We start from the raw sequence: 72089 nt of genomic DNA, 5'->3' as shown, positions 1-72089 counted from the left end.
TTATGTTATTTCTTTCCCCGATTCCTTCTTTCTTCTTATTGTATTTTCCCTCTTCTCTTTAACTATATCTTTCTGAGTGATGGGCGAAATCACTATGCCTTAACCTGTTAACACGCTATCAAAGGCTGACCTGCTAAAGACATCAACATGAAAGCATCAAAATCTTTCTGCTATGCCTTCATTTATCTCTTTCCTCCATCTTGGCACTAGCTGTCCGTCTTGACTCAGTTTACCACACGGTGCTTTATTATCGTGCGGTAAATGCAAGGATTCCCCTTACATGCACGTATAATGCACATCCCCTTGTGTGCATATTGCTCTGTCGATCTCTCCCCCGCTTTCCGCTCTTTCATTTTCCCGCTTTTTCCCCTTCGATAGATACCGCTCATATCGTTTGCGCTCAAACACATGTGGAATGCACAACGCAGATGGACTTTGGCGAACGCAGCACCAGCCCCGTTCCGTCCATTAATGGAGAATACTTGCTGCTTTTAACGTGGCTCGCTATTGGGATATATGGGCCATTACTTCGTCATTTCTTGCAGTGAAAATCCGGGTTTTTACTTAATTTATGCCGTGGTATACTGCCTAATGTCCCCGGTAAGTATACGTACGTGCTACCGTGTGTACTAAGGAATAAACACACATGATACGATAAGATGTCTAGTTATCACTTAAGTGCATGGTGCTATCACATAGTATAATACCTGGCTACCCTTTTCATTTCAGAAAGGATAATTGTGCTTTTACCGTCAACAATAGAAGGAAGATGCAGATTTTCCCTTCTACCCTCCCTCTCTCTGTATTCATCCTATCCTTAAATGTCTTCCTTTATTCCGCAGAATTATTTTCTTATTTCAATTTTTATGTGTCATATATATATATATATATATATATATGTGTGTGTGTGTGTGTGCACTTACAAGTAGATTTGTATTTTTTGTTGATATAACTATTTTCATCTTATTTTTGAAAATTTTCATACATATTCAGTAACTCTATGTGTACGATTTTATTTTCTTTTAAGAGATCCTGCATGTTTTATTGGCAGGAGCTTAAACGGAATTATACAAATTAATGTTAAGCTGTGTTTGTTTACAAACCATTCTCCTGACGATGATCCGAAATCAGAGATCGTAAATCGAAAGAGATCTTAACATGGCTCTACTCGGAGATTAAGTTCCCCTCACGATCCATGTACTGTAGATGTTGATGCACTTTTGTAATAACAAACGAAGATGCTTATTTAACCAGCCTAATGCAAGACATAATTTATTGCCTGTGACGTACGAATCGATCTCTCCACAGTCATTATCCTTCATTTGAATGCCTTATAAGCCCTTATAAAATAATTTACTTAAATCATTTAAGTTCAGAAAATAAAATAATGAAATTACTTCTAACCAGGAAGTATCAAGTCTCCTTATACCCATAGTACTTTTTTCTAAGAATCTTTTGATATTCCTTTATGATTATCTCAGAGAAGTGTGTAGTACTCACTTTTGAAGTTTGTCTTTATTCTTAGTGCAGACAATAACGTATGCGCTGTGATACAACAAAAGGGAATTATGTCCTGGAAACGTTGATACACTGCCTAGGGGTGTGGTATTATACACAGTAACAACGCTGTTGAAAAAAAAATATGCAACGCTCTTTACTATATAAACCTTACAATAATTGTTTAACATTTAAAACAACCATTCTTAATTCATTAAGAATTAAAAATATAGTAATTTAAACTTTGTTGTCTAAGTTTTAAAACACCTAACGCTGTAAGTTTCATGTAGTAAACACCGTTGTACAAAAATGTAAACAGCGTTTTTTTCCTGAATAAAGCAGTTTTACTTAAACAAATGAAGAGAAAATGGTAGGCGTAGCTTAGATCAAGGTTCCCCAGAGCTATCTGCCCTTAAGCTATAGTTCTGACACACACTAAATCGGTAACACGATGAAAACAATACAAGCTCTAAGAAAAACCAAAAAATTAGGAGCAAAAACTAATTTATCCTCATGCTATTTATAAAAAAAAAAAAAAACACGGATAATAGTTTGATATCTACTTTAGATAGAAGAAACGTGTTACGAATGATATTGCCGATTTAAAGAAGCTAAACACATTTCATCTTGGCAAAGCTTTGTTTTAAAGAACGTAAATACTTGTTTGATATTTACTGTAGATAGAAGAAACACAGTACGAATTGTATTGCCGATTTGAGGAGCAAACGCATCTTAGGAATGGTATTCATTGAATTATCTAAATACCGGTTTAATATGTGAATACTCATTAAATATACACTGGAGATTGAGGATGTACAGAGTACAATTGTTGCTATCAATTTCAGGAGCAAAATCAGATTTATTTCTATCTTAGGAAAGCTGTGCATTAAAATTATGTAAATACTCGTTTGATATCTACTTTAGATACGTTTGATATATGAAATGTATAAATTGTCAACCATCTTTTCTGTAAAAAATCCAACCTTATAAAATGTGCAATGTGGTTGCAATAAAGATTGAATTGAATTGAATTAAAGATACACGTTTCAAATGATGTTGCAAACTTGCAGAGAAAATCATATAGATATTAATAAAGCTGCTTTCTTTTATACAAGAGCAGCGGTGAAATATTTTGTTTGGAAGCGAAGCAAGACGAACTAAAGATTAAGATTTTTTCTAATTCATTTGTATGGGGTATATTTTCTTTTTATAGCTAATGCTCTTTCTTTTTATCCTATTTATTTCTTCTATTTATTTTTTACTTAAAATAAAAAGATAGTGGGGGAGCAAAGCCCCAGCCTTTGAGAATGTGAATACTCCTTTCATAATTATCTACTCGGAAGATAGAGGAATCTTGGCACGACCGTTATTGCCAATTTGAATAGCAAGACCAGATTCATAATGATCATACAGGAAAGCGATTTATTAAATGCTGTTAATACTCGTTTGATATCTACTTTAGATAATAGAAACAAGGAGCGATTGCTGCTGAAAATTTGAAGAGCGTAATCAGATTTATCTCCATTATTAATGCTATTCATTAAATCGTCTGAATATTATTTTGTTTGCTATATGAGAATACCGGTTAAATATCTACTTTTAAGTAGAAAAAAGACAGTACGAATAATTTTGCCAATTTAAGGAGCAAAATCTGATCCATATTCATCTTAGGAAAGCTATTTTTTTAGATAATTACCAATACTTGTTTTATATCTACTGAATAATGTTGCCAATTTGCAGGGGAAATGAGATTTTTCTTGATATTAGCAAAGCTACGTCTTAATATGGAAGTGCAGTGGTGGGACATTTTGATGGGAAGGGGAAGAAGACGATCTAAAGGTTAAACCATTTACAAATTCATATTACTTAGTGTGGTCCATACGGTAAAGTCCAAACTTCTCTTTTTTTTAAGCACGCCCTTTTTTCTTTTCATCCTCTTTATTTCTATATGCATATGTCTAAGAAATACTGGGAGAGTACTGCCCAAGCCTTTGCGATTGCGACTTATCTTTTTGCATTTACTTAAGATAGAGGAAACACAGGACGACTTACGATTGCTCTGCGACCCGATTTTAGAATGAATAGCATATAATTTGATTCTAAAATTAAAACATGGAATATCTTACTGTGTAATGTACTAGATCCTTGTACGAATACCTTTGTTCAATCTCTGACTACGGTATCATCCTTTAATTTAACATCTAGTCGTAATGAAGTCATAGCAATCGTACGATTGGCTACGATTTGAATCTACTTGGGCCTTTACTCCAAAATAGAGGCTTGCAGTCATCAAAAAGTGTTATATTGGTATTCTTTCATTATACTTTTCATTTACATTTTCAGAAAGTGAGCAAAATGTGATTTGCTCCACAATCGGTCGTGGTCCAGTAGTAAGGTGTGCGGTGGAATTTATTATTATTATTTATTGGTATATATGCACATAAAAATTGACCGGCAGCACATGCTGAAAGCGTCAATTTAAGAAATGCTTTTCATTTAGTTATATGAATACTCGTTTGATATCTACTGTAGATAGACTAAACACAGTACAAACGTTGTCAGTTTGAAGATCAAAATAGATTTATCCTGATTATAGAAAAACTAGCTGTGTACCGTATAAGCGTTGAGAGCATGAGTTATTTTTTTAGTATCTAACACAATTCTTGCTCCTTTTCTTGCAAATAATTTTATACACACGAATCGTCACCATTAGTTTCCCTGGACAGCTAAAGATGTAGCCTCTTGGTGCAAGAAATTCAAGATTCAAGAAACAAAGAACGCATTTTTTAAAAAGCAAATTCAGTTTATCTTGGTTGTACGAAAGATATATTATGCTAAAAAGTTTGAATACTCATACTCTATCTGTTAGTAGTGGCTAAGGAAACACAGCTATCTAAATTTAGGCTCATTAGTTTAGCAGTATGTAGCGGCACCAGAATTTAAAAAGTGGCGAACCGAAGGAAAATTCCGTACAAAATATTTTTGTGTGGAACTGCATACACTTGCCGCTTCCCATCTATATACAACCGAATGAACCCATTCGCCATGTTTACTGGGATAGGTCTATATTTGGCTTATATAAAAAAAGAAATATGTCGCCCACGTATCCGGACCATACGGTATGTATGTTTCCCTTCATCATTTTCATTTTATTCCATCATTAGCAAACAGAGATCGGATTCCACCTTGTCGTTCTTAGTCTGCGGATGAATCTATATTTGTCTCATTAATAGTGGATATAGAAATAGATGTTCATATTTTTTTACGAAGGTCCATTAGCATTGTTGATGACTTTTATTCATTATAAATATTTACAGATACGTTCCAGTTGTGGTAACTATAATATGTTCGTACAGAATCCAACAAAATAAGCACCAAAGTGTTTGTATGTATTAATAACATTTCTGTGCCAAAGGAATGTGGAATATATTGTGTAATTGCTGAGAAATGAGCAAAATGACATGGAAGTCCGTCAAATTGTCGGATTTTTTTCTTCGTATAATAGTATGTCCCACATGTGGTTCTCTGTTTTGGAGTGGCGACCTTCAGTGCGATAGTTTTTTTTTCAGCTAAGATTGAAGATTTCGGGACATTCAGTTTATTCAACTGTACCAGATATATATATATATATATATATATCTGGTACAGTTGAATAAACTGAATGTCCCGAAATCTTCAAACTGTGTATATATATATATATATATATACACAGTGTATATCAAAAAAAGTTTACACTTTGAAAAAGCCCTGGGAATTAAAAAATATACAACATGTCGGTAATTTTTTCACATACAATCTTGGGTTTGGGTCTCATCTATCCAATGAAAGTAGAATTTTTGACAGAATGTTACACTTGAGTGAGCTATGTCCGTTTTGTAAAGCTCACAGAAATCTGTTTGCGCAGAAATGCTTGTTTTCACGCTGTGTCAAGGGAAAAGGGCGAAATCAAACTTACCCTCCATAACATTTTTCATACATTTCCCTTGCACCAAAACGGATACATTCAAGCATTTTGTAACAATTTTGCCACCCAAATTGAAATTTCAACACTTAGTAAGCACAACCTTTACCCTTTTTGTGCCAGCTGGATCTGAGGACATAAATGAATCTGAACAAAAGTTTATATCAGACATATCCAGCATTTTTTCACTATGTTTTTATCATTTAAAGTGGGTTTACAATTCATTTTTCATTTAATACTTGTTTCTTCACACTTTTTCCAAGCTTGACAATGATTAACAAAATGAAAATCAAGCCTAAGCCATTTCATGTAAATCACAGCTCAGTGTAAAGCAAATATCGTCACGATGGTCTCTTAGCACCGCAATTGTGGTGCTAGCACCACAATAAGCCGGCTAATCCTGCTTTTTTGCAGGGCCAGATAGTACCGTACTATTTACCGTGCTAGCCCACTTTGCTAAAACGAAGTGTGAAAACGAAGGCTAAGGCCCCCCTTAGCCCCACCAATTTCCCGGGGTTAAGGAAAAAAAATACAGTGTGAAAAGAATATCAAAGGACAAGTCCACCCCAACAAAAGTTGGTTTGAATAAAATAAGAAAAATCAAATAAACATAACACCTAAAATTTAATCAAAATTGGATGTAAAATTAAAAAAAAAGTAAGGCATTTTAACATTTTCGTTAATTGCACGTAAAAGTTGTATTCACATCCTGGTCGGTATGCGAATGAGGGATTGATGACATCATCCACTCACTATATCCTTTGCATTTTATTAGATAGAATATGAATTTTCTTTCCTCATTGTCATATTCATTCAATTCAATTCAATTCAATAATGGTTTATTAAAACATGCCTCGCAGCCAAAAAAGGCTGAATAAAAACATGTGTACAATTTTACAATAACAAAATAATACTTCAAGTACAATCATGAAATGAAAAATTGAATAAAATTACTAGTACTTTTTATTATAATACAGGGAAATAAATTGTTGAAAGTAAATAAAATCATACATTGTATTGAACATTATAAATATTAAGTACTAAAATTATAACCACCACAATGAGGCACATTGTACATGCATGAAATAAAATTATTAGAAAAGACAGAAAAGGGGAAGGATAAAGACGGTAGAGGGAGACAGACAGAGAAAAGATAAGTAAGGGGAAAGGGTAATTAAAAGGAGATATAGATAGAAAGTACAGAGAGAATATTGGACCAGAAAGATGAAGAAAGTAGTGGCGAAGATTAAAAACAAACAAAAGCATGCATGTATGATAACAAATTAAGTACAGAGTAGACTGAGTGGGGCAAGGCGGTATAGAATGAGGATGACTATCCTAGCAAATAAAGAAAACTATACCTATCATATCGTCTGGGGGGGGGTCAACAAATGTATCTAGTTCTCATTTAGTAAGTCTATGAAGAAGGGGATGGGACTATTTCGGAATCGGCTGGTTTTGCATTTGAATTGATCGTACTTAGGGATTTTCCGTAGCGAAATGTTTAGCCTTTTGGGAGGAGAGAGCCAAGTTCTGCATTGTGGATTGATTGTGAGGGATTTAGCAAATTTTTGAGCAAGAATTTTCCGTCTAGAGTCCAGAGTTTCAAGGTTGATTGTTTGGCAAGCATTTTCATACGACGAGTAGTTATGTCCTAATATAATTTTGCAGACTCGTTTCTGTACTCTTTCTAGGTCACCGATCTGTTGTTTGGTCAAAGCCCCTTTGAAAACCGGTGTGCAATATTCATATGAAGCAAAGTGACATTTCCCCCTGAACATGTGTAATTATCATTGTTTTAACATTTTGTGGTTCTAACAAAATGGTTCTTATTGTCAAATTTGTAAAAAATATATATATATATTTATAATTCAAACAATATTATGAGTGAGGGACATCAGCGACTCCCATTTGCATATCACTGAGTTATGCATATAACTGTTTTGTGAAAAAATAAACAAAACTTTAAACTGTTATTAATTCCTTATTGTATTTCAGATTTTGATAACATTTTCAGTGTAATGGTTCTTTGATTTTATCTTTTTCTTCAAACCAACATTTTTCTGGGGTGAACTTGACCTTTAAACAAGAATTCCCAGGCATTTTAAGCTTGATGAACGCTGCTACTGTAACATATTTTCCAGCGATAAATCACCAGTTCACAAAAAATATGTTATTTATTTGCACAGCGCAACTAATTTGATTGGTTTGCATTGCAGCTCCCCGTTGCCTAGCAACAGATATCGCCATCTATCAGAAAGTAATCCATGCCAAGGCTGCAAATGTAGATGAATTAAATTGACCCAAAGTGGTTGGCATTTATTGTCTAAATCCGTTACCACTCTATACCTAATATACGCAACAGTCTGAAAGCAATATGGTGGAGGGTAAAATGCAAACCTCGTTGGAAAAAATGGAGACCCATTGTAGCTTGTTTCTATCATTCGTCTTCGTGACACAAGGTCATCCACCCTCCTCCAAAAATCACAAATCTTGAGTCATGCGAATGTTTGGTGACCAAATGAATATCTTTATAACGAATGATATATCACTAAGTGGTATGAGAGGGGCATGAAATCGGAGAATTACATGTAATGTGCATTTGCAAGGTAATTCGGTCCCAAATCTAGGGCCTTTAGATGCACTTTCTTCATGTCCATTCGTGATTCCACCAAAAATCACAAGTTTTGAGTCATGCAAATAACTTCAAGACATATGATTGATTTAGGGACCAGAAATAGACTTGCAATTGATCGCAAGTTCCTTTCAACACCCATTAATTGTATGAGAGGGGCATGAATTCTGAGAATTAATTTGCATTTGCAAGGTAATTCGGTCTCAAATTTAGGGCCTTGAGACACTTAACCCTTTCTTCATGTTCATTCGTGATTCTCTCAAAATAAATGACTTGTAGACCTACATTGTATTTAACCGAATTTAGTTTGTGTCTGGGTGAACGTGTGAGGGTGAAGATGCGTCTGTGTGTGTGTTGGAGTCAGCTTCTTTGTAGTAAGGTGGTATAACATATTCTCCCTTCTGTATATAAAAAGAGGGGGAGTGGGAAAGAGAGAGACAGAGAGGGAGGAGGGGGGGGGGATATTTTTAATGCTACGGTCTAATATACAAACGAAACCGATTCGGGAGACCCACCAAATATACAAAGTTATTTCCAACGATATTAAATCATCGGTCGGTTTATAGAGTCGGATTCGTTGGCGAAACTCTGGAATGAGTATCTGGCCACAAGACTCGTTGAATAGGCGGTAATTGGTTTTCGAGCCTCTGTGTCAATTATGAAATGAGTTTGTTTGCATATAAGTCGCATCAACCGCCTCCGTACTGAGCTTGTGCTTTTTGTATTTGTTCCGTTTAACTTGAACGATAAATGTTACATTTTGTAATGGGGAAATCGTTAGTAATGTACTGATTATTTGATAAACCATTAGAGGCCTTCTCGATAGGCCCATTACTGCTGAAAGAAGGAATTCAGCTAAATATCATGGCTTTTGCTATCCTATTAAGTATTTGCATTTACTGGATAGTCTGAGTTCTAGTGAGCAATGACGAATTTGTCGTGTTAATCAAGTAGTAGTTGGTATAAAGCCAATGGAGAGCGAGGGGCAATGCTCGCCGAGTCCATTAAAATTGATTGATTGGATTTATTCTTCTTCTTTTCAAACAAATTGACAAAGTAAGTAGGTATAAATCAGAATACAAATAATAGAAATGAAAAAAGGAACTCACTGGAAAGCATCGCTTGTTAAATGAGTCCCCTAAAATAAATAACTGATTAAAATTTATCAAATACAAATAGAAATTAACAAAATTCAATAAAGTAATTGAAAAATACTAATGGGTCAAGCTTTGTATGTTTATGCACTATGCACAAATTTATACAATGATGACAATATAACCATACCCTATATAAATAAATAAAACAAAAAATGATAATTATCATTCCTCATGTAGCAATTCTGACAGACAAGTAGTTACCATGGGCAAAATGGTGAACATTTTATATAAAAATTTTGCTCATATCTACTCTTATTGTTACCCCCCGTAGAGTCGATAATGTCAGTCTTACAGCTTTTATGTCTATATCATGTATTATTTGTTTAAGAGATATAACCAGCTTAAGAGTTGTTGCTATCCATCTCCACTAGCAAGACTGCCAAGTAGTCCTTCATTTATACTACGTAAAACGAGATTCCAGTTACCTCTTGATGTACAAAAAAATATATTAGGCATGTTCACACTTGTCATCGACATGGACACTGATTTAATTTCGCGATTTTACATCGCTGTGTTATGGATACTTGTCTTGATTTTCTTTATTTTTTTAAAGATAGATTGCTGTCCGCGTGTTATAGATTATGTCCATGGTATAAACTATTCCCTTCATAGCCATCCATATAATTTGTTATATTGTAAAGCGCTTAGAAACTGTATTGTAATAAGCGCTATATAAAAGATCCATTTTATTATTATCCATACTAAACAAACAAAGTAAATAGAAGTTAAAAAAATGAAAAAAATAAATAATAATTTCACAATCACCCCAACGAAACCGACTCCAAACTAACTAATGGTTAGTGATTGTGATTAAGGTATTACATTTGGACGGTTCGGAGTCAGTTCCCCGGACTGTCCGTGGCGTAGGGTCTTGTAAAAAAAAACCCTGCCAACCATTAAACCTTGAGAAACCAACCATTTTTACAACACATTTTCAAATATTATTCTTGTAGCTTTGCTATAAAAATACACTCTCCTGCTTATAATGGTCTAGTGAAATGTCATAAAAGCGACTCGAAAATCTGTCGTGATTTTTCTTCGCTGATGAATTTTACAAGCAAGTGTAAAATAAGCCACACCTATCCAGAAGGTACCAGCAAATATTGTATATAGAATATTAATTCTGTGGGGGCGTCGTGGTCTAGTGGTTACGAATCTCGTCTTTCAATCTGAGGGACGTGATTTCAATTCCCAACCATGGCGTGTATTTCTTCAGCAAAAAAAAATACCCATATTTGGTGCACTTAACACTGGTGAAGTAAATGGGTTTAAAAATTTCTCGAATGCTTGAGCGCCCATAATTGCGACTCGACTACAGCCGGGGTAATGATTATGATACCAAAATTGTTGAGCGTTGTACAGTGTATGAATATAGTAGCTGCGTTATATAAATGTTCCATATATTTATCATTATTATCAGTAGTAGTATTCTGGATTTTTTTTTCCCGCGTAATTTAAGATTTTTGAAAAAATATATGTATTGTTAGATTTTTGTCATGAGCTGCCCTTATATATAAATAAAATTCTGAAAGTTATATTTAAAAGAAAATTCAAAGAAAATCTATTTTGGATTGTTACAAATGATTTTCTAAAAGGAACTTCGAGAAGATGCGATTTGTAACCACTCAAGTTTGGATTATTACATGAGCAGACTGAAAGAAGGGTTTTAACCTTTTTACTCCGACTGTCGGGTCTGATATCTTTGGTCGCCTTTTTCCTGTATCAAGTGATATTGTACTATCGTATAGCGTTGAGTGAGAAAATAACAGTATTAGACAGTGACGTAACATGCTTAAGGATTCTGTATTTGATTAGCATGCACGAGCCACTCACTAACATGTTAAGTTGGAGTATTAATTAAATTACCATACCTCCATGCAGCTTATAATGAAAAGTTGGCAAACCTCATTCGCTCTTAGTATTCCACAATATTCAGCCCCTTTCGTGCTGTAATATCCATTCCGACGTCTACGCTGCCAGTAATTATCATTCTTATTTTAACCATACAGGGCACAGTGTCTCCTCTTATACGCAGTGTGTAATGTATATAATTTCGTTTTTAAATGTTAAATACCAAATGCCGGAAAACCAGAAAATGGGTTCATTCAACGAGGTGGGTGGGTGGGTAGGATAGTTTAACAGACCCCCATAATGTTACCCAGGATAGAACGAATTTAAAGGGCATGCTCTTTTGTAATTACTCAAATTTTATAGATTCGTATTGGTCCTCTAATTTCTGACCGTTCATAGGGTTGCTCCTAACTTTATGGACAGAAGGCCTTCGTTAAACAATAGTCCATGTACACGGGTCATTCATCCATCTTGCGTCTCAAATACTAACGTAAAAAAATGTACAGTGAGTGAATTATGTTGATTTTTTTTCCAGGATTTTTCGTAGACTTATGTTTGTAATTATACAACACTTGGCATATTTTTATGTCTAAAGGTCTCTTGTGAGTAAATTTCAAATTAAACAAATGGGATCTTTAGCTTCGATGAAACGACAAATGAAAGAATGAGATGAACGAAAGTTTGGGTATAAACAATGTTAAAGTTACGAAACTAATTGCCGTGGGGATCCTCAAATTGACGATTCTAACAAGATGTATGTCACGTCAAGTATGTAGAGCTTTCCTTAGGAGGCGCAATATCCACTCTAAAAATGTTGGGCAACACACTGTCTACACAGCAATTGTTTAAACTTTATCCCAATTTGGGTAGTTTTAAACCAATAATGTGTGCTTTGGGTGAAAACTACACATTATTGGTTGAAAACTACCTAGAGTTGGGTACATTTTTTTGACCAATTGTTGTGTGGACAGTACAAGTGTGACATGTTGCCCAACATTTTAAGGGTGTACCACAAAACACCTAATTCGTACTCATTCTGATAATAGGATGAATATTCATCCACGATATGATGTTATGACACCTGTAACTAATGAAGGTTTCCATGGCGAAGAATAAGAGTGTGGTGGGCTTCACGGTACACCATGTGTCTTTCGTGGGCAATGGTAGGTCCTGAATTGGACCTCCCAAACTCTCCTGAAGACGACAAGAACGAACTTATCGAAACGCCGAGTTCGGGCGGTCCGTTTCTGGACCAACAATTGCCCATGGTGTAACGTGACACCCGCCTGCACTGCACCCATATCGTGGTAGAGCGTCCGTCTCAAGAACGGGAGGTCGTGGATTCGATCCTCGGCCGAGTCATACCAAAGACTTATAAAAATGGTACCTTCTGCCTTCTTGCTTGGCGCTCAGCATTTAGATTGGAGAAGGGTAATGATAACATATTATGTTACGCAGGGCCCGCTGGTAGAGCAGTTTCCTATCAAAATGAAGTGGCTACCCTGGATTAATAAAACATTATTATTATAATCATTGTTATTATTATGAAAGTTGTAGTAGCCTACATGGCCTCTTTTTATGAGACGATCATAAAAAGAAGACCCGAACTTGCGACAGATTGAGTAAGAGAGCAAATTTAAGGGAAATATGAACTTAAGTGGCGGGAAAGTTAAATGCGTGTGACTGGTATAACAGATCTTTGTCGCATTGCCAATGGGAGGATCTATATATCATTAGAGATCACAATATTCAAATTCTCATAACCTTTTCGTATTAATTCCATCTTCCTCAAACTGTCATTATCCTGTTCGAGTTTTCTCTTTTATATGAATCCAACTGTAAATGTTGAAATCATTTGATAGTAGATCATACTTGTTTAGAATGGCATTTTATTTACTGTAGTCAATTTTGTTCTTTACGACTCATGCCAAAAAATCAATTACCAATATATTATGTTTGTTATGTAATGAACAATGCATTGTACACGAACGTTATGAATGCAGAAGAAAACATAAAAACAAATCAACTGGTAGCTTTGGTTCTCCTTCAATGATATTCACTTAACCCTGTCATGTCTGTCGGTTGTGGTTTAGGTCGTTCCTCCCCTAAACAACCGCAGTCACACCATCAATAGTTACTGCATCACTAACCTTGATATACCGTCGGTGGGTTTGGACTAGGTTACGTTCGTGTGATAGTGGCATTTATTAATCAGAGCTGATCTTATGAATAATGTATACATGTAGTTGCTTTCCTCTGGGGGAATTACTCATTCATTACGAATGTGGTTACTGGTGATTTATTACACACAGTAAAAACAATTTGTTTTCATAAGTCATGTAATAGTTGATAGATGGTTCTGTCTCACAGCATTACATTGGATGAGTGAAAAAAAAATTCATATATACTATATGAAAATAGAAACACTATCGTTACCATTTATCATTATTATTATTATTATCATCATCATTTATTATCACCAGTATTACCAGAAGTAGTAGTAGTAGTAGTAGTAGTAGTAGATACATTGTTCTCTTCTTCTTATTATTATAATTATTATCATTATTATTATAATAGTAAAAGTAGAAATAGTAGTAGTAGTAGTAGTAGTAGTAGTAGTAGTAGTAGTAGTAGTAGTAGTAGTAGTAATAGTAGTAGTAGCAGTAATAGTAGTAGTAGTATACATGTAGTAGTAGTATCATCATCATCATCAAAATATTAGTTACTTCATTTATATACCTATGTCTTTTGTTTGGGGGGAGGGATTCAATTTTGAAGGAAGAGTACGGTAGTAGATTCAAAAGAAGTTAGTTGGTATTCTGATCATTAAAGCTAGGTTTAACCGTATTCTAAATTAAAATTTAAAACCACACTTCGATGGAATGCTGGCATTCATAATACTTCTTCAGTATTCATGGCGATTCAATGTACCAATAAATTAATTCCTTGAAATTTATTATATATCTGTATTTTCCTTTTATTCCCATTTCACGACTCGATTTTTGACAACTTTTTGCAGCAGGATAAGAGTAATATTTTTAATTCGAAAATTGGTTTGCAACTGGCACTCCATGAAAGTGTGGTCTAAGTTAACCCAGGTTTCACTAAACCGTGGCTTTCATGATATAATACCACCCTTTTGGTTCACACACTTTCATTAGACTCACTTCTACCACAGATAGCACACCGTGCACACACTTTCATTTTGCGCATATTTCAGATAGTGATAACATTCGTTCTGATTGATTATATATATCAACGACAACTTGTAGGTCTACAACAAGTTGTGTTTGATAGGTATATCTGAAACCTGTCGTGTTATTTGCCCCTTTACCAGTCAGCCAGCGACATTCTTGGTCTGTGGAATATAGTCAACGACTGGGTAGTTCAGCGGCGGTATTCATTATTACTCAACCAGTACTCATTTGTGATTACTTTCGTAATGAAAAACCCATATAAGCCAAACGCCATGCCCGAGCATTGCTGCACTAGATGTCTTTCTAATTAAACCTGTGTGTTGCTTCGTGAGGATGGCGGGTAGATCATGATGATCAGAGGCAGGGTCGGGTCAGCCCCTTTCTAAAGTCCTCTTTTCCATGTGGTTCCCTCATCTTCGTGCTTCATGAAACGAAAGCCCAGATCCTTATCGCTGTGATGAGCATAGTGAGTGTGCTGTGGTGTTCTGCGTGTGACAGTAGTGATGAACTATCGAGATAAACAATGCAGGCCGAATATTCACAATTTTAATGTCGCAGCGGCCTTTGTTTGTACTATAAAAATGAAACACGTTAAGAGTTTGTAGCATCTGCGGGAAAATGGACATTTGCTGATATCCATCTGTCATTGGGTACTTGTTTTGCTTGTTCTGTTGCTAATAAGTGGGTAAAATTTGACAAGAATAATGGGATGTCACGATTTATATTGTCCACACAGTCACAATGAGGATGAAATCAGCATAAAATAACCACGATAATAATTTTCTTTACGTGACAGATTTCTGAAATAGAAACAGATCAACTTGAAATAACCAAAGTGACGAATTAATGTTTCGAGATACTCAGTTTCTGTAGTCAAAATTTTTGATAGGCAGTTGACGTCGAAACCTTATACAGGTTCAAGGAAATGCTGGGTACACCATTAACAGCAAGTGTTGATGGTAGAACATACTGTATTGAATTACGAGTATACTCATCTCATTTTGATCATCTTCTTTTACTACAGGTGTTGGAACATGCTGAGCATTTAAGAAACGAACACGAAACAGCCCGAATCCTTTGAAATCGGGATAAATTTCACATGGATGAACTGTATATCAAACCTTCCAGATCAGGAACATAACTCATAGTCTATGATCAAGGCCACAACCGACTCGTCGGGCTGACCGGATGCGGAGAGAAAAACCACTTCCTCAAGAATTTCACTGCGTCGAACAGCAAAGGCACAATCGTGTGGTCCACACACCAGAATTCGGTCAGGATGTCGTCGGACGGGGACGCCGAAGCTTCGGGGTCCAAGTCCCCGACGTCCTCGGCTGCTCCAACTGCAATTGGTCCATCGACGTCTTCCGACGGGGCGGGAGCCGACAAAGGTGAGGATGACGGGTCATCCTTCCCGTTGAAGCCCCTGTCTGGACACAGGAATATATCTTCTCCTCCGCCTGGATTTCCGACGCCAGATGAGATCTTGAGGCTTCGATCTTTAAGTAGGAGAGTCAAGGCAAGCTAGATGTTTCTTTTGCAATTCGTAGATATTGTAACTTAAAAAATCCACGTTTTTATTGTTAAAAGATGTGTGAAAGATTATGATAGCCATTGCATAATGAAATATTCTATAACACGATGTCACGATCATTGATGGTTATGTACTTTGGTAATCAAGTCATTTGATCCGATTCTTTGATTTTTAAAGTTATATAAAAAAAATGTATGACAAAACATGAATCTTTATTGTCGGAATACAATCTAGCCGTAAATAAATACTCTAACGGGCAAAGAGATGATATTATCTGATTATGCCACTGTGGTCATTCTCTTATTTCTCGCAAAAGTAGAAAGTTAGACGCGTTCCTTTTATACGAATTTACATTTCATGATGCGGAATCTCTACCGAGCTCATTTGATATCTCGCATCCTCCACTCAAATTACGTTTATCATGATTATAGCAGAACTTGATATTGATTACAGTGCTTCCCCATTCAAAGGTCAGAGATGTTTTGTTCATGAGTGGGGCAAAGTACTTTGGCCTTAGTAATAATATTCTTATTCCTTTGCTGTTCTGATTTATGAAAGTAGTTTCATATTACAATGAATCCTTTGGTGATAGGTCAACGTTGGTGGCGTGCGTCATGAAGTAATGTGGCGAACCTTGAGTCGACTCCCGAGATCTCGGCTAGGAAGACTCCGTGAATGCACCACCCACGAAACCATCATGGCCATCTGCGACGACTACGTCCTCATCGACAACGAATATTTTTTCGATCGTCACCCTGGGTCGTTCTGCTCCGTCCTCAACTTCTACCGGACAGGCAAGTTGCATCTGATTGAGGACATCTGTCCGGTGTCCTTCAGTGAAGACCTGGAGTACTGGGGTATCGATGAACTGTACATGGAATCCTGCTGTCAGCACAAGTACCACGCCAAGAAGGAGCAGCAGGTGGAGGAGCAGAGGAGGATTGAGGACAGTCTCAGGCAGAGGGAAGAAGAAGATTTTGGATCAGGATGCCTGGCCGACAGACGCCGGCAGCTCTGGGATCTTATGGAAAAACCAAACTCATCGACTGCTGCTAAGGTTGGTACTTCACTTGATTGTTGATGCTGCTGTCGCACCATACGAAACCGACTCCAAATTGCTCGCTGGTATGCCATTCGAAATAAAGTCGGGATGGAGTTGGTTTCGCCGAAGTGACCGTGGCAATATATTCTTTGCCATGTTTATGATCATTTATTAGATTACGTCAAATACTCAGCTTCGGTATGATTACGTCATACTGCAAACTAGGCAAAGCACAATCGTGTGATCAGATTTGATAGCTATTTTAGGATTATGCTGTTTCTTTTCATGTCTTCCCTTTACACTATTATGTTCTCATTATTATTATTTTTTTATTATTTATCGTCTTTTGTTCTGCCCTTGTGAAACCATACGAGGTAGGGACACCAATTCCCCTCTTGTGACACTGTCCCTTAGATCAGGCGTTTCTCCCCGCTATGCCTTCATCACCATATTCATAACAAGCCATTCAGGGAAGCTATTCTAAAGTGGCATCGCATTCTTGAACAGCCTGCATTACACTGCCGCCGTCACATATTGATTCGAAATGATAATGTTTGTTCAAGACCTTCCTATCGACCTAAAGTTAGCCCCTGCATTACGTTTCATACGCAGTTATTGTATTCATAATGATAAAAATAGTTGCTGAATAAAAAGGGATCGTACTACACAAACATCCACGAATTTTACTGATTCTTATCGAAAGAAACCTTTGCAAGTCAGAAAAGGAGCGTTCAAGAACAAGGCCTGTTGGGTCGTTGCAAGAAGCTTTATGCTCGATTACATTGTGCAAATATGTGTTATAATTTATTTTATTAATTTGGTTGCAATTGAACACAAATCTTTTACCATTTTTTATCAAAAGATTTTCAATTAAACGTCTGTTGCCTACAGCGTCCAATTAGTTATAACTTAATTGAAAATCTGAAGAAGAAAATAAGCAAAGACATGAATATTTGAATGTGTTCTATTCGGATGGAGAATAGATGGAAAACAAGAATAACGCTGAAAACTTCATCAAAATTGAATGTAAAATAAGAAAGTTATGACATTTTAAAGTTTCGATTTTTTTTCACAAAACAGTTATGTGCAAAATTCAGTGATATGCAAATAAGAGAGTCGATGATGTCACTCACTCACTATTTCTTTTGTTTTTTATTGTTTGAATTACACAATATTTCAATTTTTACGAATTCGACAAATAGGACAACATGTTCAGGGAGTAATGATTTTTTTTCACATAGCAATGATAAGAAAATTAACATATTTCATATTTCACATGATAAAATAATGAATAGTGAGTGAGTGATGTTATCGGTCCCCTCATTTGCATACCGACCAGGATGTGCATATAGCTGTTTTGTGAAATTAAGCAAAACTTTAAAATTTCATTGCTTCCTTATTTTAGATCGGATTTTGATGAAATTTTCAGCGTTATGCGTGTCTGTTTTTTTTCTTTCTATAAAAAGCAGCTTTTTGTTGGGGTGGACTTGTCCTTGTTTTCGAATTATTCCTGTTTAAAGTTCACGCTGAATTTAGTCTGCATTCCATCAAGAACTTACCGTGACGTATTATCATGATTATGTAATAGAATGTGACGTAGGTAATTGGTTACATACCAGCTTCGCGTTTACCAGGCTGCCAAAAAGCTGCTCTGCCGAGTTCCTTTGGGAGCTACCATAAACAGAAACAGAATAATATTAATCGGTAAATCATAATACATTCCACCCTTTTTTTTTTTCGTTTCCCACTCTTTCCTTTTCTTTTCTTCCTTTTTGTCGTTGTATATATACAGTATATATATATATATATATATATATATATATATATATATATATATATACATATATAATTCCTTTTTATCATGTTTTAATTTTTTTTTCTAAAGCCTTTATATAGATGGAATCATCTTTTCTAGATTGAACGATAGGGATTGGATAGTAGTACACGTTCCACATCTCTTTTTTTTTAAACTCTTCTTTCTTCTCATGTCTTCTGTTTGTATCCTTTGGGTTTTTTCCGTTTTTTTTTAAACGTACACTACATGGAAAACTACATGATGAGTGGGCCACTCCCACCCCCTTCTAGTACCACCCCTGACCATCATTAGGGAGTTTTCGCTTAACGACGTACGGAGGATTCAGGAACACAGTAAATGTATTGAAAATGCCCATTATAATTATGACAAAGAACAGCTCGGAGGTCTTTGTCGAAAATTGTTGAAGTTTCCTCCTAAATTTTGGAGCGTATGAAAAAAACGGCAAATATGTCATTTTCCCAGAGTTAAGGACAAAATTGCTGTTTACACCAATTTTCGACAAAGACTATTTGGTTGTTCTTTGTCATGACCGGCATTTGACAATACATTATCTTTGTTGTTTTATTCTCCTTACGTCGCCATACGAAAACAACGGCGGTCGGCGACCTTATCGTAAGCCCAGATGACACAATGACCATCAAGAGGGAAGCACTTAATGTAGATTTTGTTTCATATACATTGGTTTTAGTCAAACTCGGATCGAATCTGAAGACTACTGACTGTTGGCGCTTTATCACAGCCTGCTACAGTGGCGCGACACCGTCTTCCGTCTCCTTTACACATGGGACCGTGTAATTAGAAGCCTGGAATTTAATCTTAGCGGAGGCAACGGCAAAATGGCTATTCTTCTGCCTGCAAACAGTGGTCATCCACCTGCCCCCACACTCCCCCGTCTTTCCTCCTCTCTCTCACTTTCCTCTACCCTTCCCCACCCCTTCTGTCTTTCCCTCCTAATTTTCCAAATTATTGTAGCGCGCATCTCCCTCCCCCTCTCTCTCTCGTTGAAGTGTTTTCATTACTTATTTCATATCTTCCGGAGATATGAGTCTGAATGAAATGGGTCAGTATTAAATGCTCACGTGTAATTATATTTCATGATTTGTAGTGCTATACATATCACTATCGTTCACATTGCAGGGACCGCGGAAGCGGGGGGGGGGGGCTTGTGAAGCCCCCCCCCCCCACTTATTTCCAAAACCGTGTACAAAAACGTAAAAATTACCATATAATTGTGATTTTTTGCATGTTCAGCCCCCCCCCCCCCCACTTTGAAAACCGTTCCGCGGCCCCTGCATTGATGTTACTTTTGTCTTAGTGAACTTAAAATGAAAGCCTTACTGGGGAACTATTATTAAGTATCGCCACACTAGCAGGGGCGGAAATCTCTCCCAAAAGGTAGGGGGGACAAGGGGCTGGAAAATTTGACAAGCAAAAAAAAAAATTATCACCCCAAATTTAAGGTCATTTCGACAAAAAAAAAGGTTACCACCCAAGATTTAAGGTCATTTTGACGAAAATAAATTTGACAAGCAAAAAAAAAAAATCCCAATCGTAAGGTCATCTCGTCCTAACATACATCTAAAATACATGTTTTATTTCGATTTTGAATGATGTATTTCTTACAATCATAAAAGACCACAAATAGTATATAGGGGGACATTTGATATTGTGTCCCCCCCTACTATTTTGAGTAGGGGGGACACGTCCCCCCTGGGATTTCCGCCCATGCACACTAGTACACATCATGGCTATGCTTCCCTTTGTTAAATCACGGGATAAAGTAGCATGTTTGTAGTGACTTTTTTTTTTTTTGGGGGGGGGGATTGGTTGTTGATTTTTGGTAGGGAAATGGGACCGTTCTCAGAGAAACAAAAGAACTAGGTCTTCATTCCCCTAAATATTCTCCATAACACATTTGGCTCATACAATTAATTTCAATGTCTTTATTTCCAAATCATAAAAAATACAAATTTACAACACAAGATATCATATAAATGCATTTCAAATCGTTAAAATATACACTTATAAATACAGTAGATGATAAATGCACTCCATAATTCATTCATGACGTGACATTTTTTTGTGATAAATATAAGGTATCAAAATTTTAACCCCCCCCCCCTGTTAATGAAATCCTCATTGTCCCCCGGAGAATCAATGGTTAATGTAGACATTTTTAAGATTACAAGCGAATGAGGGAAGCGAGAGTACAGATTCCTTACGTTGCTGACATCATGACGAGTGACAACCCCTCATCAATCATGGTAATATTAAACGTCTGCACTCGCTTAATTCTCAGGCAAGGAATTTCTTTCTGTTAACTCCCTTCCCATGTGATGCAATCGGTGTCGTGATCATCTAGGCGACGAAATTTTGCCAACTTTTTTGTGTTTATGAAACTTTCCCATCTTTTTCTTTATATATTTATCTTAATTTGTTGATTAAACTCATCATTATTTATTAATTCAACTCATCAATCATGTTTGAAAAAAATAACTTTATCTCTAAATCTTGAAAATATCATCATACAAAATTTGAAACCAATGGAAAATTATCTAAATACCATTACCATTCAAAATGGAATGGTATTCGCAATATTAGATATGAATTTTAAATCTCTTTCTCCTCATTAATATGATTATGTTCTCATATACCCGATATGATAATGTACTGATTCAACGCATTCAACGTTTTTTCTCACCTATCTCTCTGAATGTTCTGAAAAAATCAATATATACATGTATATAAATCTTGAAAATGTAATCTTACAAAATATTCTCACACCTTTTCCCCCCTTCTGAATTTGTTTTCAAGCATTTCCTAAGCTCTTGATTACAGTGCAATAGAATATATGCACATAATGTCTGCGCTCTACAAATCATTGAAAATGATCTGAGTATCATTACCATTCGAAGTGAAAAGATATTCTCAAAATAGAACATGTATGCGAGTATGTAACACTCGGCAACCTTAGAAAAAAAAGTGGACGATTTTGCAAGTTATTGAGGAGATACAGAGCCTTTAAAGTGCCATCGACTTGACGACTTGGCGAGAAACTTTATCTTGCCATGTCGACATATTAACCTTATTATGTCGACATGGCGAGATACGTTATCTTGCCAATTCGACTTATAAAATGTTATATGTCGACATGGCGAGATACGTTATATTGCCAAGTTGACTTATGAAAAAATATATGTCAACATGGCGAGATATTTTATCTAGCCAAGTCGACTTATAAAGAGTTATATGTCAACTTGGCGAGATATTTGAACTCTCGCCGGGCCTTGGACACTTCATATCTCGCCATGTTGACATGTAATGTTTTATAAGTCAACTTGGCAAGATAACGTATCTCGCCATGTCGACATATAACTTTTTATAAGTCGACTTGGCGATGTCGACATATAACTTTTTATAAGTCGACTTGGCGAGATAACGTATCTCGCCATGTCGACATAATAAGGTTATTATGTCAACATAGCAAGATAAAGCGTCTCGCCAAGTCGTCAAGTCGATGGCACTTTAAAGGCTCCGTAAGGAGATAATTGGCAGACAGTAACTGACATGTCAGTTTTGATTTATTTTGAGGAAGTGTTAGCGGGGGCGTAGTGTGGGGGAACTTTTGACGTCAGATGTTTGAAAACATAAATGTCCATGAGGCTTTGTCGGCAAAGCACACCTGTCTGTTTCTCCGCATCGCATCCTATATCGCTCCTATACATAATTATCGATCAATAGATACTCAAGGACTCGGAATTTGGTCGCATCCTGCTTTGCACGATAAACAATATGCTTTATATCAGCATGTAAATGCTTCTTCATCGTTCAAGGGCATTATTGTAGCATCGGGCGCTAATGTGAAAAAAGAGCACCTCCACCATTTTGTGTAAATATCCCGAAGCAGCAACTAAAGTCAGGTACCCGACTTTACAATTCTAGTTGTGGGCGCACGTTTTTTTTTCTTTTCCCTTTTTGTTCAATTCTTTGCATAATTATGCAATACTAGTCCAGCGCTAGACAAAGTACCGTTGTCCATGTTGCTCCTTTCACGTTTATCGACAGATAAACAAACCGTAAATCAATACATCTGATATAGATACCGATTATGTTTTTTTTTTCATCATAATAAAATGTGCACTTGGCACTTGCCATAGAGATTAATTCCGCACTCATGACCAGCGCACAGAAAAAAAAGAAAAGGAAAGGAAAAAGTGAAATATATTTATCTCTGGATGGTATGTCCAAACTGATCCAGAATTCGACTTTTTGGTATTAAAAAGGCCAAACTTTGTGCTTGGTCGCTTCGCTCGCTCTCTCGCAACCTTGCAGATATTTGACCCCATACGCTATGTCTCTTCATAAACTATGCTACTGGTACCCATGCATAAAGAAACCCACTACCAAGAAAATATGCCTACACCTGTATCTCCTGCATATTGCACAAACTTATAGCAACCGTCTGCAAGGAGTTCTAAAAAGTGTACTAAAGGTCAAGTCCACCCCCAGACAAATTTGATTTGAATCAATACAGAAAAATCAAATAAGCCTAACGCAGAAAATTTCATCATAATCGGATGTAAAATAGGAAAGTTTGCCATTTTGAACTTTCGCTTAGTTTTCACAAAACAATTATATGCATAACTCAGTGATATGCAAATGAGAGAGTAGATCGTGTTCCTCATTCTTTCTTTTGTTTTGTTTATTAGTGTTCAAATGTTAAAACAATGGTAATTCCAAATGTTCAGGGGGGAGTAAAACTTTGTTTTATATGACAATGAGGAGAAAAAAGGGAATATTTCATCGTTCATATAATAAAATACTAAGGAAATGGTGATTGAGTGACGTCATCAATTCCTTCAGTTGCATACCGACCAGGATATGCATATAACTGTTTTGTGAAATTAAACGAAAATTAAAAAATGTCATAACTTTCTTATTTTACATCCAATTTTGATGGACTTTTCAGTGTTATGCTTGTTCGATTTTTCTTTTTTTATTCAAATAAACTTTATGTTGGAATGAACTTGTCCTTTAAGGACTTTGAATGGTGATGAGATGGCATACCATCTATTCAAGATGAAATATTGACGGCTTGAAGGACATATTTCTAAGTGATCTTAGAGAGGCAAGAATATAACGATGACTGGAGTCCAAGGGTGAAAGCTTGGATGAAAGACGATAATATGTATCTTACTCGCAGAACCAATGCTGAGGGGACACCACTTGTCTTGTAAATGAGCAACATCAAAACACTTCAGTTGAAAAGCGAAATGGGAACGCCTTGAGCTAAATAAGCCATTACACCAAAACTCTGTTTCCGGGATGGCGAAAGGAAATGATGTACTTGCGATATTACTCCCATCTGAGAATTGGCTAGGCCCTACGATTCTTCCACTTTGAAGCCTTGTATGCAAATTATGCGAAGTGCTTATTTTTCTCTCATCTCGCTTGTCTATAGGCGGTTTAGAAGTAGTATAAAATGTGATTGAGCTATAATAGAGTACCGACATGTGACGTCATAAATATCTTCCAATTTAGCAGTTCATTACTTTTTGATACCACATTCTGGGCCCCGTTGCATAAAAGGAACCATAATGGTAACTTGCATGGAATCCTTGATTTTGATTGACTGTTGATCAGAGTTATAGTGGTAGTTACCATTGGATGGCAAAGATACCCTAACAGTAACCTTTATGCAACGGGCTCCCAAGATATGACCCCATGAATACCTAATAGCCCCATTGAAGTCAGTGTATTACATGCCTAATTCTAAATGTTATGAACTAGGTAAATAATACATTGGCTTTCGTGGGGCTAAGTATGTATATTAATATCCCCCCCCCCTCATGGGCCAACTCCCTAAAATGGATTTGCTGATTGGCCAATGAGATAACACATGCAAAAATCATATATCAACCCTCTAGAACACTATGCTCTGACATATGCGTCCGAGGTGTTACGATACTGCCACAAATAACAATGAAAATTTAGTTTTATATTTAATTTCCTTTTTTTATTACAGGAAATAGATCAATCATACACTAAACAAAACAAAAATAATAATCTTACATCTCTTGAAGTGTCAGTTCTGATTATTCCATAAATGTATATTCTAAATGATGTATATATCCAAGTTGGCTGGCAAAGGTTCCTTAAATCAATGTCCACAATCCTGACGATGGTGAAATTTATGTTGAAACACGATATACAATAAGAGTCACCGTAACGAGTTGAAATGCCTGCGAAGACGATGTTGATGATGATTAACAGTCAATTTCAGCAATCCATGGGTTGAAAAGCGTTCATTAAAACAGAATGATGATCTCGATTAGAACTAAGAATTCCTCTCTCAAAGTAACTGCAAACAGTTCATTGATGGCTTGCAAATAATTCCACAGAAGATAAATGTTGTATTCCAGTTGGAATAAACTATGCTCTGACATAAAGTCTGGTTTGAAACTTTGAGTTCTGATCTGATATGATGAAGAAACTGCCAGGTTGTATATATGAATTTCTACTATTCTGGAAGCTTCTAGTATTGTCTTTAAAAAGAGCATTCTCCTTCTTTCTGGAGCAGTTCAATTCAAGAAGACTCTTGAATGACCTAAGTGAAATTAACAATGTAAACAACATAGCTACATGTAATCCTATTGTCCTTTTCCACTATCACTAGGAGTCTCTAATTGTGTAGCAGTCTATATTGTCTATCTTTGTACATTCCAGAGAACAAAAATTGCTCAGCCTCATTGAATAGGCATAACTAACAAAGCTTTACTGAGAAATTCTTGAATATTCTTAATCATTATAATTATGCTATGAATATCTTTAAAGAGGAAATAACTAAATAAATGAATGTAATTGGTCTTACAGTTTTTATATATAACAGAGGCAGCAAACAGTAACGTCGGTGTCGCTGGAATTGCATGCCTGAGAATGATATAAACCAGTCATTTTTTATGGTGATATGATTAAAGTATCTTTTCTAAATTTCTCGTCACTTTAATTTTTTTTTTTTCTCTCTTTCAGGTCATCGCTATCATCTCCATCCTTTTCATCATTCTTTCCACCATAGCCCTATCTCTCAACACCATGGAAGGTTTACAGAAAAGAGACGCCCAGAACAACCCTATCGACAATGACAAATTGGCCATGATAGAGAGCATCTGTATAGCTTGGTTCACTCTAGAGTACCTCCTCCGCCTCATTTCCGCTCCCAACAAGTGGAAGTTCTTCAAGGGCGTCCTCAATATCATCGATCTCTTGGCCATCTTACCGTATTACGTAACACTCTTCCTCACCGAGTCGCGAGAGAGCGTCATGCAGTTCCAGAACATGCGACGGGTTGTCCAGATCTTTCGGGTGATGCGGATCATGAGGATTCTCAAGTTGGCCAGGCACTCGACCGGGCTGCAGTCGCTGGGTTTCACGCTCCGCACCAGCTACAAAGAACTGGGACTTCTTATACTGTTCCTCGCCATCGGCATCATGCTCTTCTCGAGTCTCGCTTACTTCGCCGAGAAAGACGTTCCGTTTACCGATTTCACAAGTATTCCTGCGTCTTTTTGGTGGGCTGCCATCACGATGACGACAGTCGGTTACGGTGACATCAGCCCCATCACCGTTCTTGGGAAGATCATTGGTTCTGTTTGCTGTGTGTGCGGTGTGCTCTTTATCGCCCTTCCCATTCCAATCATCGTGAATAATTTCTCCGAGTACTACAGAGAGCAAAAACGACAGGAAAAGGCGCTGAAACGTCATGAAGCACTTGACCGGGCTAAACGCGACGGAAGCCTGGTCAGTCTTGATATGCGAGATCTCCATTTTGTAGAACTTTCTGAGATGGGATATGGATTGAAGCCCTTGAATCCGATAGTTCAGACTCGTATGAGAAGTAGTTCTAGCCCGCTGAGGTGCAAGGATAAGAGAGGAGCCCAGGCGGATCCTGATATTGTGGGATTGAACCGGAGGTACCATTCTCATGACGAAGGTATAAAGGACAATACTGGTGTCCAGTGGAGAGGCAATGATCGGGCACATAGTGGAATATATCCGCATGGGCGAGACCGTACTTACAGTTCTACCACATACACTGATCATGCGAATAGACAAAGCTCCAGTAGTCTCGCATCCGATGCGTTTGGTGAATCACAAGATCATCATGAATTACCGAGAATCCTTCGGACCATAGGTAATGTAGGGATCTTAGCAGGCCAGACTGGAGTGGGAGGCCAAGATGATAAGTCGACTGACAGAGGACCGCCAAGTTATGACTTGTCAATCCACACTATAAGTTCCCCAAGCAAGCAGAGTAAGGTCGAAATGCAGTTGCCTGATAGGTACGGCGGTCCGTCACACCGCGATGATTCGCAGAGTGGGTTTCGACAGTCGATGTCTCCTAGAGACACAGATACCAGCGAAACAGAACCTTTGCTCGGACCAAGACAGGGACATGGCAAGGAAACGCCCTCTCCGGTCTCTGATTGTAACGCAACAGGTGAGATGGGAGTCATAGTTCAGAAACTTGATGATGGTTTCACCACTACGTGGACGAAAGCACCAGAGCCTGGCCGTCCGGGGCAAGCCGTGAAACCTTCATTAAAGCATACCATGAGTTCAGGCGATGAACCCATGGAACGCTCTTCCTTGACAAGAAAATCTAGTTCAGAAAGTCAATATTCACAGGGTGGGCATCCGAAGCGGGTCACGATCGAGGAAGGAAGAAGAGCAAGCGTGTCCTCGACCGACTCTGGCTCGAGTTCCGGTGCAGCGCCCCACCCGCGTCTGTGCAAAAAAGCTGGTACAAAACCTAAGACAAGGAAACAGAAGCATCGACCGGCCTTCCTAGCTGGTATAGGAAGTATTACCGCTGGTATCAAGTTAGGTCGCCAAAGCTCCAAGGACAGTGATTCAAGCAAACGACCAAGCGATTCTTCTCCTTCGTCAAAGAAAGTGGGTGATAATAGCAACATTAGGTCAAAGGCAAGGTCCCGTAGCAAAGCGGGACTCTTGAACTTCCATTCCAAGAAGCAACGCGATACCATCGGTCCCGTCCCTATGCAAACAATCACCAGTGCAGAAGATGCCGGTAGTAACGGTTCACATGATGACAAGCCTCAGGGAGATATTATTGACTTAATGCAAACCACAAACACCTCTGACGCACAGGTTGAGAATGGTGATGCAAATCCTGACATCCGCCAACACACACCTTCGCATTCGCAAGAACTACTTAACTTAGATAATAATAGCAAAGTACCACTTAGAATGGTATCTTCAAACGGCATTCCTAAATCGGCACCTTCCCTTGTGGATGAACTTCTCAACGGAGACACACAAGGATCAGTATCCACAAATCCTTCTAACTTGAACAGATCAATGCCCATTAAGCAACTCTCACTCGACGGCGTTCCCCGATCTGCTCCGAAACCCCCCGACCTCATGTCCCGGTCAACTCCGAACTCTCCCGACCACACGGGAGTTCCTTCGGCAAATCAAACGGATTGGGGATATCCCTTTTTGTCAGAGACCCTTCCAGATTGTAAGCCAGATAAAGCGATTGACATTTCATCAAACGACTGCCATTCCAGTCATTCCGACAGCCGAGAAAATTCAATTAAATGCTAGGAACCATCTATGCAACCTATCATTCACTTGCCATTGTTTATAACATGACTGTTTTGTAAGTTCAGGGCCTCGTCTCACAAAGAGATACGATTGGTGGGCCAACCAATCGTAACTCTATGGAAATCCATCAGTGTCGTAATAGTTTCTACAGGAAATTTGAAAAATGTTCTTTGTAAACAAAGGAGAACACACCAAATTGTCAAGAAATCAATTAATTTATGGATATCTATTCATATCTAGAAATTTTTTTGAGCAAACATGCATTTTATATGTTGACTTTGCTGGCTTTCCATAGCTGCGATTGATCGGATCAATCGCAAGTCTTTGTAAGACGGGCCCCAGAAATTCCAGCCAATAGGCGCGGTGGGCGCTACACGTCATTGTAGTTTGAAGAGAATAGAGTACCGAATTGATGAAGTCACAAAAATCATATTTTGTCTTTTAGAACATACCGAACTAACCCCATAACCACAATTTGTTGGGAATCGGTCCATAGGGGACCAACATGCCCCAACCCCCGAACCGATTGTCACTAAATTTGTGTTGTGGATTTATTTCTTCATGATCTGGTGAATATGATATTTTAAAAAAAATGCTAAAATGCTAAACAGGATTTTATGACGTCATTACTCCGATACTCTATACGGTCGACTACTCAAATACACCAAACCAAGAAATGTACTTGACTGGAAAAAATGTAAAAGCAATGACATTCAAAATTTCGTTTAAGTTTACGAGAAGTTAAATGCACAATATGGGTAATATGTAAACGAGAGAGTCGATGAAAGGACACGCTCACATTTTATTAACTTATTTATTTTGCATGAATTTTCAAATACATTATTTGAAATTGAAGAAATTCTTAGTTGTATTAAAACAGCTTGCAGCAATAGCAATATCACATTTTTTAACGGAATAATCAGAGATTGTTTTATATCAAAGTATCAACATGAGACATTTCTTATAGAAATATAAGTAAGTAATGCAGGGGCCGCGGAAAGGTTTTGGAAGTGGGGGTGGGGCGCTGACCATGCAAACAAATCACAATCAGATGATGATTTTTACGTTTTTGTTCACGGTTTTGGAAAAAAAAGTGTGTGTGTGGGGGGGGGGGGGGTGGCTGAAGACCACCCAGCCTCCGGTTTCCGAGGCCCCTGTAACGATCGTGTAGAATCATTAATTCCACCGCTCGCATGCGACTCGTATAGTGCAGCTAACTCTATTCTTAAATTCAGCATGCATCGAACTTTTAAAATGCTCTCACATTCGTATTGGTCTGATATTTATTAATTCTTCACTTATTCTTGTTTGCTTTTCCCAGTTTATTCAAATCAACTGGATAATCACGTTAAAGTTTACTACTAAGTAGAGGTAAAATTAACATAATAGAAAAGTCTAAGGGAATATGTTTCTCGTAATAATTATTCTGCATAAAAATGTGTTATATAAGTGCTAATTATTATATTTTCATTCTGTTCACATATTGGTTTTTGTAAACAAAAATATAATTTTGTTACTTTGCTTAAGTGTCTTTTAAACGGTCGTATATTTTGATTGTGTAAATACTTTTATGTACCCTAAAGTAATATGTGTATATTGTATCAAAATATGAACACTTATTAGGTACTTTAGGTTTTGTATATTACGCTTACAACAAATGCTGTATATAACTAAGTTATTTTATCATATGAATAATTTTCTAACCGATTCATCAAAAGAATTACAATATGGTAATAACGGCATCCGTTCATAAGCAGAGGAATAGAATTTCTACTTCGAAAGACGTATATTTTTACTGTTTATTACCGCGCTTCTCCCAAACATCTTGCCCTTCTTGCTTACATTTTTAAATGAATAATAAATATCGTTTTCAGCAAAAAATGAAATATATAGGAAACAGTTTTGGAGAGGAGTAATGCTTTTCTTGTCGTTGTGTGCGTGGGGGAGTAGGCCTATTGTTTTCTTTCACTTATTTTCAATTTTTTTTAGTTATCTTTTACACACACACACACCTGGATCCTATCCGAAAAACGGGATTTGATGAGGGGGTGTTCCAATCCACACTGTTAGATAATTTATCCTTAAAATAAAAGAAGTTCTTGCAGCAGAGTCTCGAGAACACCTGTAATCTTACCAGATTGCGTAATCTTACAGGAAATTGGTATTTGGTGTATGGAACCTTACAAATTTCCTTAAAGAAAACACTCTTTCCTCTTTTGAAACAGACCTGTTCAGTTAAATTGCAGAAAAATTCCTGTTTTATGAATTTACAGAATGATTATGTTATTGCTCTCTGCAAAATCTTTTTTTTCCCTGTAAAATCAGGGTTTTTTAAAAGTGCACGAGTGGTTAACAAGTTGGTCTAATGTGCCTGACTGTAATTATTAAAAGCCTTGGTTCAAACCCAGCCATGACCCTTGCCCCTGATAAAATAGGACACAAATCTACATTGCTATTTCGACATAGAAAATCTAATTTTCAAAAGCCCTCCTTTGTCGAAAATAGGTGAATCAAAGCAGTAGTTGCCTCCAGGGGGCGTTTCATGAAAGGACTTGTCAGACGTTTTATCCGACAAGTCCCATTTTATCCGACAGTTACCATAGGGACAAGGCCTCTCAGCCAATCAAAATCATGGAAAGATGTCAGATCTGACAACTTGTCGGATGAAAATATTGATGAAACGCTCTCCAGGACTCTTGACAAACGACATGATTATTTTCAATTTTTCGTCAGCTAAGAATCTTCGACGATCAGCTATCCTGGTACACTAGCTTTCTACACTGACATGACTGAACAGTCATATTGAATGGCAAGGGCCCGTCTTACAAAGAGTTGCGATTGATCCGATCAACCGTAACTATGGAAAGCCAGCAAAGTCAACATACAACATGCATGTTCAAATTGTTTAAAGGTGTTTTCTATAATCATGGTATATACTCATACAACCATCGATGTCTTGACAATAATTCAGTTTGCTTCTCTTTGTCTACAGAGGACACTTTGCAAATATCCTGCTGAAAAATACGACGTGGATGGATATCAATACAGTTGAGGTTGATCGGATAACTCGTAGCTCTATGCAAGAGGGGCCCTGGGTCCGGTAACACAAAAGGTTAATGATTAATCGTACGCTTGACTTTTACGATTGATTGTACATTGAAGTCAATGGAATCAACCGTGGAAAATTGTTCTACGATCATTGCTAACCGTTGTGTTCTGGGGTCCTGGTCCTGGTTTTCCTCCGATGAGGATGGATGATCCAAATGAGTATTTTGTAAAACGTATCATTCACATCAGTTTACTCGGGCATTGAAGTAATTACTTTTTTTTTCGTTTTACCTTTCAAAGCTACTCTTCCAAAGGTCACTCGTGTGCATAATTCTTACTTATAACGCCCTCATCAAAGATGTGTATTAGTTTACTATCTTCTTGTCCAAAATGACTGCGACTCGAAAACGGTGAATATGACTCAAATAACAGTCGCATGAAACTGATGAATCTTCAATCTATCGTCGTTTTAGATAGTTTATTTTAGTTGGAGGAAACGTCAAAAGGCAAAGTAGAGGTTAAAAAAAAAATCGGAGGAAAGATGTTTTGCGCATGCTCAGCACTAGACGGGGCGCTGATCGTGTTTATTTCTTGCGTTCTCTGTCCCGTCCAAAATAACCATATCTGATGTGCATGTGGGTGAGGATATTGGGGGTGGATCATTCAATTCTTACGTTTCATTATTATATGCAAATTACTTCAGAGGTTGCGTGCACATACAGTTATTTTCATCTCATAATATAGAATGAATAGTCCTAAATAATACCAATGCTATGTAGCCACGCAATGTATTATGTTATAGCTGCCTCGATCGTAAATCATTTTTTTATACCTAGAGACTTGTAACGCCAGACTATTCAGAAGTCGTTATCAATGTTTATATACTATGACGTCATCAGACGTGTATACATATGTTGTTATTATATATACATATAGATTTCACATATTTATATATTATCTACTCATTTAGTCTTCCCACTGTACTCCCAAGATGTAGCCTTCATATATAAACAAAAACCTATAGAATATAGTAATGTTATTGAAAGTATGCACAATGAAAATACTAGTAATTTTTACAACGCAAAGTGTGATTGTTGTCTATATCAGATGTATTTTACATTGGATATAAAAATCGGGGATGTTGTAAAGGGTGGTCTTAATTTAAAGACAACGTTTGGAAGGAATTTCAGTATCAAATTCAGAGATAGAAATCTGTACATTCTCATAGCTTTTCTTAAGATGAACTTGGGTTTTAGAACTCCATGCTGAAATCAATTGCTTTGAATAAAAAAATAAATAACATCGTAGAAAACAGTAGACATTTTAAAGAAATCTGGTTGAAAAGGGAGGTTACAACATTTTGAAGTATATGCCTATATTACAACAGGCATAAAGCTGAGACTGGTACGTCCGAGTCACGACGCCTCCCGAGAAAACCTTTACCCATGTATATTTTTGTCAACGTCACTTGGGCCTATAGGCCAAGGCCGGCAAAATGTAGCCTCGAGGCCGGCCTATGTTACACCCCTGCCTATTAGTTATCAGATATGGAGCAGTTCAATTATTGAAAACAAATTGAGAAAGGCTTTTTTATTTTTCATCGAAATTTCGATAAGAAAGTGGTTCCAAGACATTTGCTCCGGCGACAATTGCTCAGCTCTGAATTCGACATACTAATCGAATCACCTACTTCAACCCGAGTTCAAGACTTTAACCCTACCCTAAACCTAACATACACAGTAAAGAAAAATAGAACGTTGTTTAAGCCCGACGCTCTAACAACAAGTTGTTTAACCTTTTTAAATAACTTGTTTAAAAGGGCTTAAACAACGTGCTTGAAATTTTAAACAGCGTTTTTACAGCGTAAACCCCTATTGCAACCCTAACCCTACATTTTAGGCGAAAAGCCCGGAACAATTATTGCCGCAGGAGTAAATTTGTCTCCAAGAAGATAGTCTAGAATGAATACTGGGTATTCGATTACTTATTGAAATGTGTATTGAGTTTGTGTTTCAAAATGCGATGCGTTTTAATATCAATCTATAAATTCGCCAGTTGTTGATGCTGAGTTTACTAGTAATACGTTGATACCTTGTTGGACATTAGATTTATATAAAGATACAAATTATTGTGAATTGTTTTATGATTTTGATACTCTACGAAATACGTCATTAGACCCGAGTTTTAATGGGGGTTCACAATTGCTGAAATAAGTAACGCGGGCCACCGAGAAAAAAAATAAGAGTTCGCTTTTCCAAAACTTGAAGTGATAAGTTGCGTAACACCGCAATTTTTTTTGAGGCAGAATATGGAGTAGAGGGAAAATTTTCCAACAAGCGAAGCGAACGAGCATTTTGTTAAAACCGTTTTAGAATGAAAATCCAATTATGTGATAGACTTTGATACAATATTAAGAAATCAAAATGCCGTTTCAATTTGTTCCTTCCCTTTCCGTTCCCTATTTTAAGGGGTGTCGCCCGTTCCTTCTTTTATACGCCAGTGCAAGTGATAAAAACAGACAGTTAAGATAACATTCCTTTTCTTCTTTTTTTTTCTTTTTAGAAGAAACGCAAATATGGTAATCGTTCTATATCGGGGAAAATACTAAGACATACATGTAGTACTAAATGGTTCAGAATCCGTATATTTTCTGACGTGAAATCATGTGAATCAATTCACTACATGCTAATAATGTACTATAATGTGTTTATGGTCATGCAAGGAATGATCTGATAATGTGGGCGAGTTTTATACTGAAATATGTAACTTTATATATTGATATCATATATCTGACGATAAAGAAATTTAATTATCTTTTGAAAACTGTGACGATGATTTGTGTATTCAATTTAGGTTTGGAGCATCAAATATTTAGTGTACTTGATTTACAAAGCGGAATAAAATGATCGTGAATACAGACTTACGCCATTACACTGTGTGTTTATTCAGATGAGAGTGCGTTGTGTTTTGAGAAGGGATAATGTTTTGATCTCGCCAGAACGAAGTTCGGCAGAGACCTTGCTTTTCCTGTTGGTCTGTTATTCTGCTTGGCTGTTGGTCTGTTAATGTCAGTGGCCCGTATTCTGAAGTCAGGTTTAACTTAGACCATGGTGGTATGGCCTAACTCTGTGCAAAAATTATGGGAAGCCAAAAGTGTCAATTTTTTTATTAAGTTGTATGTTTCTAATGTTTACTATGCTCTTTCCTGATTCATCGTCGGTGAAGACAATCATCTATTTATACTTCGTAGACAATTATTATGAATGATTTAAGAGCCAAATGAGCTGAAATATGAAATCTCTACCATTAGTGATTTATGTAACAATTGGCTTTCCATACTTAAACCACAACTTTAAACCTGAGTTTAAGTTAAAACCGACTTCAGAATACGGGCCAGTGTGTGTTCAACTTGCTCTCATTTCACACACTATTTGGTACATTTTTGGGTAATACACAAATGTGTCCATGAGGATGGTGGGGTCGGCGGCATGCATGGTCATAAGGTCAAATGTTATGGTCATGTCAATCCCTTTTTGAGGTTTTTGTTCATGATCCTGCTCTCATCTTCTTATTATTCATTATCTTATTTCTGTATCAATTTTGATCACATTGCAATTTATTCAAAATTAATGATCCTTGGGTAATATATACCCCATGTGTGTTGTTGAGGATGATGGGGTCAAAAGGTCAAGTTCTTTTTCAACTTGCAATAATTTCTTTATTTCTGTTCACACTTGGTACAAATGATCCTTGAGTAATATATTACATGTGTGTCCCTGAGGCAGGGGTCAAAAGTTCAAATAATACGAGGTCATGTCCATGCATCCTTTTAATTTTTTGCTCAACTTGGGCTCATATCTTTATTTCTCCATCAATTTTAACCATACTTAGTTCAAATAATCCTTTAGACGTGTTTTTTTAGGATGCAAGGGTCAAAGGTCATCCGAATGGTCAAAAGGTCATTTTTTTATTGCTCTCATTTCTTCATTTCTGCATCAATATTGTCACCCTCGGTACAAATGATCCTTTGGTAATATCAAATGTGTGTTCATGGGGATGATGGTGTCATCTACTTAACAACACAATTACACAAAACCTTTTTTTTTTAAATATATATATCATTTCATCATGGCCGTATGCAGATTTTTTTTCCTATGGGAGGGGGGAGGGGTGGGCAATTATATTTAGACGCATAATAATTTTTAAAGAAACTGAAAAGCGAGGGAGCGAAGCGACAGAGTTTATCAAGGGGAGCTGAGAGGCTGAAAGAGGGCGCTCTGAGGTGTTACGACACCATTTTAGTACCCTCCTGGAAACCTAACTAAAATCGGAATAAATCTTCGCTAAGAGGTAAATATTTTTGTCTATACTGGAGCTTTGTTAAAGAACTAGATTTGAGCATTTACATTGTGACATTTGGTGTATCATTTGATTAATTCTGAACCTGATATTTGGAATTAACTTTTGAACGCTTACATTATGTATGCTAGCAAGATAGAGCCACGCCCAGAATCATTCCTACCGAAGGGACCTAAACCCGTTTTCCTTCGTGCAGACGATGTGAGGAATGCAGAGGATAGGGCTCTCTCGTCGGAGGAACTATACATTTATCTGTCAAAAGTTGTTTCTACCGAAAACATTACAGGAATTCAACAGATACGCCGACTATGGAGAGTTTATCTCAACTCACACGACGATCGGGTGAAGCTCATTGCGGATGGTCTACCCATTCGAGGGGCGATAACCCCCATCTATGATGTAAATCCATTCACGAGACTGAGAGATGAAAACCTTACAAGAATCATCATCAAGGACATCCCCCTATCAGTCGGCGATGACCTCATCAAAGCTGAGCTCCAGGCTATGAAATGCGACATACAAGGGGACATTCTGCGCCAAAAACTACGAGTTAATGGGCAGTTAACATCATGCCTGAATGGTGACAGAGTCCTGCACATCAGCCATCCAACAAAGCCCCTCCCCAGAAAGATGACCTTCGGGGGTAGCTTCATGGGGCGAGTCTACCACAATGGGCAACCTGAGCAACCAAGAGAGAATGCGACATGTTCCAGGTGTCTCCAGGTGGGTCATCACTCGTCCAGGTGCATCGGAGAGCTGATATGCAGATACTGCAAGAAACCAGGGCACGTACAAAGTCAATGCCAGCAAAACGAGAAAGTGTCACGAAACGCCCGGGATACCGCAACAGTCATCCTAGATGTTGTCGATCAACCGAGATCAGTCGACATGGAGAAAGCGAAACATGTTGAAAAGAAACGCCAAGCAACACTCGCGGACTTCCTGCGTCAACAACCTTCGCTCCCCATGAATGATCATCGTGAGAAAGCGTCCGTCGATACCGTTGCTACGTATGCATCCGACTCCGCAATTCAATATGTTGGCTCGCAAGCGGCAAGAAAGATACCGAAGAATAAGAAAAGTGAAAACAATCAAAGGTGCAATGATGGAAATAGCGCTGATGATGAAAGTGAAAGTGATCAATCCATCGTATCACCTGAAAGCCCACCAGTAGGGTCAACTGGCAACAAATCCACAGTAAAGCCTGTAAAGCGGAAGCAAAAAGCAAAGAAACCAAAACACAAGTAAAGCTTGTTAATGATCAGATTGAAAATCAATGGAGTAACAAATTTGCACAGTGGATTCACCTATGCACTTTGTCTCATTGAATGTTCGAGGAATAAGAAATAAGCAAAAAAGAAATAAAATATGGTTATGGTTTAGACAACAAAAAAGTGATGTAATATTTCTTCAGGAAACTTTTTTGTCAAAGGATCTTGAAAAGACTATATATGCAGAATGGAATGGACCGTGTTATTTTAACCATGGCACCCATCATTCATGCGGAGTTGCTATACTTGTCCGAAAAAATGTAAACATAAATATTGTAAATGTTCACCACAAACACGATGGAAGAATTATTGCAGTACGTTTTATTATTGATGAAAATAAATACTTATGCCTCAATGTATATGCACCAACAAAAAAGAACGAAAAGAACAGATTTTATAAAATGCTTCATGTTTGGTTAAAAGATGTAAAAGATGAAGATGATATAATTATTGCAGGTGGTGACTGGAATATAGTTCAGAATAAAAAGGTAGATACCTGTGGAATGTCATATACGCATTCAAAAAATGAAGTCTTTAATTTTTTTCAGCAAAACAATAATTTGAGTGATATTTGGAGACAATTTCATCCGTCAAAAAAACAGTTCACCTGGAGACAGATGTCTTTAGGTATCTTTTCACGTCTAGATTATTGGTTGATAGCAAAACATTTAACTTGTAAGGTACACTCCACAGATATCAGGCCAGCATTGAAATGCGATCATAACGCTATTTCCCTTAAACTGAAAATGTGTAAACAAAATAGGGGTAAAGGGTATTGGAAAATAAATAACTCTCTTCTAAATGATGAGAAGTACATTGCTGAGATAAAATGTGTTATACAGAAAGTAAAAGCAGAATATTCATATTTAAATGATCAACTGAGATGGGAAATGTGTAAGATAAAAATTAAAGAATTAAGTATTAAATATTCTAAAGATAAACAAATTAGAAATAAAATGTACTATTCCAAATTGGAAAAGGAATATACAGAAATTTGTGAGAAAATTGATGTCAGTGCAAATGTACGAGATATTGAAGAGATGGAAAAAATAAAATATGAGTTAGATGCCTGGTATAAATATAAATGTAAAGGTGCGTTTGTGAGATCTAGGGATAAATGGCTAGAGCATGGTGAAAAGTGCACGAAATATTTTTTACAGTTGGAAAAAAGAAGAAGTGTTAAAAAAGAAGTAAATTGTGTAGAAATTAAAGGTAAAATAGTACATGACGGTAAAAAAGTTTTAGAACATATATTAGATTATTATGAAAATCTGTATAAAGGGGATTGTAATAAAGATCAAGAGTTCGATGAATATTTTACAGGATTAAAAATAAACACTTTATCAGAAGAGCAAGCAAATTTATGTGAAGGTTTATTAACGGAAAGGGAGTGTTTTTATATACTCATGTCAATGAACACGAACAAAGCCCCGGGTAGCGATGGCCTGAGTGCAGAGTTTTACAGGTGCTTTTGGAATGATTTAAAAGATATGTTAATTAGTAGTTTAAATACTGGTTATGAGGAGAAAAAAATGTCATCCTCCCAAAGTCAAGCTGTTCTCACATTGTTATATAAAAAGGGTAATAAAGCTTTATTAGAAAATTGGAGACCAATATCACTCCTTAACATTGATTATAAAATAGCTGCAGGTGCATTGGCAAAAAGAATGAAACAAATTATTCCGCATATTATTTCGGATGATCAATCGGGATTTAGGAAACATAGGTCGGCATTAGAGAATGTGCGACTTGTACAAGACGTTATTGACTATTGTAAAATGAATAATCAATCAGGTGTTATCATGTACATAGATTTTCAAAAAGCGTTTGATAACGTTAGACACGATTTTCTGTTCACTACTTTACGTAAGATGCAATTTAAAGAGTCGTTTATTCATTGGATACAAACGTTTTACACAAATGCAAATGGTAATGTCTTGAACAATGGTTGGTTGTCACAAAAATTTTATTTTAATCGAGGTGTAAGGCAGGGATGCCCGTTGTCGGCTCTATTGTTCTTGGTAATTTCTGAAATATTAGCTCAAAAAATTAAACAAAATCCATTGATTACAGGTATAGCTGTACCAATTAAAGAAATATCTCTAGCCCAGTACGCCGATGATACTATAGTATTCGCCAATGGAACAAATTCTGTACAAAATATAATGACTGAGATTAATAGATTTGGAAATATAGCAGGGCCGAAAGTCAATTGGTCTAAATCTAAAATAATGAAGTTAGATGAAAATATAGAGTTAAATGACCTAGAATGCACGGTCGATCCAGTAAAATGTCTTGGAATATATGTTGGTAAAAACCATGTTGATGTAGAAAAAAGAAATTGGGAAGGGAGACTTGGAAAAGTCGAAAATATACTTAATTTATGGAAAATGAGAAATCTGACTTACTTTGGAAAAATATCTGTCATTAAGATTTTAATAGCATCACAATTTGTTTATGTTGCTTCGGCAGTTCCTGTGCCCGATTATATCTCAAAGGCATTGAATAAAAAATTATATACATTTTTATGGAATTCCAAAAAAAATAAAGTTAAGAGAAATGTATGTTTAAACAAAGAAATTGATGGTGGGTTAAACATGGTTGATATGAAAGCCAAATTTTCATCACTTCGATTAGCATGGATTTATAAATATATGGATGAAATAAAGGGAGCATGGAAAACTCTTTTTACCTATTGGACAAATAAGATTGGTGGTTTTCCATTATGTTTACATTATAATTGTAATAGTGTAGACATTGTTAATTTAGGGAAAAGGTATAATCTACCCTCCTTTTATATCGATTTTCTATATGTTTGGGCAAATTTGAGATACCAGAATTTTTTTAAAATTACTGATATTCCAAAACAAATTTTATGGAATAACAGTAATATAAAAATACAAAATGAAACACTAAATTTCAATAAATGGAGGAAATCTGGTGTATTGATGGTAAATCATGTTATAAAAGAAGGTAAATGGAAAAACCTCAATACGGTATTTGATGATTTTGAAAACAGAAAATTATTATACAATTTTGAACTACAAAAGTTGAAGAAAGCATTTCCCAACACCTGGCTGGAAAATAGATCAAATGCACAACAAAAGGAAATAACGATTATACCTAATCTTATTGAAATATCAAATGGTGATTTAATTGATGTAAATATCTTGAAAGCTAGGCATTATTATCATTATTATTTAGAACATAACAAAACAGAAGCATCTTTCTTTATGTTTTGGCAAAATTATTTGGGACTTCAGATAGAAATTAATTGGGACAAAGTCCTGTATTTTAAACTTAGACAAATAAAAGATAACAAGGTTAGAGAATTTAATTTTAAGCTCCTGCATAAAGTAATTCCGTCCCAATCAAATTTATTTAAATGGAGTTTAAAAAATGATGATAAATGTAATCTTTGTTTACTTAAGGGAACAATTATGCATATGTTGATAAAATGTGAGAATATAAAACCTCTATGGAAAATGGTAGAAGACACAATTCTTTCTGTTTCTAAAGTACAGGTCTGTGTTAATGAAAATATAGTAATTTTAGGTTGGAATATACATGAACCGAAATACTGGTTAATTAATATCATTTTGAATTTTACTCAATACACCATTTACAGAAATTATATTGAAACGAGTATGAAAAAAGGTTATTACTTTGTTAATGTAAATAGATTATGGATGAATTTGAAAATGAAACTGAGATGGTATTTAAGTTCAAAATATGTTACCAAAAATAAGAATACAAAAGAAATTGACAAATTGCTGGAACTCATTTATTGATTGATTAATTTGATTACTGTATATACTTTGTGATTTGTAAACTGTATTATAGAGATGTAAATAAAGTCCCTCGAAAGAGGTTTAAAGAGAAAAAAAAAAAATCAAGGGGAGCTTTTGCAATTTCTAAAGTGAAATATTAAGTGGATTCGGTGCACTCTTGATGGGTTTTGTGGAAATTTTCAGTAAGAAAATAAAAGTTTCCAAAAGCCTCATACTGCGTATAGGACCCTGCACTTGATATATACGTATAAAGGCTATGGTCGCCTCCCGCGATATGGACAACCAGGAATAATAAAAGGACTTGGAATACAGAGAATTACTCATATTTTCAATTTTCCGGCCTGAAACTGGGAAATATGCGTCTTTTAAATTAAAACTTGCTTAAAATGGGTGTATTTTGATTTTTAATTACTAAAAAGAATCGTTATAAACGAACTACTTGATATGAATTAATGTTAAGAAAAAGCACATTTTATGTGAATATTCTGAGTTTCAGTAGAAATGGAATAATCAGATACATGTCTTAATTGTACACGGAAATATTTCCTTGGTCTTGTATACCGCAGTCTCCTTATTCTACACTAATAAGAGGTGGAGCTAATCAATTATTCTTTGAAACAGAATTTTCATTAAAATCATCACAGCATAGTCACAAGTGTGACTCACAACGGTAATGATTTTTGTCTAAACCAGTTATAGCTAGTCTATTTAAATATAGGCATTGATGGTACTTTGAAATTAGAAGGAAAAAAAGATAAAAATAACGTCGGATTATAAACAAGGAAAACAAGAATGTGTAATTTTAAGTATAATTAGGCTACCTAATGGACCATTCGATAGCAAATAACACTGCAATGTGTAAACTGAAGGAAAAACAAGGGGGTGGGGTATTTTATAAACTTTGAAATGATTGATTGCTCTAGTTTAAAATCTTAGTTGAGTCTCAAAAGACCATAGAAAATCTATAAAGTCTAGCCATGGACGTACTACTCTCCATGGTCTAACCAAATCGGATTTCAGTTTGGGTTACAAAATGTTGATCGCCATGTCAGGCAAAGAAAAAGCCCCATCAGAACACGATCTTCTCCTTTTGTAACAATTTTTGATCTGTTTTAATGATCAGTTTCAAAGGGTAGAATAGCGCCACCTCTTGAGCTTTTCGTGCATTTCTGCTCACCGGGGTCATGTAGTGTTTTTTTGGGGGGGGAAGTTTGCTGTAAAAATAGCAGAAAAAATAATGAAAATTGTGTTGAAGTTTTGTTGAAAATCCATCAAAGTTTAAGAATGTTATTAGAATTTTAAGTTTTGGATTTGTGACGTCCGCCAAAAAAAACACGAGCAGCTGCCCCATGAGTTATAGATTGTATATAGGCCTATAGGCCCTCATATAAAATGCATTCATTTCAATTTTTAGTGGTTCGTGATGACCAATTTTTGTTTTATTTTTAGGAACGGGTGTGAAATGATTTGTCTATTGATATATACTGAAGGTATATATGCATTTTCAATTTTCTGAGAAAATGACATTTCATTGAATTTTTTACCATGCATATATTATGTAAGGCTGCTCGCATGATGGATTTTTCTCAAACCTTTGACAATATTTTATATTATTTCTTCGATCTACTATTATTTTATGATTAATTTTAATTAGTCAGGGTGAATTAACTTCACCTTTAAATGAAACACTGATTTTGCATTCTGCCCGTACGGTGGAAATAGGTGAAAAGTTGTCATTTTTCATATTCACTTTTAATTGCACACGCACGTCTGCACCCTACAAGAGGCTTTTCACCTTTTAATGTGTATAATTAAGAATTCAAGTCTCAAATTTACACCTTTGAATTATTACATGGTTCTTTAATACACCCCATTATTAAAGGACAAGTCCACCAACCAAAATAGTTATATGCACATTCGGGTCGGTATGCAAATGAGGGAACTGATGACATCACTCACTCACTATTTCTTTTGTAATTTATTATATGAAAGTCATGTCCTGTGAAACAAAGTTTTATTTCTCCCTATGAATGATGTGGAATTATATTGTTTAAAATTTTATGGTTCAGTCAAGTTAGTCCTTATCGTCAAATCTGTAAAAAATGAAATATTGTATAATTCAAACAATAAAAAACAAAAGAAATAGTGTGTAACGGACATCATCGATTCTCTCATTTGCATGTGACTAAATTGTGCATATATCTATTTTATGAAAAATAAGCGAAAATTCAAAAGGTCATAACTTTCTTATTTTACATCCGATTTTGATGAAATTTTCAGTATTATGCTTGTCTGATTTTTCCTTATTGATTCAAATCAATATATTTCTTGGGTGGACTTGAAAAAGTGCATTTCGACTACACCCCATTATAATGCATTTCATCTATATTTACTGAGTGTAAAAACGCTGTTTAAAATTTTAAGCACGTTGTTTAAGCCCGTCACTCTAACAACTTTTGTTTACATTTTTTTAACAACTGCTTAAACTTTTAAACAACTGTTTAAACTTAAAAAAAAAATTCAAACAAATACAAAAATGTTTAAACAACTGGTTGTATAGAGTGACAGGCTTAAACAGCGTGCTATTTTTTATTTACTGTGTTGAGTGACAGAGTGAGTGCACAATGCATGAGCAATCATGGTGTAAACCCATAGGCCTATTTCTTTGATTTTTTTTTCACCCTTCAATCTGGAAATCATGGGATATTTAGAATATTATATAAAGTCTATATCCATCACGTTTTAACAAGTTTGTAGGCGGAGTGCGTCTGGCTTGTAGGCTGTGGTCGCTCTTCATGCATTCTTGGGGGGGGGGGGGTCGATGCGATGATGATGATATCGAGGTACGTGGGACCGGGATGCATTGTGGGATAACAAAGATGTCAGCCACCATGGGTCAACGTCTGTCTGCTAACGACGATGTTATTTTAAACATCCTCAATTTTCTGTGCATCGCACCTAATTTGTTCGTCAAAATACCACAGATGCGGAACATTGTCAAAACAGGAAGCGTCAGAGGACTCAGTCTAAAAGGTTTCTTGATGGAAACTGTTGTGTAAGTATTCCAGCTCCAGGAGTCCAGCGACTGCCGACCGCGGCTGCCTGCTAGCGGATCGGTAACCCGGGGTCGGGACAACTCGGACCACGGGACATCTCGGACCGTGGGCCGAGTTGTCCCACCCATTTCGTGATTTTTTTTTCACAAATTTGCGTCTATTTTTCCGTCAATTCGAAATTTCTTGTAAAGATTTTCTAGAGATATGGTCTGTTGGTAATGTTCTTCACTTTCTATTACTTTTTTTTCGCTGAAGTTAAAAAAAAAGTGTAATTTTAGGCGTTTTTCGACAGCTTGCGATTCCCATAGGCGCGCGTGTATTAACTGTGCTGGTGCTCGGCTCGGCCCCGCTCAACAACTGACTTGATTTTGTGATCATTTCTCCTCAAGTTACCACTTTTATCGCAGAAGATGGACATTCTTGTATTCCATTCACTCCATTTTTTCATCACAAGGATAAAATTCGGTGTATTTGCACGATTCTGTTTAAGTTTTTCACCTTTTCTCTCTGGTCCGAGTGGTCGTAAGAAGCGAACAACCGATGAACGGTCCGCTGCTCTTCATCGCAATTCTACGTAGCTCGGCCGCCGAAACTGGCGGGGTGGGATTCAGCCCGAATCTTCAATGGAAGTGGGCGTGCACAGTCAAAGAGCTGAGCTTGACTGAGTGAGAGAGAGTGAACTACAGCTTGAAGAAAGGGGTCGGGACGTACCTATAGGCTCTGCTTTTTTTTGTTAATATATATTTGTATTTTTTTGTTTGTCTATATTGATTTTCCCTGGTGTAGAGCTTTAAGATTGTAATATTTTAATATGCTTCAATTTCTTTGACTGAGTGTGACTGTGGTGTGGATGTTTGAGTCGCACAAAAAATACTTTTACGTGGGTGGGGGCTCGGGGCAATTTCACTCCTGCCCCCAAAATGTGAAAAAATATCAATTAAATAAAAAATATTTCATTTGGAGGCTTAATTTTTAATTAAACTAATTATTTTTAGGCCTATTTATTTTGTATATAAATTTTCTTTTTATTTTTCATATATTGAGTTTCCCTGGTGTAGAGAGCTGAGTTTTAAGTTGCAATAATATGCTTCAATTTAGTGGCGTACGCAGGGGGTGGTTACAGGCGTTCAAACCCCCTAAATTTTTTTTGATACTCAACCCCCCACCCCAATTTATATTAATTATTTTTAAGTTTTACAAGATTTAAAATAGAATGATTTAATTCATTGTGCCCCTTTCCATTCCTTGTTTTTTCCTGATATACTTTCTTTATTTTCATTTTTTGGTCTTAAGGGTGGACGTCAGGCTGCCAGGGTGGAATTCGGCCGGAAACCCCAATGGAAATTGACATACGTGCACAGCCTTCGACTAGCCTGGTCCTGCTGTTATGAATATTATGTTTTTATTTTCAATCAATTTTCTGTTACTTGAGTAAGGGAAACAAGGCGCCCCCATTACAAGCTTGCCCGCTTCAATTGCTCCCTCTTTTTTTTTTAATTCATTTTCCCTGGTGTAGAACTTAAGTTTAGTTCTGTGCCTTTTTGTGGTGTGGCTTACTCAAGTGGTGTGGCTTACTTGAGTAAGCCACACGACTGTTTTGGGGGTGGAATTCAGCCGGAAACACCAATGGTGGAAGTGGACATATGTGCACAGCCTGAGCTGGGAGACTAGCCTGGCCCTGTAGTTGTGAATAATATGGGGTTTTTTTTCAATCAATTTTCTGTTTCTGGGCCTAATTTTTAATTATTATTTTTATTTTAAAGGATTAAAAATGATTCAATTCATTTCCATTCCTTGTTCCTCCCTGATTTATTTTCTTGAAAGGGATGCTCTTCCCATTCGCCTCATTCTCTCCCATCATCTCCATTCCTCCCACCATCTCATCATCTCCACCCCTCGATCCTCCCATCATCTTCATCCCTCCTCTCATGTCAATCTCCTCCCATCTACCCCATTACCTCCATCCCTCTTCCACTCATCTCCATTCCCTTTATTATATCCATCCCTCTCATCATCTCAATTCCTCCCACCATCTCATTATCTCCAACCCTCGATCCTCCCATCATCTTCATCCCTCTCATGTCAATCTCCTCCCATCTGCCTCATTACCTCCATCCCTCTTCCCATCATCTCCATTCCCTTTATTATATCCATCCCTCTCATCATCTCAATTCCTCCCACCATCTCATTATCTCCACCCCTCGATCCTCCCATCATCTTCATCCCTTTCATGTCAATCTCCTCCCATCCGCCTAATTACCTCCATCCCTCTGATGAGAGGGATGAAGGTAATGAAAGAGATGAGGATGAGCAGAGATAGATAGATTTAAGAAGAAAAATCCGTCCGACGAATGCCGTCATGTAGATTCCGTCCCACATGATATTAAACCCAAAACTTCACATATGGCTTGATTTTTGTTCTGAATCATGTTATGTGATGAAAAATCATACTAGGCCCTACAACTATTTGGGTTCCATTGAAAGAAAATAGGGTTCATCTTTTTTCCAATTATCAATAAATTAAATTCTTCATTCAATAAAAATGACGAATTTATGATTTTGAATTTAATTTCTTTTACATAGCATGTGGTTTTCTTTTTGATTAAATTTATTTTATTACTTTTTTTTCCATCACTGTATAATGATTTTTGTCTCACCTGGATAGCAGAGTGAGACTATAGGCGCCGCTTTTCCGACGGCAGCGTCAACATCAAATCTTAACCGAAGGTTAAGTTTCTGAAATGACAGCATAACTTAGAAAGTATTTGGACATAGTTCATAAAACTTGGACATACGATTAATCAAGTATCACTGAATATCCTGCAGCGAGTTTCAGGTCACATGACCAAGGTCAAAGGTCATTCAAGGTCAATGAACTTTGGCCATGTGGGGGTATTTGTTGAATAACCATCATAACTTTGAAAGTGTATTTATCTGGTTCATAAAACTTGGACATAGGGGTAATCAAGTATCATTGAAATGTCACATGATCAAGGTCAAATATCATTTAGGGTCAATGAACATAGTATTGTATCATTGTATGAATAGTACTTTTCTAACTGGTACACCTTAAATGATTACATCCATAATTATGATACCAGGAACTAGAAAATGTAGATTGGAAAACAACACTAGGGTAACTTAGTGTTAGATACAGAGTTCAGTTTTCTAGAATGGGTGATATTCTATTAAAGAAAAACAAAAACAACATCACTCCAAAGTTTCATAAGGAACTGCAAAAATTATTTGATAAAAACAAAACCCTCTTCATAATCTGCTAATTGCAATATTGTATTGACCACCCTTCTCCTGTTTTTAAAACCCAGACAAGCATGATTTGTTGTTACCCCCCCCCCTCCATGTACCTGTCATTTCTTTGTATTTCCCCTCTTTTTCTTTGTTTTTTTCTATTGATCAATGTATCAGTGTTTATATTGTTGTCTTTTTTTTTAAACCAGTAACAGAATATATATTTAATTGAAATGAGAGTGATGAACATAAAGAGAAAAGGAGACAATGATAAGAATGGAGATAAAATATGATTTAAAAATATTACAATTTACAGAATATATTCATTCAAAGTTCACAATTTTTATTCATGTTTACATTTCAAATTTAAATAAGTTAATTAAGTGATGCTTTTTGGAACAAAACTATATTAAATACATTTCATATTGAATAAACAATAATTGGTAAAAATACAAAACACCAAACTTCTTACTCTATTCTTTCCTCCTGTAAAAAAGAAAAACTGAATGAAATGGACATTAGTTCCAGTGGCGATTCGGGGGGGGGGGGCACATCCGCCCCCCCCCCCCCCCGTTTAGAGGTTCTCAAAAGGCAACTGAAAACCTTTTTTTCTTTGCTTGTCAAATTTTTCCTGGGGAAAAAATTACTGTGATTTGGTAGTGAAGACCTTTTGTCAAAAAATTCCTATACAAAATCCCCCCCCCCCGGCCATGTAGGGAAATTTTGGATCCGCCCCTGATTATATTTCAAATGGGAATAAGACTGAGTGGCCCTTATTGAACCAGCCAACTGAGTATTTAAAACTTGATTGAAAAAATATTCACAACTGCAGGGCAAGGCTTGAGTCTCCAGGCTAATTACTGTGCAAGTATGTCCACTTCCATTGGCAATTCCGGCTGAATTCCACCCCGGCAGCCTGACATCCACCCTTAAGACCAAGAAATAAAATTAAAGAAAGTAAATCAGGGAAAAACAAGGAATGGAAAGGGGCACAATGAATTACATCATTTTATTTGTTAAATCCTGTAAAAAATAATTTAATTCAAAATTAAGCCCCCAAATAAAACATTTTTTATTTATGGCTATACCCTCAGCCTAGCATGCCCACACATCTACACCGCAAATATTTTTTCACATTTTGGGGGCAGGAGTGAAATCGCCCCGAGCCCCCACCCACGTAAAAGTATTTTTTGTGCGACTCAAACATCCACACCACAGTCACACTCAGTCAAAGAAATTGAAGCATATTAAATTATTACAATCTTAAAGCTCTACACCAGGGAAAATCAATATAGACAAAATAAAAAAATACATATATATTTACAAAAAAAAAGCAGAGCCTAGCTCGAGTTCACTCACTCTCTCTCACTCAGTCAAGCTCAGCTCTTCGACTGTGCACGCCCACTTCCATTGGGGATTCGGGCTGAATCCCACCCCGCCAGTTTCGGCGGCCGAGCTACGTAGAATTGCGATGAAGAGCAGCGGACCGTTCATCGGTTGTTCGCTTCTTACGACCACTCGGACCAGAGAGAAAAGGTGAAAAACTTTAACAGAATCGTGCATATACACCGAATTTTATCCTTGTGATGAATAAATAGAGTGAATGGAATACAAGAAAGTCCATCTTCTGCGATAAAAGTGGTAACTTGAGGAGAAATGATCACAAAATCAAGTCAGTTGTTGATGAGCGGGGCCGAGCCGAGCACCAACACAGTTAATACACGCGCACCTATGGGAATCGCAAGCTGTCGAAAAACGCCTAAAATTACACTTTTTTTTTAACTTCAGCGAAAAAAAAGTAATAGAAAGTGAAGAACATTACCAACAGACCATATCTCTAGAAAATCATTACAAGAAATTCCGAATTGACGGAAAACTAGACGCAAGTTTGTGGGAAAAAAATCACGAAACGGGTGGGACAACTCGGCCCACGGTCCGAGATGTCCCGTGGTCCGAGTTGTCCCTGATTCGGTAACCCAGGGAGCTCCGGCCCGCAAAGCGGGCCGGAGCTCATGACTCGTCCGTGTCACTAGCCACGCACCCATGGGTAGCCTGGGGCCTGTTGCATGACGAGATGAGCAATACGTAGGAACGTCCTAGGACCATTCTTCCGAGATAGGAAGATTGGCGACAAATCAGCGCTTTCCGTTTCACGAAGGCAATTTTGTCTTTCAAGTCCGCGACATCGTTTGATATCGATTAGACCAAAAGCTTCGGTCTCTGTTATGTTGGTTGTTTAGCTGAACTCCGTTGGCTTCACTCACCAAATACAGAGACCGAAGTTCTAGCGCGATCTGTACAGGGGACTCAATGGCCATATGTTTATGTACTTAAGATCGGATAAAACGGGGAAGTGAATTTGCGCGACAGCCGAGGTAAGTCACTGTTTTTGTTCCTTTGAACTTGATTTTTCTCCGTTTTTTGGCAAGTAATGCCAAGAGGGAATATTAATTTGCATTTTGGTCGCGTTAATTTTCAAAAATTTTATTTATTAAAGACAAAAATTGAAGAGCCCCGACGGGGGGATTTTGCATTGCAAGTCCCCTAATGGTGGCTGCACGCTAGCGAGCCGTCTGTGTATGAGGAGAAAAAAAAAAAAAAAAAAAGGTTAAAAAACTCCTCGAAACAGACGGCTGCCAGCTGTCTAGATATCGATAGTATCGGGAAAATATTTAGTCTTCATCGTCACCTGAACCTTTTATTTCGGAATGACGACTTTTCATAAAATCATATATTTCAATAAAAGGGGATCAAATAATGTTTTATTTATTACTGATTGTAGAATTGATGTATGGAGCGTACTTTATGAGGTAAAAAGAGAAAAAACTTTCAAGATTCACAAACATAACTGGATAAAATCGAAATTTTCATTATTTCCCCTATTTAGAACACAGTGTCCTTTTAGAGACACCTTTTATTGATATTTCGACGAAAGAGACCCTTGTCCGACATAAAAATTGATTTAACTAAGTAATTTCGACATTTTATTAGTTCAATATACTGATTTTTTTATGCATTTATATACATAATGATGATTTTGCAAATTATGCGTTAATATGTTATCTGTTGAGGTAAAAATAGGGTTTGAATGGAGTAAACAAAATCAACAGTGTCTGATTGTATGAGACTAAAAAGGAAAATATGAGAGGCTGCCTGTGAAAAATCTAATTTATTTATTTTATTTGTCAGATATAACGCAAGAAATACAAATGTGAGTGTTTAGAGTATAAACATACCTCAGTTGCATGATGAGTAACCGAAGACAAGGAAACTATGAAAATTGCTGCAAACATGTCCAAGTGGATAAAGTAGTGCTTTAAAATAACAATTAAAACATAGAAAAAGGTGTGCAATCCGCAATGGAAAAAATACTATTTACAGAAATAATGCCTAAATATTACAATGATCATAAACGTTGGTCATCTTTCAAGTTGATCACTTAATTTATGGAAGCTTATATAAGAATATAGTTTAAGAATATAAAACATATATATGTTCAACATTTCAAAGTTGAGGAGTAGAGACTACATTATTGCTTTATAACATTACATAGGGGCCGAAAGGGGCCACCCTATAAAATGCGCCTCTCCGTATGGACTTTCCATAATCTTTTTAAAGAACTAGCTTATCTTCATTTGTAATAATTGTGATAGATTCGTAAGCTATAGGCCAAATCTGTATCTTAAATTCAATTAGCTATTTTGTTAATGCACTCTTTTTTGTTTTGTTTCACTGTTTCACATCTCAATTAGTTAGCCCAAATCCGACAATTAATTTAATTCATTGATTAAAATCAATCTCAGCAAAAAATAATTAGGCCTTTAATGAAAATGAAATAAAAATAAATGAATAATTTACCATGTTTAACATTTTAGTTTTGTATCGTGTTTTGTTTTAGCTGAAGGTTATAATTATAAACACGTTTTTTACCTTACATCATTTCTTTTAAAGAAATTTGTTTTCATGTTGTTTAATTATCTATTAAAGCATGAGGGGTCAGAGAGATAGTGCCGCCCATTTCGATATTTCAAATAAAAATTAATGGAAATGGTGTGGGGATAGGACGGATAATAAAAGAAAACATATTAAAAAAATATATTTGGGCCTACATTACCCGGACATAATGCCCGGAGAAGTTAAAATGACATGTTTTTGGTCGTCTTGCCGTGCAAAAAGACGACCTGAAATTGATGACAACTAGCCCCCATATTAAAAATAACTTGGCGCCATCCAAGATTAAATGCATTAGTGTGCAACCCCCAAAAATTGCTTAAAGGTGATATTTCAGTGTGGCTTACCGTAAACGCATTTTCTCTCAATGCCGACGGTGGCGGGCGGTGTGCAAAGAAGATCATGCCTACGTAGGACATGTCTGGAGGTGTCTTTCCAAGGACCATTCTTCGTATCGCCCAAATCGGCTTTGTGAAACAGTTGAGCGATATCTCGTTCTTACGTAGAATGGTTCTACGAAGACCCTTTCATGCAACAGGCCCCTGGAGGCGTCTGGGGAGTGAAAGTAATATACTGTACGTATGGTCACTCCCCTAACGCCTGGCATTGTGATGTATAGAGTCCTACGACTACGTACCGAGGGAAAAGGCAACTATAGTATAAAAATGCGCCAAACTGCTAGTTAATTTATGTTTAGAATCTGAGGTCACGATACCTCAGGCGTAGACAGCTGGCAGCCGTCTGTTTCGAGGCGTTTTTTTAACTTTTTTTTTTTTTTTAATTTCTCCTCGTACACAGACGGCTCGCTAGCGTGCAGCCACCATTAGGGGACTTGCAATGCAAAATCCCCCCGTCGGGGCTCTTCAATTTTTGTCTTTAATGAATAAAATTTTTGAAAATTAACGTGACCAAAATGCAAATTTGATCGGATATTCCGAGTCATAAAAGGTGGGATGGCAATCATGGTTATCGTAAAAATTAAAGAAAACAAATATAAAGAGGGATATGAATGACTTAATATCTTACTTTACACCCGTATTTCACTCCGTGTCCATCCTCCGGTTATCCTCAAAATTGGTGATTTTGGGCCAGTATCTTTTTCCTCACACGTATTATTCACGGCCGATTTCAAAACATCGCATGCGATCGGTCGCTGTTGCCACAGCTGTTTAAAAAAATATTTGTAATGGCTTCTTAATTTTTTCCCCTTTCCTCTTTATTTTCATTTTGTTTTATTCATTTTTCTTTCATGTTCTTTTGTTTATTTTCTCTCAATCTTTCTTCTCTTTTTTTTCTTTTTAATTTGTTCCTTACTTACTTGAATTTACTTGGATGTAGAGACATAAAGCTTGAAGCTTATTTGTCCCTTGTCACGTAGGGTTGTCTCTGGTATGGTGAATATTTTAGTGGATGGGATTTCCAGTGCCTCTCGATTGCAGATTTAAATGCATTTACACTAGTAGCAGAAACTGCTTCTTCAGGCAAAGCATTCCAGTTATTAATGCTTCTAGCTGTAAAAGCATATTGCCATGTCTGTAATCTATATCTGTATTTCCTAAATTTCATACTATACTATGACTACTCGTCCTTTTATTACCATAAAAATGGAACAGGCTACTCAGATCTATCCGATCAATACATCTTGTGATTTTGAAGATTTGGATTAATTCTGCTCTTTGCCTTCTGCATGAAAGAGTAAGGAGTCCCGAAATTCTCAACCTTTCAGGGTAATCTAAATTATGAATGTTGGGAAGTAGTCTTGTCGCTCGTTGTTGTATCTTTTCTAGTTGGTCTTCAACGTTTTTGAAGGATGTTCTTATTTTTTTTATCTCCTGTTTCTCTTGTTTTATTTCACTTCTTTCTTTATTTTTGTTTTCTCTTCGTATTGTATTTTTTTTAAAGTTATTTTTGTTTGTTTCCCCCTTCTATGCACTGTTCTAATTTTGCAGCATATTTTTCTGTGATTTTCTCCTGCTGTAATATGATGCAAGAGAGAAAACAAAAATAAACTGGATTTAGGGCCTGTATGCTTTAGGTTTTGGGATTCAAAGAGGAAGAAAGGAAAAAATATTGTTTATATCAGAGTTTGTCATACATAATTTATTTGCTTTACCATTATGATTGTGTGTATGTATGTAGATCAAAGAAAAAAAGTCCACACAACATGGGAACAATACAATTAATTTATTCTCTTTCAATAATTTCATATACAATGATTGAACAATTTGTATTTTACCACAAATCAATTTGCTAAATATAATGGCAGCAAACAAGGTTTACATACAAGATGTACAAAGTGAAAGTAACTTAGTGGTCATGGCTGGAGAATTAATATATTAGAAGTTTGTTTTATTCATTTTTAATGTTTTTCTCTATATTTTTCGGGCCACCAAAAGTATTTTATAAAGGTTTTGGTGGCCCGAACCACCACAAAAGAAGTTGATGTGGAGCCTTAAAATAAGTAAAATGTGATAGTTTCTGATACCAATCAAATTTATGGCATAACTTTAAATAGTTAGAGTCCATCTAATTGAATTTATTCTTACCTTTGACTGCTTGATTTCTTTTCTCAAACTGGGAAGAGTGCCTTTTGCGACAGCCACCCGAAATAGAAAAAAAAAATATGGAAAAGTGTCAAAATAATATATCTAGCCCTTATATAGTCTTTATAGAACATTATGTAGGAGAAATACATATCCTAACAAAATATGGCTTTATTCGTCAAATTTTCAAGCAAAATCGAGTGCGTGTAATTGTCCATAGACATCAGTTTATTTTATAGTCAGTAAAGGTTCTGAAAGCCTAGACTAGTTGAAGAATTGGCTTATGATCGCTAGAAAACCCCATCCAGTATCAGCGCTTCTAGCTGGCATAGCGGGAAGAATCTTGACTGCAGTTACAGCGACGTTCGAACAGAATCCAATAAAATGACCACCCAAGTGTTTGTGTATATGTATACAAAAAATGGCTTTGGAAGTATGTTGTAAAGTTCTAACTTAAGTGCATTGAAATTATTTTCTGATACGTGAATGCACATGCACAGTGGTGAATTGCCCATTGACTGCGTTCAAAGGATAGCTTAGCTCCGCACAGTGATTCAGAGACCACCGATTGGTTCATCGCGCAGATCACGTCAGGACCACATCGTCGCCAAAATAATTCTTGTGGGAGGTGTCCAGATGTATCGATAGCGATAATGATATCTGGTCAAGTTAACACGAAATGGGCTTGGCTTGTGATGGGATCGCTCAAAAGTTATTGAGATTTGGCAATTTCATGCATATTCATGCGGTGCTCTGAAACCCTGAAATCAATTGACTTTAAGTTTGTGCACGTTTTGATAGATTCGACAAACACTAGTGAAAGCGGGAATTTTGAATGCTATTACGTAAGATTTTGACGGAAAAGCAAGAAGTAATCACAATATGCCTACCTGTGCGTATAATCAGTAAGAAAATTTCAGAAACCAGGCCAATAATACATAGACTTCAATGGGGCTAATTATGTATTCATTACCGATGGACCGATTCCCTCCAATGGGTTGTGGAGGTACTCTACCAAAATATGGTATTAAAAATGCTGAAATGCAAAAAGAGTTTTTTTGTGACTTCATCACGTAGGTAATGATATATTGGCTTGTGACTGTGGCTGGATGACGTCACGTAAAAATCAAAGTGTACGTCGCCCGCTTGCGCTGAGCGTTTTGAATAATCATGCCTTTTTTATTTAAATTGTTTTCAGATACATGGTTGGCTTGCTGTATTACTTCACCAATAATTTTCCCTTCCTGGTTTATGCAGAATACATTGCTCTTGAAATACAAGGTGAGTGTATTTTCTATTTTAAATGCATAGGGCTCCGGGAGGGGGTAACTGAGATTGTAGTTGGATTTGGGTGCGAGGTTGAGAACTTCATTTCTATCTTGTGGTAAATGATATTGACCATTAAACGTTCATTGGTGATTATTTAGAGCATAAGAAAGGTTCACCAACATACGAACCCGGTGGGTGTTTCATAAAGTTGTTCGTAAGTTACGAGCGACTTTACAAACTACTGGTTATCCTGTCTTATGGTAAATGATACCAACTTTTCAATGGTATTGATGTAGGCCCTTAGAAAGGTTAACTAGTTGTTTGTAAAGTCGCTTGTTACTTATAAATAGCTTTATGAAACACCCTCCTGGTTGAGTGCATCATAGTGTGGGTTAATTTCCCACTCAAGGAGGGTAATTCCACAGCTGTGAGTCAAACCCATGATCCTCTAATTGAAAGGCCAAGGTCTTGTCTATCAGATCACGATGCTTCCACACTTAGGTGGTGCTGCCCTTGACTCTTATTTTGGAACCCTCTATCCATGGAGGACGTTTAACAATACTTGACTCTGCATTCTGACTCATTAAAAACAAAAGATTGCATTAAAAAATATAGTTTTACCTCTGAAAAGGGATGGGATCTGGAAGTGGGTGGCTTAAAGGTATGGTCCGGGCTGAAAATATTTATATCTTAATACATAGAGTAGAATTCACTGAGCAAAATGCCGCAAATTTCATCAAATCGGATAACAAATAAAGTTATTGAAGTTTAAAGTTTAACAATATTTTGTGAAAACAGTCGTCATGAATATTCATTAGGCGGGCTGATGATGTCACATCCCCACTTTCCGTTTTCTTATGTTATTACATAAAATCACAATATTTTCATTATTTCATACTTGTGTGAATAATATGTCTCCCTTATAATGAAATAAGTTGCAGCAATAAATATCTAATGCACTAAATCAGTTGCCAATCCAATTTTTCTAGTTCTTGGAGGAAAAAAAATTGAATAAACCTAATTTCATATAATAAAAAATAAAATAACAAGTGGGGATGTGACATCATCAGCCCACCTAATGAATATTCATGATGACTGTTTTCACAAAATATTGCTAAACTTTAAAATTCAATAACTTTGTTATACGATTTTGATGAAATTTTCGGCATTTTGCTCAGTGAATTCTACTTTATTTATTACGTTATAAATATTTTCAGCCCGGACCATCCCTTTAAAAGGAGAGGGAAGACCAATTACATGGAAAGATATGGTGAAGAAGGAAAGCAGTAAGAATGGTCTGAATGAGGACCGAGGAGGATGATCAAGAGGGAAAGAATTGGAAGGAGGGGTGTCGGTCACCATGGTAAAAGATTCATCGTAAGAGGGGAAATGCTGACTGAGATAAATGATGATGATGACTGAGCCCAAAATTCTTATCAGTTCTTCTCTCTTCTTTCTACCATTGCTCTTTTTTATACGCCCGTCTAGACGGGACGTATTTATTATGGTATCACGCTCGGTGTCCGTCCGTCCGTCTGTCCGTTAACTTTTCCTTGTAAATGCGATAACTTCAGTTTGACTTAACCTAGGCTTCTCATATACTTTGGTGTGTATGATACTAGCATAGATCCCAGGAATTCTATTGATTTTGAGGTTACAAGGTCAAAGGTGAAGTCGCCACCTTCCACTTTTTTTGCTTGACCAATAACTCCATTTTCTGCGTTACAGACAGGCGTATTATGTGCTCGCCTTAGCGACACTCTTGTTTTACTTTTTTACTGCTGTTAAAAACAACCAATTGTTTAACAATTGAATCAGATGCAATTCTCCGACAAGCTTTCATGACCCACATTGTAGAGATGAACTCTCACTCCTGCATAGTTTAGATACTTTTTGGGGGGTTCACCTTATTTACCTTTACTCCAAGTCAATGTTTAAATGTGAACCTTTTCTTAATACTGTATGTTCTCTGCTCTTCTTTGCAGCTCTACTGATGGTTCTCGTATTTCTTCATTATTCAAATGATTTGGATGTCAGGATATTACCGGTTGCAGCTGTGTATCCTTTTAGACCCTAGAGGCACAGAACCTTTAAAGGCCACCGCACACCTTACGACCCGACTGGTCTGCGACTGGCTTGAGACTGAGTGAGGGGAGATGTGACGTCACAGCTCTTGTCAGCTTGAGCGTCGCAGACCGGTCAGAGACAAGTCGCAAGGAAAACCGTAGGGATTTGACATGTCAAATCCTCATCTCCCCTCACTCAAGACAAGTCGCAAGGAACAAGTCGCAAGGAAAACCGTAGGGATTTGACATGTCGAATCCTTATGACTGGATCGCAAGCTCAATCCAACTTCCAGCCAATCAGAAAGCAGAGTTGCACGACGCGTATATGATAAACAACGTGCATACGCAGTAGTAAGCACACTTTCTCAGTTGCTGTGGCAAACAGCAAAAAGCGCATGCATGAGTCGCAGATCGGATCGCAAGGTGTGCGGTGTCGAGGCTTATGACTACCTTGCGATTCATCTCCCCTCACTCAGTCGCAAGCCAGTCGCAGACCAGTCGGGTCGTAAGGTGTGCGGTGGCCTTTAAACATCAATATCACTCTGCTTTTTACATGGAACTCGGGGTGATTTTTTCCTCCAAAAATGCTTTAAGAGCCTTGGAAAATATGAAAGAGCTCTGGATATGCCCCATTCACTGCAATGTAAAACTTTGCCCAATGCTGCATTTTTTTAAGCTGTTGAATCAAGTGAATATTATCCGATTAATAAATGTGCGTTTGTGACGTAAACATTAAAATTTGTAACTGAAAGGTTTCCATGGCAAAGGAGAATAGTGTAGTAGGTTTCTTGGTACACCATGTATCTTTCTTGGGCAAGTGTTGGTCCTAAAAAGGACCACCCAAACTCGACGTTTCAATAAGTGTGCTCTTGTCATGTCTTGAAGAGGACAAGAACACACTTATCGAAATGTAAAGTTTGGGTGGTCCTTTTCAGGACCAACACTTGCCCAAGAAAGACACATGGTGTACCGTGAAACCTACTACACTATCAAAATTTGTGTTACTACACTAATAACTTTGTTTTTTTTCAAATTCTCTCACGTTGAATATGAATTAACATATAATTTTGGCCAAATTATTTTTTTTTAATAGTCATCAATCGTTTATATCAAACGGCTTGAAATGGTTCCTTAACCATTACGTTGCTTTCTAGATTTTTTCTTGTGACAGCCATTATAGGATCAGGGTCTCTTCCAGCTTCCATTATTGCTTTCTTCTTTGTAAGTATACTTTTATAATTGTATGTTGGAGCTTTCTCTGAACAATGATTTGATTTCATTTTTCTTCTCAGATTGTAAAATGTTGCTAATGCTGCAGTCACATTTCCCCTAAGATGGCTGCCTACAGCGAGTCAAAAACAGCAATTTTATTCATTTTTATTCAAACCACCTATATGTAGCTGGTACAAAAATATGTTCAAACGGCTGTTTTTGACTCACCGTACAGCTGCCGCAGGGGAAATGTGACTGCGCCATTAATTGTTCTCAATCAAGAAAGACACAATGTTCTGAATAGTAACTTGGATAATTCATATTTTATTTATAATCAGAGGTTAGAGACAAATATTTTTACCTGACAGCTACTAAGAAAGCTTGAGTTTATGTAAGGTTGTCAAAGTAAGGGAATACTTGTCAAGGGTACCATTTGTTTCCAATACTTGTTAAGGGTAGGGTTTCACATGCCAATACTTGTTAAGGGGTGCATTTTCAGAACATGGAAAATGCTTGTTAAGGGTGCTTTTCGAGACCCCATGGTCACGGTGGTATTCATTCGTCAAGGGAAGTACCCCCCCCCCCCCGGATTAAAGTTTATATAGATAACTTGTGTTGGTATTTAAGCATGACTCTAAGTCACACTTAAAGATAAATACCAGTTCAGGTAACAATCTCAAAATGAGTTCAAACAGAATCCCAAAGAATGACCACCCAAGTATTTGTATATATATGAATAAAAAATGTGTGCCAAATGGCTCTGGAAAAATTGTATAATTGCTGATAAATTAGCAAAATAAGCATGGAATTCCAAAAATATGTTGGGTATTTTTCCAAACAATGTTAATACACTGTCCCACATCTGCCTTTTTGTGTTGGTGATCATCAGAATTATCAGTTTTCATGATTTCACAAAGCTAAGTTTTTTCAATGTACGAGAACTAGATCTATGATTATATGCTAGCATTAAGCTTGATTTTGAAGACCTGATGAATAATTTTGTTTGCTGCAACTACTTTTTTTCACCTTTAACTCTGTTTGGAACACAGCCCATGACTCCATGATATTTTACGTTTAATAATTGAAGTGGGTATAGCATGGAGCGTTGTAACCTAGCCGCCAAGTATGCACTTTTAATAGTGGGCAGCCACAAATATAAGATAAACTTATCCTTGAGTGCAGATGTGCAAGATTCAGTTTTCAAGCGTATCCTCTACTGCATTGCCATGGTAACGGCATATTAATTTTTGCCGCAGATGCGCAATCGAGCCTGTTCCATACAAGTGCATAAATCCAGTTACTATTACGATATACTGTAGGTGACTAGCTTGTATGTTCATTCCAAACCAGTAGGCCAGTTGATTTTTCGTAAATTATTTGAAAATTTACCTTTAATCTATCGGTGACACAACATTTTGTCCGGCGACAATTGCTCCTGGCTATATTTCGTTAAAGATATAGGGTTGGGTTGAGGGTTGCAATAAGGTTTTATGTTAGGGTTATGATTAGGTATAAGAAAAGGGGCCCGTTGCATAAAACTTGCCATAAAAAACTCTGGAAAATTTTTGCAAGAGTTTTTTAATGTGTAATTTCCAATGGCATAATTTTGTTTATTTGCCAGAGTTTTTTTCATGGCAAAAGATTTATGCAACGGGCTCAAGGTATAGTCTTACATCCAGGGTTGAAGTTAGCCATTGTAGTGAGTGGAATTTACAGCGGAGCAATTGTCGCCGGAGGAAATGTCATGGAACCAATTTATTTCTATTTATTTTTGGTATACATATGTAATCCCGAGTTATTCCTAGGATTTTCCTTCATTTTTTTTTCAGTCCATGAATCTACCTCTGAATGCAAGCAGTAAATTACTCGCATTGAACACCATCTATAGTACAAAGAACTCGGGATCAGCTAGTTTTCTCATGTGGTCTATATCTGGTTTGACGTCAGCTGGTAAGTGAAAAGGATGTATTAAGGCGATTGCGATCGGTCTGCGAGTCAATTATGGAATAAAAGGTAGTAGAATTTGATGCTAATATTGAGACTTGGAATATCTTACTGTGCTATGTTCGAAATCATCATACAAATACCTATGTTCAAATCTGTGACTATGCTATCATCCTTCTTAGAATAAAAACAAATTTAATATCTAGTCGTAATGACATCATAGCAGTCGTACGATTGGCTACGATTTGAAACTAATTTGGCCTTTACTCCGAAATAAAGGGTTACAATCTTACAAAATGTTTATATTAGTATTCTTTCAATTAATTTTAACCTCAAATAAAATGATATGGTCCATTCACATTTTTTAGAAAATGAACAAAATGCGATTTGTCCCAAAATCGGATCGCGAACAGTCGTATGGTGTGCGGTGGCTTTTAAGCAGCATTGCACACAAGCTTTCACTGGGGATGGATTGATATTTGCTAACACCATACTTTGTAAGAAATCATTGGAAATACCTTTAATTGAGATGTCTTTAGGGGGAAAGCAAACTTTGGGAACTGGTAGAAATTGTTCAGGCCAGGGAAGGTCAGATAATGACTGCACCACAAGGCCTTTTTTTCCTCTTTGTTTAGATCATTCTTTGGGCCTGATGTTACCATCATAAAATGGTGAAAAGTGACCCTTGACTGCCACATAATAAACCATAATTAAATAATGTCATGTGACAATAGTAGTTAAGAAGGAATGGGCAGTCAACCCAAACCTGGGACTGAAACAGGGTTTCCCCCTTCACAGCCCGTACGGATACAAGCTAGGGTTTTCATCCCCAAAGGTAGCCTGGTCAGCTAGGAGCCAAGATAGACTAGCTAGTAACCTTGACCTCCCCTATTCCTGTGGCATTATGTAACATCTAGTAGTCATCAATCTCTATCTATCGTGGTTTGACTGTGGGATTTCTATCCGAATGGTGTCTGATTCCCCATAAAAAAGATGGCAATAATTCTTAAGCAGTGTTACATTACACGCAAGGTTGAAAGTCAAAGGCCAAGGACAAAGCTAGGGCCACATTAATGTCAAGTTACAGTTTACCTGACACGTCATCTTTCTTAGTAAAAGATGAGCGCTTTCTTTTGGTTGGCAAAATAAAAAACCCTCCCTCTTTAAAGTTTATTATTCATGTAGTATTGATTTTAAAGAAAAATAGAAATACATTACATTTTGAAGGAGTCACATTATTTATGTATGGCCTGAACATCCAAGAGGGGAACGACTGATTATTCTTTCCTATCCACTTTCAATTTATAAATACATATATTTTCCCCCCTCAGCTCTTTTGAATAGTTTCTTCATTATAGTTTCTTCCTCTACTTTCCTCCCATATCTCATACAAGCTCAGCTCCAATTTTTCCTTCCTTATTCAGGCGATATAATAATTATTATATATTTTTTTTTCTCCACTCACCTCTTTTAGATTTACCACATTTGCTTATTTACATGTTTACTATGGTTTCTTCATAATACACCCCCTCTCTTCTATATTTGCTTTTACCTTTTTAGGCAATTTGCTTCCTCTTTTTCACATATATACAGGTTTTTTTTTCTTTTTTTTCCCCTACTATAAAGTCTTATGTTTTTTCCTGTCACACCTATATAGCGGATTACAATATCAGTTACACCATATGTGTATTTATATTTTTTCGATGGCAAAAAGAAGCTGCTGAAAACTGCTTATCTAATAAAAGAGAGCCAATGGAGTAAATTAGAAAGTCAAAAATGGGCCTAAGCTTTCGATCCTAGCAGAATCTTCGTCGGAGGCCAAAAAAAAAAAATATATATATATATATATATATATATATATATATATTTATATTTTTTCATTTACATTTCTTTTTTGGATATATTTATATACATATCACTCATAGATACATCTTTACACTTACCTTCTTCTCTTAGTTTGTTTAACTCTTACTATGCCATGCCCAATACCCCTCTAGTGCCAGGGATATTCGAGGGAATCCTAAATTGACCGAAACGTAAGCAGAGACCGATTTTAAAACGGTCATAATTCTTTACCCGAACGTTGTATAATGAAACCTTCTACATAAGAAATGATGCATGGTTCATGGACTTTATGATCATATTATGACCTTTCATATTTGCAATCGGAAAAATTGAGAAAAGATGAAATATTTTACATCGTTTTTTTCAATAAGTAAAACCTAGAAAATTATGATTTCATGAACATTTCAAAGAGTAAATAACCTGAGTAATTGAAGAGATACCAACAAATTAAGAAGATAAAATGAAAGTTCAATGTTTACCCTTTCAAATGACGTATCTATTGATGAAATTGAACAAACAGAAATATGAAAAATAATGCTCTCTTTAATGAAATACTATTTTGCTATTCAAGTTATTTCCTCTGAAATGTGAGAGGGTTTATACACACGAAATTGAAACCGCCCTTTCCAAAAAAGGGCATTGTCGTCGATCAAGTGACCAATCACAGCACAGCTGCGATCCCCACGCAAACACACACAATAATATTAGAGCCATGTATCTTTACAGTGCAGCCAACCGTACCCTTACATTCATGTAGTCTTCAAAACAAGACCCTGTAATTTTTCAGAATGCGCGGTATTCCGAAACAACCGCTATGGGGGAAACAAAATTATTAGCGCAGTGTGAATTTTATGTCATTTCAATTCTTGTCAATATTGTCGTAATGAAAAACATGTTTTAGAAAAATCGTAACCTGGATACGATTTGTGGTGTGCGATACACACAACTATATACTGTTTTGGATAATGTAGGCGATTTATATCCAGTGTCGGCAAAAAACATTTGCGACCCACTCAACTATCGTTCTAAAGCATGAATCAGTGTAAAGTTTAGTCATATTTTGTCAGGGTCGATTCGTCGTACATACTATACGGGCTTTCGTACTGTAACAAAGTTATTGCCAGTCAGAAGGAGACAAAATATAGAAAACTAAAGATGATATATTGAAATATAGATAAAGAGGGATCGGACAGATTCAATACTAACAGGTTTGGGGTGTAAAATCCCACAAAATAATATGGGCGTTCTTGGCAAAGTACACAGAACTAAGAAAAAATGTTTATTTTTCGTGAATCAAGAAGAGGAAATGCAGATCAGTTGCAAACTAAAAATTCAATACAAATTTTCAAAAAGAAAATAGGCCTATTTGTTCTGTAATGTGAGGTCAGGTGGAAATGTTTATGTTGATTTTTAGCCCTTTTTGTGGTGACCAAGGTTGAATACAAAATTAAATGTATTTATTACAAAACATAATTCTAGCATAATATTCATACGTTATCATTATTACGTAACTAACTGATCTCACATCTCTCTCTCTCTCTCTCTCTCATTCCATCTATATCCATCTCTCGTAATCTCTGGACTCTCTCTCCTTTCTTTTTCATATCGTGTTTTTTTTTCACTTTTATTTTACTTTTATATCTTTGCATAGATTTTGTGCTTTAATGATAAACGATAATTATAATGAAAGTAACAAAACTACTACTACTACTACCACTACTACTATGAAACTACAATTACTTTTTACAGCAGTACAAAAACTGGGTGTCCTGGTCGGTCAAATGAATCGCTTAAAATATTATGAACGTTGATATTTGTGAACACTCATTTTAAAACTTTCTAAAAAATGTTAATGTTGAGCCGTTTTGAAGTAATAGACTCCCCCCCCCCCCGGCTTCCAGGGTAACCAAAATTAAGATAAATATAATGAATAATTACGCAATTAGAATTTTGTGATTACAGTCATTATAAGACTGGTATTTTGACAATTTACACACTGTAATCTGGGCCAACTATGCATCTCGTACATGCCAAGGAATGGACAATACATGCCGGATATTCTTTTTCGTGTGGATAATATAATGCAATATAAATATGAAAATATAATGGCAATTTTAGACAAGAAAAGGGCCCCATTGCATATTATGTCTTTGAATAATTATTTTCAAACTTTAGGCTTCATTCATTCCACAAGCGAGCAAAGTAGCCACCTGTCTGATAACGACTGCATTTTTATTGTTCATGCCACCAAGTCATGAACAATAGATGCCCAGACTCCCTTTCATGAGGAATGTCTAATCCGCACTCCTTCCTGACCTATTATCGAGGAGAGCAATTTAGCACAGGATGTTAATAGAAATCGGGCCACGCGTGCGTCTTTTGATTTGACAATTGAATACTTTCAAAGGTTCCGATACGCACAATAGCTTTTCTCTCCGTTGAGATCAAGATTAAGATTCCTCTGTCTCTTTCCCCAACACCTTCCATTGACTTATTGCCATTAAAGTACATAATTTTTATTCAAATATTTGTTTCGACTTTAAGACATTTAGCATCAACAATATACGTCAAATTTCCTGTAATCTAAATGATGATGATGATGATGATGATAGGGATGATGGTAAAGATGGCATGGATAATGTCGAGAATGAGAACAAGAAATCACGGGGAAAACAGTACACCTCCACCACCACGACCACCAGCACAAACACTGGCATCGTTACTTCCACTTATCAAAAGCATAAAAAAAACAAATAGTTTAAAATAATTTAATTATCTTGTAGCTGGAGCCTATTTTGCATATTTAGAAATAAAGGATAAAGATAAGATTGAAGATTGAAGAAATGTACATGTATAGGCTATATATTGACAAATCAAAAATACAGGAAATTGAAAAATAAAAGAGGGAACATAAATAACGAAGCAATATACCCATTATCTTTTTGCTGGCAAAAAGGGAGAAACAAAGGAAAGCGGAACATCGGAAGAAATTATGCATTGATTGATATAAATTATTTCTCGCTAATAAAACAAATAAGGAAGAATTAAAAAAACGCATTACGGAAAATGCATGACATTCACAGAATTTTGTTAATAAAAGATCATGAAAAGTGCGTTTACTCGCTTGATTCGCTCACTCACATTTTTCTCTTTTTTTTAATCTTCCTTATACCCATCATATTTTTTTATTTCACCCTTTTCACATTGACAACATATATTTTGTTGATGCTCAAAATGATATTAAGGTTTCTTTCCGTAACCGATGCAAATTTGATGTTTATTTTTCCACCAAACTTGGTACGTAATTTGGTGTTGTTATCAAATTTGCTTGATCCATTTTTTTTCATTTAGTAGTATATGATATCAGATTTGACATAAGAGCTCAGCGTGTAGGGGAATTTACCCATCATCTTGTTGCTGGCATAAAGGGAGAAACAAAAGAAAGCGGATCATCGGAAGAAATGATACATTGATTAATATAAAATATATCTCGCTAATAAAACAAATGAGGAAGAATGGAAAAAAACGCATTGCGGAAAGTGCATGACATTCACAGAATTTTGTAAATAAAAGATCATGAAAAGTGCGTTTACTCGCTTGATTCGCTCACTCCCTTTTTCTCTTTTTTTTCCTTCCTTACACACATCATACTTTTGATTTCGCCCTTGCCACATTGACAATATACATTTTGCTAATGATCAAAATAATATTTAGGTTTATTTCCGTAAATTTGATGTTTTTTCCACCGAACTTGGTACGTAATTTGGTGTCGTTAGATTTAGAAAACCGGCTTACAACCCTGTATGCGACGAAAAGGAGCAAAGGAGGAACATGAATAATCATTTTTTTGTCGTAGAAGCTTTCAGATTTCATCATGAGAATACTTTATATATATAATGTGACTCCCACGTTGATACAAACTGTCAAATGTGCATGCTTCATTTTTGTAGGCACTAGCGCCTCTCCATCACACTCTTTCCCCTTCTGCAGATCTGAACCTGACAGTTAAAAACAAAACGCATACTTTCTTTCTTGAGTATTATACTTCTTCCAGCAATAAAACAAAGGTCATCATTGAAATAAAATAAAAATCTTGCTTACTTTTGCACTGGCATAGTTGACAAACGTATTTTCCTTAGGTGACATCAGATCATGTCGACAATATTGAACGATTCATATTTTTGCGAGAAGTTTGAAGATGATATTAATAAGCGTAACAATATCAATCATTCTTTTTTATAATGGTATGGGCTATAAAAACACAAACGAACATGAACCATTATTTACCTGATCTTAAGTTTATGAAGAGAGAGTTTTGGCTGCAGGAGAAATGCAATTGATATGATTACAATAATTTTTATGACATAATATATAAATATAATATTCATGACTGTTTTCACAAAATATTACTAAACTTTGACATTCAACAACTTTGTTATTTGTTATCCGATTTTGATGAAATTTTCGGTGTTTTGCTTTCAGTGAATTCTGCTTTGTATATAAAACTATAAATACTTTCAGTCCGGACCATCCCTTTTATACTAAGAAGAAGGTGAAAGAGAAGAATAATGATAATAATAATTATAATAACAATAACAATAATGATAATAATGATTATGATAATAGTAATACTAATAATGATAATATTAATAACAATAATAGATGAATAAATAAATAATGAGTGTGATGATTGCAGTGCGCAGACGAGAGTTGGAAATGACAGGCTTCTTTAATCATATATTTATAACGAGAACAATTTTGTGACAATGCTAAAAACAATGTATAAGACCTTTCCCCGCACCCCCCCCCCCACAAAAAAAATCTCCCCCAAACCGTGCACATTTGCAGGCAGAAAAAAGCCTTGACACAAGAATACTACCATACTGGCCTGCAAAAGACCCGATCGATAGCTCATGAATATTCATGTAACAATAGCGAATGGGCGAGTAGTGTTGGGTGAGGAACATCGTACCGCTCGGTCATTGGTCAATTCCGAGCTGAATGTCTTCGCACATTCGCCTTTGCTCTGCCCATAGAAGTACGTGTATTGCTACACACAACCGTTATATCACACGTGTCAATAGGGGAAATCTTGATTCAGATCGCAGCAATATCCGAAATCAACTCTTGAAAATAATGATGCAAAAATACAATTTTACTCAAAAAATGTCTATGTAAACCACTATTTTTTATATAATAAAATGAATTGTGAATTCCTGGCCAGTATAACAACATAAAAAACAGAAAATATGGTGTTGATTTTCTGGCTGTAAAATTGGTTTAAAAAAAAAAAGTTCTCCGGGCACGTATACGTGCCAATGGCATTAGAGGGCTAAGGGCACGTATAGCTGCCAACGGCATTTAAAGAGTTAATGCTTTATCATATATACTTATATGTCTTTTGCACATTATCAGTTGTTCCCCATTCTTTTCCTTTTTTTCCCCACTCTTATGCACCAGTTTATTATGCCTTTCTTTGTAACCTGTTTGACCCACCTCTCACTAATTCTCTTGTTATTCATCTCTTCCTCATACCCTCTATCACTGTTTTGTTCCAGATCCTGTTTGATGTTGCCTGCCTTATTATCTTAATCCCTCTTGGCTTGAGGTCTTTTACTGGCCTTACTGACACTAACTTCCCTTTGTGTCTGCCTACTCCTTTTCTTTCATCCCCTTCACTAACCTGATTGGTCTTCTCTACTCACTAATGCCCCTTTTGTCTCCTTGTTTCTAGTGTTGCTGTAGCTTGTCTGTGGTCTATATTATGGTTGTTCCACTTTATATGTTTGTCATTTTGCCTCCGACGAAGATTCTGCTAGGATCGAAAGCTTAGGCCCCTTTAGACTTTCTATTTTAATAATAATAATAATGATAATAATGATAATAATAATAATAATAATGATAATGATGATAATAATAATGATAATAATAATAATGATAATAATAATAATAATATAATGATAATGATGATAATAATAATAATGACAATAATAATAATAATGATAATAATAATAACATGACTTATAAAGCGCCAAATCCACTCTGTAGAGTATTCAATGGGCATAGAGAGCTAAGAATTAAAGGAGTTTTGAGAAAATTTTCAAAAGTCCTGACAGGGTTCATTTTTTTATGTCTTTAGGAAGGCTATTCCACAAATTGGGGCATGCATAAGCAAAGGATCTTTCCCTCAGATTTTTAAAAACTTTTGGAATAACAAGGTAGCCAGAGGTGGATGAGTGTTAAGACCTACTTGGTCTGTAGTAATTGATAAATGAAAGACTATTGTGGTGCTGATCCATGAATGCTATGAAAAGCAAGCACCAGAACCTTAAAGTATTATCCAATTTTCGATAGGGAGCCAATGCAGTGAATTCAAGATGGGAGTGATATGAGAGCATTTATTTTGTGTATTTGAGATGTATTTTAAAACTTGTTTAATTTTTTGTTTCAGGTCGCATAGCAACAAATCTCATGACAAAACCAGATTACCTGGGTGAGTTTTTTTTTCTGTACTTTAACCGATTGCATGAGGTTTAACTAATTGTATAAACACATAATGATTGAGGACCAATGTTGGAGTAATTTACACAAAGGAAATTCATGAATAATAATGATAATGATATGCGACACTAGCGTACCTACGGGGGGGAGGGGGGGGCAGAGGGGGCAGTCTGCCCCTCCTGACGAGCCACAACCCATGCAAAGTACGTATCCCTGGCCCCCCTGACGAGCTTGAAAGACCTTTTTTGCCCCCCTGATGAGCTTGAAGACCTTTATTGCCCCCCTGACGAGCTTGAAGCTCTTTTTTTTTTTTTTTGCTTGTCAATTTTTTTTCTGGTACGAAATCCTTCATTTGTGATTGAAGACCTTTTTTTTTTTTTTTTGCTTGTCAAATTGTTTGGCGGACGGTTTTGTCCCCCCTGTGGAAAATCCCAGGTACGCCACTTATATGCGACCTTTATATACATGGAGTTGTGATGACGATTTCAAAATGAGTTGGTACAGAATCCAATAAAATGACCTCCCAAGTGTCTGTTTGTATGAACAAAAAATATGTGCCCAAGGATTCTGGAAGAAATTACATACATGTTATTGCTGAGAAATTCGCAAAATGAACATGATATTCCAGCAAATTGTCTGGTCTTTTTCCAAGCAATAATGATACACTGCCCGACATGTTTTAATCTGTGTTGGAGATCTTCAGCTTAGAATCCTTAGATTTCATGATTTCACAAAGTTCATACCAGATCAAGATTTAGGATGATATGGGGACAATTAACCTTGATTTTAAGATTTTCTCATAATGTCAGTGTTTAATGCTACTACTTCCATAATTTTCAATAGAATATTTCTAGGCCTGCCGTGCAATACCATACCCTATTTCACAGTCTGATGAACAATGGTCATTTTAGATACGGTAATAATAACAGTGATATTGTATGGCTTTCCTTCATGAAATACAAGAGACATGTCGATTTGTGCAATATTCCCCAACTCCTGGAGTACATGTATTTCTCGTGTCCCCTACTAATGAGCAATCCAATATAATACAATTTAATTTAATATTACCTTTTTTTTTCATTTCATTCATTTCATTTATTCAATACTTTCATTATAAACATATAACAATATATATATATATATATATATGCCTACATCCTACGAGAGGGCAAAGTCTATGACTGGATTTATTCCGTCATAATACACATATAGACGTAAAGATGAAGGCAGAGGGCGTTAAAGCGCATTACGAACAGCGAAAGAAGACAAAAAAATTCGCCTTAAACACAGATGTAGAGAAATATCTACATGTATATATATATTTCTCTACATCTGTGTTTTAGGCGATTTTTTAAATCTTCTTTCAATGTTCGTAATGCGCCTTAATGCCATCTACCTTTGTCTTTAAGTAATAATAAGATATATTTTGATTGTTTTTTAATATGCAGGACCCCAAGGGAGAGCAATTTTTATGTTGATTGGGCATCCTGTTGAAATATTGTTAATAAATAAATAAATAAATACATGTTTAAAATTTTCTTTCTTTCTTTCTCAACTCTCATTCCAGTGTTAACTAATTTCACAGTAGCAGCGAGTCTCAGCTTCTCTGTATGTTGTGCAATCATCATCTACCGTCCTAGCGAGAAGAAGTTTGAATAGATGTTGGACCAATCAAATGTTCCAACCAATCGGACCCCGAAGAAGAAAAGCATTGTGGGTAAAATATCCCATTGATGTAGCAGCTATAGAGGTCAGCTATAGAGGTAATTTATTGTTTTTACGGTACCCTGGAAAAAGTTTGAATAGATTAGAACGATGCAGATGTTTGGACCAATCAGTTCTTGGACAAGTAAAGCATTGTGGGTAAAAGCCGAATCACTTGGGATTGCAAAAATTAATAGTCTGCTTTTATTGAGTGGATTTGTTGTCTGAAGCAACTTTAACTACATGCTTTGCCTGTTCTAATGATTGCTTTGGCTTAGTTGATTATTGGACTTCTGGGAGGCCATATTTTGCAGACTGAACTGTAATCTAATCACTTTTTGTTTCTTGAGGATTTACATGCTATCTCTTTGAAAGAAAGGTATGACATAGGCCCAGTGACATAAAAAAATATCTAATTATTTATAAAATTGATTATGATTGCAAGTTTGTGGCAATCCATGTACATGATATTTACAATCGATTGTAGATATCTATTGTACTGCTCTGTGTTATGTGGCCTCGATCTGAAAATTTGTCCAATCACCGTTGGCAATAGTAATCATTTTTACTATGATGATATTATTTCAAATTTAATACCAGTCGTGTGCCTTTACATAGCTCTAATTATGCGCCTTCAAACAAAAATTAAAGCTATGGTAAAAATCTAAAGTTGAGTTTTAGAACAGGTGGCAATAAAATGACCACCAAATTTGTTTCTGAAAAAAAATAAAGATATATCTGCCAATTAATTCTGGGGCCAGTCTTACAAAGAGTTGCGATTGGTCCGATCAATCGCAAATATGGAAAGCCAGCAAAGTCAACAACATTCAATGCATGTTTGCTCAAAAATTTTTTTTTGGATATGAATGTATATCCATAAATTCATTGATTTCTTGACAGTTCGGTTTTTCTCCTTTGTTTACAAAGGACATTTTGCACATTTCCTGCAGAAAAAAATTATGACTCGATGGATTTCCATAGAGTTACGATTGATTGGATCAATCTTAACTCTTTGTAAGACAGGGCCGTGTGATAGAAAGGTGTAATCGCTTAGAAATGGACGGAATAGGCATGGAATTCCAGCCTTGTGTCGGGTCTTTCTCCAAGCAATAATATTTATAATACACTGCCCCACATGTGCTTATCTGTGTTGGCAATTTTCAGTGTGATCAATTAGCTTAGATTTCATGATTTTACTACAGTGCCATCTTACAAAGTGTTATGATTGATCCAATCAATCGTAATTCTATGGAAATCCATCAGTGTCATAATTTTTTCTACAGGAAATTTGCACAATGTCCTTCGTAAGCAAAGAGGAGCACAGTGAATTTTCAAGAAAACAATGAATGCTTGAATGTACATCGTATAGTTAGAAAATATTTTGGAAAAAAAATGCATTATAGATGTTGACACTGCTGGCCGTCCTTAGTTGTGATTGATCAGATCGATCGCAATTCCTTGTAAGACGGGGCCCAGAATCGAAATAATGTTAATGAACCAAATCTAAATCTATGATGACACTGTGACACTTGACTTTGATTTAAGAGACATTCTTTTAGAATCTTATATGCTGCAGCTTCTTGGGTTATTCATGATTGATTGATATAAATGGTGCTTTGTCTTAATAGAAGGGCCCTGACTGATGAAAATATTTTCATTATCAAGTTCTTCTAAGACTAATTGACCAGTAAGCTTTTGGCCAATCACGGATCAAGATTTCAGAAGCGTACAACAATCACTGTTCCATGATATCACTGCTGATTTCCATGTAGTTATTGATGATGAAGACAATTTTTGTAATGTGTGTATTGTAGCAATAATATTTGTCTGTATTTTGTTGTGAATCATGTAAAAGACAATGATATCCGAATTAGGGAGAAATGGAAGTCCAAGCTATTGAAAAAGGCTAATTGACGTGATATTTGCTTTAACCCTTACTTATAAAACTGGGGGGGGGGGTCAA

The 72089-nt window shown here is 36.3% G+C and overlaps 2 protein-coding genes across 3 annotated transcripts; both read left to right on the top strand.

The window, feature by feature from the left end:
* The first annotated feature begins 15319 nt into the window (after nt 1–15319).
* LOC129280106 (uncharacterized) lies at nt 15320–30557 on the top strand. The gene is made up of 3 exons (XM_054916160.2): nt 15320–15817; nt 16425–16889; nt 25720–30557. Exons 1-3 carry the CDS (start codon nt 15578–15580, stop codon nt 28315–28317), a joined length of 3303 nt encoding a protein of 1100 aa, XP_054772135.2. The 5' UTR covers nt 15320–15577; the 3' UTR covers nt 28318–30557.
* A 13092-nt stretch (nt 30558–43649) lies between these two features.
* LOC129280617 (solute carrier family 66 member 3-like) lies at nt 43650–70853 on the top strand. 2 transcript variants are annotated; one of them, XM_064111982.1, is made up of 7 exons: nt 43650–43841; nt 54784–54866; nt 56840–56912; nt 58075–58141; nt 59962–60082; nt 68373–68414; nt 69990–70853. In XM_064111982.1, exons 1-7 carry the CDS (start codon nt 43666–43668, stop codon nt 70079–70081), a joined length of 654 nt encoding a protein of 217 aa, XP_063968052.1. In that variant the 5' UTR covers nt 43650–43665; the 3' UTR covers nt 70082–70853. The 2 variants fall into 2 exon arrangements, with proteins under 2 accessions (XP_063968052.1, XP_063968053.1); XM_064111983.1 differs by lacking the exon at nt 43650–43841 and adding an exon at nt 48468–48627.
* Nucleotides 70854–72089: the final 1236 nt, after the last annotated feature.

This window comes from Lytechinus pictus, chromosome 17 (genome assembly GCF_037042905.1).
Source record: "Lytechinus pictus isolate F3 Inbred chromosome 17, Lp3.0, whole genome shotgun sequence".
NCBI classification, from domain to species: Eukaryota; Metazoa; Echinodermata; class Echinoidea; order Temnopleuroida; family Toxopneustidae; genus Lytechinus; species Lytechinus pictus.
The sequence above is the reverse complement of the archived record's forward strand: the minus strand, read 5'-3'. Positions and strand labels throughout refer to the sequence as shown.

What these genes read in the sequence shown, in the direction of transcription:
- LOC129280617 (XM_064111982.1), top strand. Translation starts at nt 43,666, where the DNA reads ATGTCAGCCACCATGGGTCAACGTCTGTCTGCTAACGACGATGTTATT. An exon ending in CATTGCTCTTGAAATACAAG is followed by an intron (nt 54,867 to 56,839) that starts GTGAGTGTATTT and finishes TCTTCTTTGCAG; the next exon opens with CTCTACTGATGGTTCTCGTA. An exon ending in GACAAAACCAGATTACCTGG is followed by an intron (nt 68,415 to 69,989) that starts GTGAGTTTTTTT and finishes CTCTCATTCCAG; the next exon opens with TGTTAACTAATTTCACAGTA.
- LOC129280106 (XM_054916160.2), top strand. Translation starts at nt 15,578, where the DNA reads ATGTCGTCGGACGGGGACGCCGAAGCTTCGGGGTCCAAGTCCCCGACG. An exon ending in CTTTAAGTAGGAGAGTCAAG is followed by an intron (nt 15,818 to 16,424) that starts GCAAGCTAGATG and finishes CTTTGGTGATAG; the next exon opens with GTCAACGTTGGTGGCGTGCG. An exon ending in ACTCATCGACTGCTGCTAAG is followed by an intron (nt 16,890 to 25,719) that starts GTTGGTACTTCA and finishes TCTCTCTTTCAG; the next exon opens with GTCATCGCTATCATCTCCAT.